Raw genomic sequence first — 72,089 nt, 5'->3', positions numbered from 1 at the left:
ACAATAATCTCTACGTCCATCCATCTTGCTGAAAATGGCATTATTTCATTCTTTTTTACAGCTGGGTAATATTCCATTGTGTACATATAAAACATCTTTATCCATTCATCTGTTGATAGACACTTAGGTTGCTTCCATGTCTTGGCAATTGTAAATAATGCTGCTATGAATATTGGGGTACATGTATCTTTTCAAATTAGTGGGGTTTTTTTTTCAGATATATACCCAGGAGTGGGGTGTGTGTATGTGTGTGTGTGTGTGTGTGTGTGTGTGTGTATAGTCATATGGTAGTTCTATTTTTAGCTTTTTGCAAAACCTCCATACTGTTTTCTACAGTGGCTGTACCAGTTTACATTTCCACCAACAACATACAAGGGTTCCCTTTTCTCCACATCCTCGCCAACATTTGTTATTTGTAGACTTTTTGATGGTAGCCATTCTGCAGGTGTGAGGTGACATCTCATTGTGGTTTTGATTTGCATTTCCCTGATGATTAGCGATGTTGAGCATCATTGCATGTGCCTGTTGGCCACCTGCACTTCCTCTTTGGAAAAATGTCTATGCAGTTCTTCTACCCATTTTTTAATTGGGTTTTTTTTTGATGTTGAGTTGTATGAGCTGTTTATATATGTGGGATTTTAATCCTTTAACAGTCATATCATTTGCAAATATTTTCACCCATTGAGTAGGTTGTCTTTTCATTTTGTTTATGGTTTCCTTTGCTGTGCAAAAGCTTTTAAGTTTAATTGGGTCCCATTTGTTTATTTATGCTTTTATTTCCTTTACTTTAGGAGATGGATCAAAAAAATATTGCTTCAATTTATGTCAAAGAGTGTTCTGCCTATGTTTTCCTCCAGGAGTTTTATGGTATCCAGTCTTACATTTAGGCCTTTAATCCATCTTGATTTTTGTATATGGTGTGAGAAAAATTTCTAATTTCATTCTTTTACATGTAGCTGTCCAGTTTTCCCAGCACCACTTATTGAAGAGACTGTCCTTTCCCCATTGTATATTCTTGCTTCCTTTGTTGTAGATTAATTGACCGTAAGTGTGTGGGTTTATTTCTGGGATATCTATACTGTTTCATTGATCTATATATCTGTTTTTGTGCAGGTACCATACTGTTTTGATTACTGTAACTTTGTGGTGTAGTCCAAAGTCTGGGAGCCCGATACCTCCAGCTTTGTTCTTTTTTCTCAAGATTGCTTTGGATTTGGGGGATGTTTTGGGGTTCCATATAAATTTTAGGATTATAAGAGCTTGGTCTCTGCCATCTGGAACATACACATACAGTGTACATTTGGTAGCCAGTGAAATAGAATGGGATTCCAAGCAGTCTTTTGTCTGTCTGTGCCAACTCTCAGGGGCCTTTGTCATTTCAACCTTCATTGCATCTGCCTGTGCAATGAAGGTATTTACTTTCTTAGACTAATTTTGGGAGTTAACTTTCTGGATCTTGTAAAGGCTGCAAATCCTTTACAGTATCTTGTGGGGACTCCTCTTGCATCTTTTTGGTTTGAGTCACTATTAAGATGCTACTTGTCAAAGGCCAGATGATGGATCCTTTAAATTTTAGAAACTTCTAAATTGGTAAATTTTAAGAGAGCTCTCATATGAAGAGCTGTTTTGTTGGTACCTATGAAAAAAAACAAATTAGAAGGTGGATACAAAAAAAAATAAAGGCTAACTAAGAACTCGCTTAGTCAAAAACAAACAGAAAAACATTTTAGGAAGCCTTATTTGTGGTCTTGGCTTCCCCTCAATGGGTCTTACAGATGCTAATTAAAACATTAGGTTAATTAATGTTAGGTTGATTAACGGGGGGAAAAATGCTGAAGGGAAAGTCAAGAGTCTTCTTCCCAGCAAGGTGAAAACTTCAAAGGGACTTGTTCTGGTAGGATAGAAATCTTTAGATGATTATAAAGAAATGGGATAAATAAAACAGACATTAATAGGATTAAAACAAATGTTTTGATAGAAAAATACCTAAGGTTGGGTGGGGCAAAGGGACCGGCTATTGGTCCCCAGAATTAAACGGCCCCCAAAATGTCTCCTCTATTTACCCCAGTTTAAAACATATATGCATTTGAAAGGCTGGAAGAAAATTACACTAAGATACATGACCAGCAATTACTTGCTGGAATGTGCACCAGGGTGGTCATAGTAAACTGGTCAGAGTTCCATGCAGTTTCAATCTGCTTTCTCCACTTTGTTTTGGAAGTAAGTAAGTGTGGGTGCACTCTTCTTGAGTGGAGTCTAGGTTTCTTACAGCCCTCATGTTAGTCCCACTGGTTTTCTAACCATCTACAAGTCTCATCTTCCTGGGCTTTGCCCCCAGGCCTGGGGCACCCAATATGCTGCTTCACCCAGTCTTAATAACAATTATAACTTAGTAAATGACCTCTCAAGATCTAATCAAATAACAATATAATGTGGATCTTTATACAGATACTAGAATTTCCTCCCCTGAAACTCCTCCATTTGACTATTCACATCAGTGAAAACTGGACTTGGAGTATTATAAAAATCCTGCTCGAAAGCATATATTAAACCATTACCATTTACTATTAAGTACACATTTAAAAGGGCCAATTAAATACATGCTGCACATGGGATTTCAAAAAGCTAGCTTCTATCACTCTTAAATGATTTTCCCCTCGCCTTTTGGGTATCTGGACTTCATGGATCAGAAGTAGTAGTATCCTAGAATGAAAAAAACTAAAAATAAAACTTTTCCTCCATTTTCTTCTTTTTTTTTTAAATTTATCTCTACACTATACAGTGACCTTAGTGAGAAAAACTGTGATAACCAAATATGTGTGTGTGTGTATTTCTGAATGGTATATTTTCAACCATTTATGACCATTGTCTGTAGAGAAATTGCCTAACATTTCTGATTTTTGGTTTCCCCTTATGTAAAATGTTGGGTGAAACAACTACTTCCCAGTGACGGTGTGAGTATTAGATGCCATTATTGTATGTGGAAATACTTTTGTGAACTATAAAGGGCTATATATGTGTTATATGCTCCTTAGGAACATTCTGGTGCACTACACATGTAAACCACTGAAAATGCAATTTTTATAAAGGCAAACAGTTTCTCTAGCCCAATTCCTGGTATGCGATAGTGCTGCGTAATATATTTTATTGTACCAATGAATTTATGCACACTTAACACATTTGGAAGCCATACTAAATTATGCTGACACCACACTAGGAACCTGAGATCCAAATGGACAAAACAGTGTCCGTGGAACTCATGGTCTAGTAGGAGAACAACCTGGAAGCAAATAACTCAAGGACTATGACAGGGTACACAGAAGTGTATACTGGGTAAAGTGTGGTTGTATAGGTACTCCCAAATTCTTTCACCCTCTCAAGCTCTTGTTCCATTGGTTACCACATCTTCCTATGTCTTCATCCTCTCACTCTCTACTGGCTCCTCCCCATTAACAAATAAGCTATGCTACCATCTCTGTCTTAGTCACAGTTTAGTGAGTCAGACAAGTACTTCCAAGAAACTGATGGATTCACAGTGGAATTTCATTTTAAAGTTAAATGGGAAGGGATGGCTGTGGAATAGTGGTAGGGTGAGGTGTTTGGCTTTAGTTACTGAGAATATGGTGGGGTCATTTGCCAAGACAGGGAACCCAGGAAGAGGGAAGCTATTAGGGAAGAGAGGCTTTGCAAAAAGACAGGTTCAGATGTAGATGAATAAATCAGAATAATGTTTAATGCTTTGTACTTGGCAAGAAGTGGAACAAGATAACTGTGGAAGAAGATAGTCTTTGTCAGGCCAAATTCAGCTCACATCCTGGCTCTGGTGTACATTAGCTCTATGACCTTGGGAAATTGACTTTTATGTGTTAAAGGTTCAATTCACCCAACATTATTGGTAAAATTAAAAACAACAGTATAAGACATACTATGGCACAGTGGTTGAGACTCTGGAATTGGATTGCCTAGGTTTGAAGCTCAGTACTATCCCTTACTTGCTATAGGAGAGTGAGTAAATTTTAACCTTCCAAGTATTCTCATCTATAAAATGGCATATTAAATACAGGCATACCTCCTTGTTTTATTGCACTTAGCAGATATAGTGTTCTTTACAAATTGAAGGTTTGTGGCAATCCTTTGTCAAGGAAGTCTATTGGTGCATTTGCTCACTTCCTTACTCTGTGCTACATTTTGGTAATTCTCCACCAGATATTGTAAACCCTCCACCAGGAAAATAATTAAGACTCCCTGAAGGCTCAGATAATGGTTAGCATTTTTTGACTTCTTACTTTTGTAAAAAGTGCTTTTGTTTACTTTTAAATTAAGGTATACACATTGGGATTTTTTTAGACATAATGCTATTGCACACTTAATGCAGTGTAAACATAACTTTTATATGCCCTGGGAAACCAAAAAACTGGTGTGACTCACTTTGTTGCAATATTCACTTTATTGTGGTGGTCTGGAACTGAACCTGCAATATCTCCGAGGTATGCCTGTAATAGTGATGACTTCACAGGCTTCTTATGAAAATTCAAATGCTTATTATGTTAAATAGTATAGAACAGTACCTGGTATATAGAAACTGCTATGCATTTTCTAAATATATTTAAAATACATAATTAAAAGTTTATTGCAAATCTCATAGGACATGAAAATAATAAATAGTAGTTGTTATTATGCCATTATACTCTCTTCTAAAATCCTGTTTAAAAAATGTCATGGCATGTCTTCATAGTTTAGGATTATCTTTAACTTTAAAATAGAATTCCACTGTGAATCCTATGGTCACTTGAAGTCCTCACCTGACTCACCCACTAAACTGTGACTGTGACAGAGATCTGCTGAAGATGTGACCCCCATGCTGAGGGTCATAAGACCTGAGATCACCAAGTTTGCTTTTCTCCTTTCCTTCAGAACTTTCCCCTACATTCCCTCTGACATTTCATAGGGCACACAAATGTCCTAGTGTCTGGCAAAGTGCTATTAAGACAAGTAATGAGACAGACTGAATATGTGGATTTTGAGCTTCCTGAAATAGGTAAAGTACAAAATCTAAATAATGGATAATATATATTCAAATAGAGGCATTGTTTTTTTGTTTTGTTTTTTAACATCTTTATTGGAGTATAATTGCTTTACAATGGTATGTTAGTTTCTGCTTTATAACAAAGTGAATCAGTTATACATATACATATGTTCCCATATCTCTTCCCTCTTGCGTCTCCCTCCCTCCCACCCTCCCTATCCCATCCCTCTAGGTGGTCACAAAGCACCGAGCTGATCTCCCAGGGCTATGCGGCTGCTTCCCACTAGCTATCTATTTTACGTTTGGTAGTGTATATATGTCCATGCCACTCTACCACTTTGTCACAGCTTACCCTTCCCCCTCCCCGTATCCTCAAGTCCATTCTCTAGTAGGTTTGTGTCTTTATTCCCGTCTTACCCCTAGGTTCTTCATGACGTTTTTTTCCTTAGATTCCATATATACGTGTTAGCATACGGTATTTGTCTTTCTCTTTCTGACTTACTTCACTCTGTATGACGGACTCTAGGTCCATCCACCTCACTACAAATAACTCAATTTCGTTTCTTTTTATGGCTGAGTAATATTCCATTGTATATATGTGCCACATCTTCTTTATACATTCATCTGATGATGGACACTTTGCTGGAGAGGGTGTGGAGAAAAGGGAACACTCTTGCACTGCTGGTGGGAATGTGAATTAGTACAGCCATTATGGAGAACAGTATGGAGGTTCCTTAAAAAACTACAAATAGAACTACCATATGACCCAGGAATCCCACTACTGGTCATATACCCTGAGAAAACCATAATTCAAAAAGAGTCATGTACCAAAATGTTCATTGCAGTTCTATTTACAATAGCTAGGAGATGGAAGCAACCTAAGTGTTTTTATTTTTTAAGGTTTTGTTTTATTTTATTTATTTTTTATTGAGGTGTAGTTGATGTACAATATTGTATAAGTTACAGGTGTACAATATAGTGATTCACAATTTTTAAAGGTTATGCTCAGTTTATAGTTCTTATGAAATATTGGCTATATTCCCTGTGTTGTACAATATATCCTTGTAGCTTATTTATTTTACACATAATAGTTTGTACCTCTTACTCTCCTACTCCTATATTGCTCCTCTTCCCTTCCTTCTCCCCACTGATAGCCACTAGTTTGTTCTCTATATCTGTGAGTCTGTTTCTTTTTATTATATTCACTAGTTTGTTTTATTTTTTAGACTCCAGAAGTATTGTTTTTAGAGTGGAAGCAGTAGAAGTTTATTTAGTCTGTCATTTAACTGTAAAGAAACAGGGTCACATTAAATAGTTTCTGTGGGTCTATAGCCACTTGTCACCACACAGGTGTTTTCCGACCTCACCTCTCACTGCTGCCTAGAAATCTTGCTCTATTTTCTTCGTTCTCTTTTCTGTTCTCCACAGAGTTATTCAATACATCAATTCTGCTCTTCTTTCTCCTAACCTCTTATATTACACATTCTCTCCTCACACAGTAGATGATTTGACTCTTACCTCCCCAAGGGAAATGAATCTCTCAAGTGTAACATACCTCAGTTTTACAGCACAAATGTACAACCTTCCTTATACATAATCCAGCCTTTCTTCCTTCCCTCCAGGTATGGTGGAAGAGGTAGCCTTCCCCCCATCTAAGATAAATTCCTTCACTGTGCTTCACACACAATTCGTTCTACCCTCTTGTTCCATTGGTTACCACATCTTCCTGTGTTTTCAGGCTTTCCCTCTCTGCTGGCTCCTCCTCATCAATAAGTAAAGGTGGTCAAGTGTCTGCCACCTTGAAAACATTAAAGCTGTCCTTCAATGTGACATCAACTTTGAGCTACCATTCCATTTCTCTCCTCTTTCATAATTAAACTGCTTGAATGAATTATTTAGACTCACTGAATCTAATTCCTTATCTCCCACTCATTCCTTAGCCCACTGTCATCTGTCTTCCCACCCTTCTATTTTATTGAGGCAGTTCCTATTAATCATTTTTTCTACTGTCATTGTCACTGTAACACCCCATATGCCTTAAACTCCCTCCTTAAAATGTTGTATGCCCTCAACTCTGTCATTACTTTCTCCCCATTTCCCTCTTATTTTGATAACTACTCCTTTTTTTGATGATCGTTTTGTATGCAGTTCTCTCTCTGCCCAACCCAGAAACTTTTGTTAACGGTTTTATTAAGATGTAAATTACATATCATAATCTTCACCCATTTAGTGTATAAGTCAATGGTTGTTAGTGCATTTATAGAGTTGGGCAACCATCATCATAATCTAATTTTCAAATATCTTCATCATTTCAAAGAAAAACCTTGTACCCATTAGAGGTCAATCCCTATTCCCCTTTCCTTCAGGCACAGGCAACCATTAATCTATTTTTTTGATTCTATATGTTTGCCCATACTAGACATTAAGTGAAATTGTACAATATGTGATGTATGATGTCTGGCCTCCTGTTCATCCATGAATAGCATAGTACTTCATTCCTTTTTACTGCTGAATAATATATCCTGTTGTATGAATGTACTACATTTTGTTTATACATTCATCAATTGATGGACATTTGGGTTGTTTCCATTTTTTGGCTATTATGAATAATGCTGCTATAAATATTCATGAACAAATCTTTTTTATGGAATATGCTTTTATTTCTCTTGGGTATATATCTAGTAGTAGAATTGTTGGGTTATGTGGTAACTCTATTTAACATTTTAAAGAACTGCCAAACTATTTTCCAAAGTGGTAGTAATATTTTACACATATGAGGGCTCCAATTTCTCCACATCCTCAATAGCACTTGTTACTTTTAGTCTTTTTCATTATAGTCATTCTAGTGGGTGAGTAGTATCTCACTGTGGTTTTGATTTGCATTTCCCTAATAGCTAATAATGTTTCATGTACTTATGGTCCACATGTGTATTTCTTTGGAGAAGTCTATTCAAATCCTTTGCCCATTTTTAATTGCATTATTTGTTTTATTATTGACTTATACATATTCTTAATATTCTGGATATAATACAGATTGTTGATCATTTCAAAGAGCCAACTTTTAGTGTTGTTGATTCTCACTATTGTTTTTCTATTGTTTAATTTATTTTCATTCTATTCTTTTGTATTACTTTCTTTTTGCTTGTTTTGTGTTTACTTTGCTATTCTTTTCATAGGAATTAATAATTATGAATTATCCTTTAAAGTACTGCTTTAGCTGCATCTCAAGTTTTGGTGTTTTGATTGTATCCATCTCAAAGTATTTTCTAATTTCCATCATGATTTCTTCTTTAACCCATTGGTTATTTAGGAATGTATTGTTTAATATACACATATTTGTTAGTTTCCCATATACCTCTCTCTTGTTGATTTCTAATTTAATTCCATTTTGGTTAGAGAACATAATTTGTATGATTTCAATCCTTTAAATCTTTTGAGGCATGTTTATGGCCTAGCATACAGTCTTTTTTGGAGAAGGATCCATGTTCTTGAGTGGAATGTACATTTTGTTGTTTTTTGGTGGAGTAGTCATTAGATGTATATTAGTCTAGTCGTTTTATAGTGTTGTTCCCCTGTTGCTACTAGTATCCTGGAGCTACCAGGCCCCTCTTAATTGCTCACCATTAAGATCCCCATTGTTTTTTTCAAAAATGCCCTTAGGCATAAATATTTCCAGGTTCTTTTCCAAATAAATTCAGTCCCTTCAGGCAAAGCTGCTGTGCTTAGTTCTTACGGCCTGCTTCTGCACCCAGGGAGAAACTTCAGACAACTATACCTGAACTGGGGGTGGATATAGCAGGACACTTCTCCTGCAGTAACACCCCATTGGGCATTCAGGGGAGATAGTAACACCTGGTTATTTCAGCTTGCCTGTCTCCATGTAGAAACTTCACCCTATAAATGAACTTGGGCAGAGGAGATTGGGATCCTACTTTTACTGGCCTCTCATGCCTGAGGACAAGCCCTCACCCTATAATTGGGAGTTAGTCCTCTAGCCCAGGCTTGCCTGGAATAGTGCCTTGTCAACTGTGGTGGAATAAAAGACACTGGTGACCACCTCCTGGGATGAAAGTATAGCCCTAGACTAGGAACTGAGGGGATAGGGAGCCCTCGTCTTCTTGGGCACATCCATATCTGGAGTAAAGCTTGTCACATAGAGCTGTGGGAGATGGAACAGGTTATAGCTCAAATGCTAGATTCTATTTTTACAGAGATTTAGTAGATCTTTTTGAACAAATGTTTATCCATTTGCTGTATGCCCTTATGACAATTTCTAGGGACTTTAAACATGTGTGTGTGTGTGTGGGGGGGGGGTATGTGTGTCTGTATATACATATTTGTCACCAATTAAATGGTGTTTTACTGGGGAGTGGATCCACCAAGATCCTCACACAACTATTCTGGAAGTCCTGCACCCACCCTTAAATGTTGATATTCCTCAGGGAGATTTTCACTGTCCTCTCTGTACACCCTCTCCTGGATGACCTTGACCCACCTCTTCACCTATTATCCATCTACTGATGATTCCAGAATCTACACTTCCAGCTCATTCTTCTTTCCTAAGCTGCTTGACTATGTATCTCTGGCCTTTTGGACATGTACAAGTTAATGTCTCTTGGGTACCAGAAACTAACAGTTATAAAACTAATCTCATCTTCTCAGTCCTCTGTAACTAATGCTTTCCCTCTATTAGATTCCACCTAAGGGAATGGTACCATCAACTCAGTTGCTCTAGCCAGATATCTTTAAATATATCTATATCTACCTCTCTCTAATCTCCTACATCTAATTAATCAACTCATACCCCTTTAAACCCTACAAATTTCTAAAATGTGTTCATGCCTATAAATATACTCAATTACCCTAGTTAAGGTCAGCATCATTTCTTACCTGAACTACTACCACAGTCTTCTTTCCCTTTACAAATAGTTTTCCATTCTTCAGATAAATTGATGTCATGTCTCCTCTCCTCAAATCCCTGAACAAGTCACATCAGACCCTCTATAATCTTTTTCTTACCCCATTGACTTCATCACTAGATCCTTTCTTCTTCTCTACATGCTCAAACTATGTTCCAGACATAATGAACAAGTTCCTGTTCCTAAAAGCATCATACTTTATCTGTCTTCTAGAACCTCACACCTGCTCTTCCCTCCTTCTGGAGGAATACCCTCCCACGACTTCTCCTGGCTAAGCTCTATTCACCCTTCAGGTGAAGGCACTTTCTCTGAGAATCTCTCATCCCCGCTAAACTAGGTTAGTTTACTATGTGCTGCCAGAGCCCACTGAATCCCTACTATCATAAAAACTGTACATTTTGCTGAGATTTGTTTTATCATCTGTATCCCCAGTACACTGAGAGCTCCAATTGTAAGGACTGAGGTACTAGATAAATGCAAATACTTTCCTATTTATATACCAGGTTAAAGATAGATGAAAGAACACAGCTTAAAGACTCAAAATTTTATTGATTGGGACATGATAGAGGGTCTTTCTTCATATATAACATATTAAGATTTAATTCAGGATTATGAAAAAAAATGTAAATAGACTTGGACAGCAAGTGCTCTTGGGCAGCAAAGTATTGATATTCCTGGGATGGGTTTCCTTGCTCTAAACAGAATGCATCCAGGACTGGGTTAATTCCTAAAATGCCCACTAGGGATTGTGATGCCATCGCTGATACCACCTACTAAGAATGATTTTGCAGTCCATTTATCTTTTGTAACACCCAAGAAATGAGGTCTAAGTTTGAGTGCATAGACAAAAGGAAAAGAGAGAATTGATACCAACTCTGTTCCAAGTCCTCTATGCCCTCAGCACTGGCCCCAAAGAATTCTAAACTTCTAGAGGTCCTGCCTGCTTTTTCACACTGCTGTGTAGGATTACACAGGGGCAGGGTGTTAAGTCTTCTTGGACCATGGATGGACATTTTGGTTCCCTATGTTTACTATCCTGGGAAGAGGTGGAGCACTGAGTTCACTGTAAGATATTGTCAGCCCTGTTCTTCTTCATCTTAACGTGAATCATGATCTTTGGAGTAATAGGAGACTGAATTTCTATATCCAACCCATCACATTCTAGCCCTTTGATCCATTCCATTGATTTCAGGTAAATTTGAGACACTTTGAGTACTTTTTAGAGATTGAGTTGTGGGAGCAGCTTTCCCTTCTCCATGGTGAGGATGAGTTTATCCATGATTTGAAACTGCAAACTCTCAGGTTTTTGGTAGTGATGGGGAGTGGGGGATTGAGGGACTTTCCTAGGCCATTTGGAGTCAACCTGCATTAGGGAATTGGTCTAGCAATGGAACCTAGAAAAGATATGAACTGTGCAGTAGGTGTAAATTGTGTTCTTTGCCTCACATAATCTGGTAATCTTCAATAAAATCTCATCAAAAGTTACGGCCTTGTCTCTGGAGTACTGTAGGAAATTAGGGATGGATGAGGGCACATTCTGGGGTAAAAAGGTAGAAGGGTGAGAACGGGGTTCCATTTCCTGAGTCCAGAGTGGTGGTGTCCTTGTTTACCAGTTGAAAATCACTGTCCCCAGAAGAGCACATGAGGGTCAGAGGCTACAGACATGGTAGCTTGCTGAGGATTCAGAAAAGACAGAGGGAACTTTCTGGAAAACAAGGTAGTAGCAGGCCTACTTTTAGCCAATACATTGCAATGTGTGATTTAACAAAGGGGCACTCCCTCTGAATTGATACTTCCCCCTCCCCTGCCAGCCTCAGTGCTTGGTGAGTAGGAAGTTTGTGTGGGAATTAGAAGAAAAACCAAACGAAACCAAACTAAGCCTATTCTTCCCTACATCAGGACTTGGTAGAGAGCTTGATCTGGATTTGACACCCAAGTTTTGTGCCATGCTTGCCACACTTGTGCAGGAAAGAAGTAGCACAAATTCCATGATGGCCCTGAGCATTAGCCTAAAAAACTGAGGAACAGCAAGGTGCCTGTGTGGTGCGTGCTTAACAAAAGGGGTCATGGATTTTGGGAAATATTCTGGAGGAAGGGGCTCACCTGTGCCATCTGTGTCTGGGTTACATATGTTTATATTTGAAAAGAAAAAAGGCTGGAATACACACACACACACACACACACATATTTTTTGAACTTGGTTATTCTGTGTAGGGGGTCATGTGATTTTTGATTCATTTATTTTGGGGGGAATTTTACAAATTTTCTGAAATTAAGATGAATTAATTTTGTAATCAGGAAAACAATTCAATTTTTTTTAAGGTAAATTGTAGAATGGGGAGTGGAACCTAAGCTTATGTCCACCACTGGGGTTCCAAACTTTCTGGTCATGTCTGACATACTGATGCGACTAAAAGTCTTTTTACATGTAGAACTGGGAGACCTCCAAGGAAAGAATTCACACTAAGGGAAGAGCAAGTCTGCCAACATGTCAGCTCGGGAACAAAACCTAGGTTTTTGGAGGGGAGGAGAGAGTCTGGCAACTGGGCTGTAGATTAATGTTCCAACCAAACTTCTCTACTTAAGTCTTAGGGATAGAGGGGGTCCTAAAAGTAAACTCTGAAGAATTTTTTTTCAATTTTTATTATGGAAAATTTCAAACATATACAAAAGTATAGAGAATAGAATAATGAACTCCCAAATATCCATCACGCAGCTTCAATAATTATCAATTTATCACCAATTTCAACTATATGCTCACTTACTCCACCCTCAGATTATTTTGAAGCAAGTATCAGTAGCATATCACTTCATGTGTCAAACTTACAGTACATTTCTCTAAAAGATAAGAATAAAAAAAAACATAACCACAGTACCATATCACACCTAAAAAACCCCAATATGTTGGGGAGGTGTGTTTTTATTTCAAATTCTGTAAAGGTTGGGGGAACAATTAATAAATAAATATATTTCACTGTTAACATGAGGAAGGGTGTAACACTCAAATGGAGCCCATTTTTTTCCTGATGTAATTGCTTTACAATGCAAAAGAAAGAAAACTACCATATTAAAGCCACTTTAGGGCCTTTGTAGGGAGCTGGGGAAGAGTGCTGACATCACAAACCCCATGGCAGAACTCCATAAAACTTCCTCTAAACACCTTTGTCATTTTCTTAAAGTTGATCTCCTGGAGGTAGCTGACCCAAGTCCTCTCTAAATCTTTCATTTTCGGTCCCCCCCCCAACAGAAGTTTTTTTTCCCCCCAATGCCTTTGCCAAGTGACAACAATTTAGTTGTCTTTCAGTCCTCTGCATTCTCACATGCAGAAACCAGGGGGGATGAGGAGCTAGCTGATGTATTGGAAAAGGGGAGGAAAACTGTGGCTAACTGAATCACTAAGAGATGCAAAAGAAACCTAGGCAAGCTAAGAGGCATGATTAACTTTGGAAACTGCCTATAGCAGTCTTTTTGCCTCTGGCATCAAATAATACAGTATACTGAATCTGAAAAATAAGAAAAACCATCTTTTCTTCAAAGAGATGTTAAGATTACATGGAAGAGGTGGTTAGGGCAGTGCAAAAACATTAAATTTGTTATTTGTATATCATTTTAAAATTTTATAAAAAGCACATTATCTTATGTTCATTGTATTTATTTTTATAGTTACTTTTATAGCAAGTGATATTTTTGAATAAAATTTTAAGCAAATTAACAACAGTACAAAAACACTGAAGTTGTTACATAAAGGACTGATTCTACAGAATGTTGCCTTAAGTGATGGGTAATCTTAAAACTGTGCTAGCCACTGTGTGGTATGCCTTAGAAATATGAGTAATAATTCTTGTCCTTGAATATCTTACAACTGCCTTGAAAAGTTTCTGAAACACCTGATACAGAAAAGCCACACACGTGGTGCCTGGACAGCATATACTCTACTAGCACCAGATTGGAAGGGGAACGTTTTGCCATGTAGTGATTATAAAATATGAGTTGAATCAAAGAACCTTCAGTGATGCCAACCATATTTCAAGTAGTGTCTAAGATGCAGAATATGCAAAGAGTAAGGAAGTGTGGTCCTTGCTCTCAAGGATATCATAGTCTAATGGAGAAGGCAGACATATCAAAAAAGCACAATAAAAGGCTACGGGTGCTGAATAAGAGTCTGTTCACATACAATAGTACAATCACCAGGGCAAGAGGAGTCAGTGGAATAGACAGGGAAGGAGTGTCCCAAGATGTAGGAGGAAAACCAGATGAGCTGTCTCCTTGGAAGCATGGAAGTGCTCACCTATACTTGCCAATTCCATTCATCAGTGGTTCACATCAATGACTCTTTCAAAGCAATCCTGGATATCTTTGCTGTTCATCTGGAGAAACAAACCAACATACAATTAGCAGGCTCATACTAATTTAACAATTCTTCCAATTGATAAATTTACAAAAGGTTTATTATCTGTATCACTCACTTTGCATTTGGAAAGCCTTCACAGAATTATCTAATGCAGATGCAATGTGAGTCTGGATCAGCAGCTGAGGGAGTTACAGGTCAGTATATGTTACAAAACAAAGAAGTCAGGAAAGCAGTGATACCAGAAGTTTTGCAAAGGGGGAGTGGTCATCTAAGACATAAAAAAGTCCTAAATTCCATGTTCTGGACTCTAAGCTTATGGCAATTATTCAGGCTGGTTCCTATCCATCAAAAAGTTTGTTGTCTACTGGCCACACAGCCATGCAAATAGAGAAGTACAATAAATTGTGAGAACCATGACACACACAGAAGAGGGTACGTTGACCCAGGTGGTCAGAAAAGGCTTCTCGTAGAAGTTTATGAAGTAACTATTTTTATTATCTTCTATTTTATATTAAAAAACCCTGAGCATGAGATAGTTAGATAACTTGGCTGAAGTTACAGAATTAACAAAAACTGGAAGCAGTTTTCAACCCTAGGTCTGTTTGACTTCAAAGCCCAATGTAGTTTGATGTATCACATCAAACTCTCATAAAAATGTCAAGTTTTATTTCAGTCACCATAGTGACTTTTCCATTTCTCATAATGCTGTTTGCCCATAAAATCTGTTAAATACAGTGTAACAGTTTGTCAGGAGACAACTACCAGGAAAATACTGATGAAACTGTGGTAGTGCCTGGTGGCTTCCCCATATGGGATGCCTGGAAGTAAAAGCTCTGCCCCCCAAATATACATTATTTGTGTGTGTGTACATATACAGACACAATTTCTTGAAAAAAATTTATACTTTATAGACATAGCAATAATTATTTCTAGTGTTTCTATGTATCTACATTAATCTTTAATGTTTTCTCTCTATACATTAAAATAATAAAGTATTTGAGCAGCTGAAAATATATGCTGTTTATTAAACATGCAGAAAATAAATCTGATTCATTTCTGCAAACTTCAATTATCTGTGGAGAGTACCCTTTCTCCGTTTTTACCAAGGGGAGGGCTGAAAAACCAAACAAACAACATATAAGTGACTTTTTAATACTCTTACAAGGAAAAAGAATCCCAACTGTACATCAATCTTTGGAGCACTGAGGTGGTAGAAATTTTCTGTATATGACCTCTGCTCACCTGTTTAGCCTGAAACACTTGGTCTTAAAGAGAAAAAACGAAATCTCCTTGGAGCTTTAAACTATTTTAGGCTAGGTTCCAGAGAATATTTCACAAAAACTACTTAAATGAACCTAACGGTCAATCCTTAAAAATAGCATGACAGGGCTTCCCTGGTGGCGCAGTGGTTGAGAGTCCGCCTGCCGATGCAGGGGACACAGGCTCTTGCCCCGGTCCGGGAAGATCCCACATGCTGCGGAGCGGCTGGGCCCGTGAGCCATGGCCGCTGAGCCTGCGCGTCTGGTGCCTGTGCTCCACAACGGGAGAGGCCACAAGAGTGAGAGGCCCACGTACCGCAAAAAAAAAAAAAAAAAAATAGCATGATATATTCTAAATGTTTCTGGCAAAAAACAACGACAAAAAAAAGAAAAAAAAAACCAAAAAAACAAACCCACAACATATTTATAGGCTAAATTCTTTATAACGGGTTAATATGAATATTGTACATTTTTGCCTTTGTCAGATACTTAATTTAAGAACCAAATAAGATGATGCATTATTACCTCTAAGAATAACAAGTTATGGCTCCAAAGTATTTGTGACAGCATTTCAGGTGGAAGGGGTTTTTATCTGCAAAAATATCTGTAAAATAAGAACCCAGTATATCTGCTGTGTTAATGTTAATGTAGAATTTAAGAATCTTCTTGAATAACTAGGTTATTGGGGGAAAATATCTTTGGGTCTATTTGAGATTGAATGAATAGTAAAAGTCAGATTGTTTGGAATTAAAAATATGTACTCAAATATATATTCGATATATATCACTTTTGCAGAGAAAAACAGAAAAATACACAATAACCATAATTAATCAAATGATATAATACAGATAATAAAACTGTCATTGGTTTTAAAAACCCACTCATTTTTTAGTTTACTTTGATAGCCATTAGTACCGAAAATGTTTTGTGAACTGAAACTTGTACATTGTTTATCTGTGCTTGAATGTGTAATACGATTTGTTTTCAAAAGAGTGGTACTGAATTTCTTTAGAAAGTGGAACAGAACCCACTTTTTAGAAGCAATCATATAAGCATGTTACCAATTTGTAGAATTAAAATGCAACCAAATAGAGAAAAATATGAGTATTTTGAGGAACAAAATACATATAGCACACAAGGGGGCAGCACAAAAGAGTATGTGTTCTAAAATTCAATATAAAGTTCAAAAGCAGAACTTAAAAGATAGGAGGGGTAGTACTGATTAGGAAGAGGAATGCAATGGGCTTTTGAGTTACAGGTAATATTAATTTCTGGATCTGAACTCTGGTTACATGTATGTGCTCACTATATAAAGATTCATTAAGCTGTAAAGATTTGTCAACTGTTCTGTATGTATGCTGCACAACAGTAAGCTATGAATTAATTTAAGAAAGGTAACTTCCATTAAATCTTCAGCAGTAATTGTGTTTAAAAACAGGTTACTTTGAGGACTAACAAAATGTTTTAAACAACCATTATTTTCTACCTTATTTATTTACTAGAAGGATGTTTTAAAAATGCTTAAGCGTTATATAAGCAATGACCTTTCCACCCTGATGTCCTCTTCAGAAAGTAGATTTTCCCACTACCTAACTCCCGACATGGCTAGAGGAATAAAGGTAGTTCCAGAAGACAGACCTATGCACCTTAGATAGGATCCCTGATTTCAAACAAGTACTGATGCAAATGTAAGAGCTTTTAATTTGGTAGCTTTTAAGTCTGTCATGTGACACAAAACCTTTATCCTAAATCTTCACGAGAGATTGTTCAGGCATCCTGACAGTTTGAGGATTCTGTAGCAGCTGAATATCAAGAAGGCTAACTCACTGAACTGGGATGTAATTACCATATAATATTCCATTCTTTTGGCTACTGGTATTCCGACAAGTTTAAGTGGACTATCATGAATTCAAATATGTGAACTAACTTTCTTTCAAAGACTAGTTTATAATGAGAGAACCATGTTGTTCTAGGGCACTGAGAAAGGAGCAATGGCAGTTGAAAGTTGAGCACGCTAAATCACACTCAGAATACAGTTTTCATAATATGTACATATCAGGATATATACATAACAATACCTTCCCGAGAGGGTCTTTATTCTATAAAATAATATTTTGCTAAGCTACATTCAGGCTCAATGGAAAATGGCCATTTCAAGTAAGAAGTAAAAAACTACCAGTTGTGAAAATGTTCTGAAAATTGAATTATCAACATATGAATTAAGCAATTTCTGAAAAAGGCAAATTAGATCACATATCTGAAGATAAAATTATTGTTCAGTGTGGAAAGAGCACATGATGTAAAATTCCTTAAATAGTTCTTTGAAATTCAACACTGGTCCTTCAAACCAATCCCCATCACAGAAGGGCTTGCTGACAAGAGCTAATGCTGTGAATGAGAAAACAACTTAAGAGAAAAAATTAATGAAGTTGCCATACAACCAAGGTGATCAGATTTTAAAGGCCTTCACTACAAAAAACCCACAAGACTGGTACCAAAAGTGCACATACGCACACAGACACACGCAGACACATACGGACACACACACACGTGTGAACTGTAAAGAAAAAACAACCACAACACGTATACACGTGTACACACACACACACACACACCCGCCCCCAAAAGACTGGGTCAGCAGTTAAGGCACCTTTATAAAAAACAAACAAACAAACAAACAAACCAAAACATCCCATGTGGCTTTGGCTTTCCGAAATGTGTTACAGTGCTACCAAGAAGCGATTCTGAAAGCATCTGAAAACGTGCAAAATGTCTGAAAACAGTGCCTGGCAACTGAGACAGTTTGCAAGCGTGATTCAGAGGTCTGCCAAGGAAACAAAAGAAGCCTCCCTCCTCCCGGTGAGACCTCACACGGCACCAGGGGCGCTCCGGGCACTATTTACTGTCAGGTAGGTGGAAAGCAAGAGTCTGTGCAGGAGCGGTACATACTAGGGATCGCTCTCTGGCGGGGACGGGGCCATGGAGTTTCCACTGGTTGGGGAACCGCCCAGCTTTAGTTTTTGCAGATATTCGGCATGCACGGGCTTGTGGCACTGGAGAACCTTGATCGCATCTTCGACTTTGAACCACTCTCGCTTCCTCCCAATGCTAACCGAATCTTCCCAATCCTCCAGAATCTCAGTGACAGTCAGTACATACACGTACGTTCTGTGCTTGCGATCTTGGTTCTGCTCGAAAATGCCCAGGAGCCGGCCCAACTTCCCCTTGACTCCCGCCTCTTCGTACACCTCGCGGACTGCAGCACCGCCCGGCTCCTCCTCGGGCTCCATGCCCCCGCCCGGCACGATCCAGCGGTCCGGGTACCGACTGCTACTCACTAACAGCACCTCGTCTTCGCGCTCGCTCCGGAAGCACAGGCACGCCGCCCGCTTCTTGAACCCCTCCGGGTCGTAGGTCCGCGTCTGGTTCGGCTTGCACTTCATCCTCGAGGCCGCTCGCCGCTGCTCGGGTCCCCGCTGCCGCCGCCACCGGGACGAGGGACTCCGAGGTGCTGCCGAGAGAAAGGGCCGCGGCGAGGGGCGGCGAGAGGCGGCGAGAGAGAGAAGCGCCTCAGCCCGTGAGCCCCGGGCGCTCGGGGAAGATGAGGCGGGGGCGGGGACGGAGGCGGGGGCGCGCGAGGTACGTCAGTCGGTCCGTCCCCCCGCGCGGCCGGGGGGTCCCGGGCGCAGACGCCTGAGTGGAGGAGGCGCCACCGCCCCCGCCCCCATCCCCGCCTCCGCCCCGGAGCCCGCCACTCTGCGCGGAGCCCACCCGCGTCTCCGGTGCGCGTCCGCGTCCCTCCCTCCTCAGCCGACGGGGCCGGGGTTGAGAGAGGTGAGGCGCATTCGCGGGCGCGTCCGCGTCCCCGGGCACGTGCGCGTTCCCGTCGGAGGGCGGGGGGCGGGGGTCTCGTGGCTCCCGCAGCGCGCGGCGCCTGGGGCGCACTGCGCAGGCGCCCCGCACCTCCGGGCTGGGAATCTGCAGCCCCCGGGGTGAAATGCACCGCCTTGTGACCTGGGCCAAGCTTGCTTCCACGTGTGCCTTCGAGCCAGACGTGGCTGTGGCGCGGCCGGACGTTTCTCCTCACCCTCCCCACCAGGTTGCAGGAAACACACACGCAATCGTTTTACACACAGGACGGACGGTCAAGTGCGTGTGGTCCTCGTCATCACCCATAAGGTAGAGTGCCGGCTTACTTACAGGAAGGCCCCGGTTTTGTCAAGACGATCCTCGGTATTCTTGACAAAACAGTACCTAATCTTTGCTGAGTCATATCATGCAGTTTTGTTTCTTCAGCAGGTTCTTCACCTTGCCAGGCATCTTGGCACAGCCCATAAGTGAACACCTTTCTTGAACCCCTATTGACATCTTACCCAACCTCTGGTCCTCGGTTTGCTCAGCAGTAAACTCCTCACCTACTTGGTTCAGACCTTTGCACTTTGGGTCATGTTCACCCAACAGCTGGAGAACCACCCAAAGCAGTGTTTTATTAAATCCCAGGAATCTCTCCCCTCCACACACTCCACCCTTGTCTCTCTTTCTCATTGAGAAGTACTGGTTGAGGCTTTGGGAAACATGCCTCTGGCAATCCCTTCATATTTTGCATGTTGATTTTTAGAAGCCTCCTGGCCAGGGACTCCAGCAAGGCCACTTGGTGCTCTCTCCCCTCTGTCTGGTCATCCTGTCCCCTTGGCCAAGAAGTGGCCCTCCCACAGCCCCAGATGTAACAGCCTAAAGCCTTCCCCCTCCTTCGTATTTTTTCTTATTGTTTCCCTGCTCTCACAGTAACCTGTGAAGAAGACCTCTGATATCCCCTCCCTTTTGCCTTATTGCAACTTAGGCATCTTTGTCTCTCTCTTACCCACAGACCGTCTGCTGGCATCAGGCAAGCAGGATCACAACACCTCACTTTTCCAGTGAAATAATCCATTCATCAAGGAGAAATTGAATCGGAAAGGTATGTGGAAAATGGTTACGAAACATACAGTCCGGTTTTTAAATAACAAGTTAGTTCAGCTTGCCAGTTCAGCTTGTTCCACGCCGTGTGTATCCAAATAGCTCATAAAATTGATTCTGTTCCTGGTGGCAAGACTACCCTCAATATCTAGAAGTATAATAAGACAAAAATATATGGGCATAATATAATAAAACTGTATGAAGAAAATGGTAAAATGGAGAAATGAAGAGAATGACCTCAACCAATAGCGATACTAGTGCTAATGACCATATTTTACCGATATATGGATGATCAAGGAACATTTGGAGGAAGGCAACATACCGTGATTAAAAACAAACTAGGAGGACTTCCCTGGTGGCCCAGTGGTTAAGACTCTGCGCTTCAATGCAGGGGGCACGGGTTGGATCCCTGGCTGGGGAACTGCCTCACGCCGCGAGGTGTGGACAAAACAAACAAACAAACAAAACACAACAAAAAAACCCCCAAAACACTAGGAAAATAGATTTCAGCACAGGCTGTATACCTCAGTGTGCCCATACTCACAAATAAATGATGTTAAACAACTAGAAACACAATCCATTATAGTCAGGATCTAGGCAAATATACCAATTATCACCCATATTATTACATATCATTTTAGATTTTCTTTCCCGTGCAATGAGATTGTAAAGAGAAAAAAGCCTACCATTTTGATAAATAAGACAAAATTGTCATTCTTAGCAGATGGTAGGAATATATTCTTGGGAAACACCTAAGAAACGATGTAAAAATAAATTTCTTTAGGGCTTCCCTGGTGGCGCAGTGGTTGGGAATCCGCCTGCCGATGCAGGGGACACGGGTTCGTGACCCGGTCCGGGAGGATCCCACATTCCGCGGAGCGGCTGGGCCCGTGGGCCATGGCCGCTGAGACTGCGCGTCCGGAGCCTGTGCTCCGCAGCGGGAGGGGCCACAATGGTGAGAGGCCCGTGTACGGCAAAAATAAATAAATAAAAATAAATAAAAAATAAATTTCTTTAAATGGTAGACGTTAATAAACATTAACATTTAAAATCCCAAGAGCTTTCATGTATGCCAGCAATAACCCTGTAGAAAATATAATGTGGAAACGATGACATCACAGTAGCAATATCAACCACTACAAAGTAAACAAAATACCGAGGGATCCTGAAAAAAAACATTGTAGTAGAAAATGATAAAACTTGTACTCAACTCTAAAAGATATTTGAATTAATCAAGAGGAACTTTAGCAAAGCTGGGAGATTGGACTGGTGTCTGCAGGGAAGTGTGGACCAAACAGGCCCCAGCCACATCACCAGTCTGCTTCACAGTTACCAGGTAGTATGTCCTTGTCTCACCAGAGGTGCCGTTTTATAGTCTGCTGCATCACTCCCACATCAGATTATGCCTATGCAATATGTCTGTGCTGGGGGTGGGGCATATTTATTGGAAGGGGGAGGAGAAGCAACATTATAATATGGAAGGAGGTAGAGACTGAATTCCTACTGGCAAAGTCATAACATGTTCCTGGATAAAGAGATCCACAGGTTGTAGGTTTAGTGCAATGCCAAGGAAGTTTCCAAATTAGTTTTTTTCCAAATTTCATAAAATAATTTTATTTTCCACCTGTTAAAACAATAGGGCAAGACAGTTTTAACTTTTTCTAAAGAAGAGTAGAAATCTTTTTTGGGAGACTAGCACTCTGCTGTCTGGTTTATCTATAGTTCATTGTTTCTCCACTGATGAACAGGGTTGTTTCATGAGCCACTGTGGTAGCAGACTGTTACAGCAACAGCTGTGATACGTGCATGCCTCCCACATTGTCCTTGGCCTTGGCACGGAGCTTGCTTTGTGCCATGGGACCATAGCAAGTGTGAAGCAAGCAGAGAATTGAAAAGTGCCTGTGCACTGGGGTTTGCCCTCTCTTGCTGCTCTTGAAACAAGATGACAACAATGTGAAGAAGCCTGGGCTAGGTGAATGATGAGAGATCCACAGTCCATGCATCGCCTTCACCCCACCTTACAGTGGATCCTTTGCCAGAAATGTAGGTGAGACCATCCTAGACCATACAGCCCGCAGCAGAGCCAGTTAGCCGATAGAGCACTGACCACGGATGCGTAAGTAAGCCCTCTGAGAAGAGCAGAAGGACCAGTCACCCGAGCCCAGCTGAAGTCGTTGGGCTGCAGAATTATGAGCAAAAGAATCAGTTGTTGTTTAAAGCCACTAAAATTTGGGGTGGTTTCTTATACATCAAGAGCTAGCTGACACCACCATTAACTGCCATCCATCAAAATCCAACCAAAAATAAAGAAAGTATGTTTCCCAGTAGAAATTCCACCTCTTCTTGAAGAGGTTGCCATTGAACTTTCCCTGGAGTCAGAAGGAGAGGGATGAAGTTAAGACATGTAATATTTGTACGTGTCAGTCTTTGTGCCAGACCCTGTGTTGAGCCCTGTATCCTGTTTAACTGACAGCCCATTAAATCCTAAGGAGACAGTTATTATTTCCGTTTCATAGAAGAGAAGGCTTAGAGTGGAGTTAGTATTTGAATTCAAGTCTTCATGTCTCTATAGCTGTGCTCTCACAAAGTCACCATGTCTTGTCAAAAGGATTCTTTTTATCAAGAGCTACGGTTTGTTGTGGCATTTAAAAAAATTTATTTTATTGAAGTGTAGTTGATTTACAACGTTGTATTCATTTCTACTGTATAGCAAAGTGATTCAGTTATACATATGTATACATTCTTTTTCATGTTCTTTTCCATTATGGTTTATCACAGGATATTGAGTATAGATCCCTGCGCTGTACAGTAGAACCTTGCTGTTTATCCATTCTATATATAATACTTTGCATCTGCTAATCCCAAACTCCCAATCCATCCCTCTCCCAGCCTCCTCCCCCTTGGCAACCACGAGGCTGCTCTCTATGTCTGTGAGTCCTTTTCTGTTTCGTAGATAAGTTCATTCGCGTCATATTTTAGATTTCACATATAAGTGATATCACATGGTATTTGCCTTTCTCTGTCTGACTTCCTTCACTTAGTATGATAATCTCTAGGCCCATCCATGTTGCGGCAAGTGGCATTATTTCATTCTCTTTTGTGGCTGAGTAGTGTTCCATTGTATATAGGAACCACATCATCTTTATCCATTCCTCTGTCGATGGACATTTAGGTTGTTTCCATGTCTTGGCTGTTGTGAAGAGTGCTGCAGTGAACACTGGGGTGCATGTATCTTTTCAAGTTATGTTTTTCTCCAGATATATGCCTGGGAGTGGGATTGCAGGATCATATGGCAACTCTGTTTTTAGTTTTTTTGAGGAACCTCCATACCGTTTTCCACAGTGGCTCCACCAGTTTACATTCTGTTGTGGCATTTTTGGATGACGTTCAGAGTTGACTTCTTAGGTAAGGTGTTCATTTGCTAAGGGTCACTGAGTTCAAAGGAAGCTATTTCCGCTCTGGATGTTCTTCTCCTGAGAAATATAGTGAAAAGCCCACCTGAGGGCCCATCTCACTCCCACCAATGAAGGATGTCACCTTGACACGTTACTTAACAACTTGAAGTTCAATTTCCCCTGCAAGCATAAAATGGAATTAGTGTTACAGAGAAGAAGACGTTCTATTTTGTCATCATCCTGGGCATTGATTTTGATTTGTCGAGGGTCCACTTTATGCATGTAATATTTATTTACCAGCAAAATTGAAAAATGAGTATCAAAATCTCCTTTCAACAGATTAAGAGACAGGCTGAGATGGGTTTAAGGAGGTGAGGCAGCAAGTGATGGAGCTGAGTCACACGCTGGTCTGCCTGACACCAAAGGTAATCTTCCCTTCACTATGACAGATTTCGCACGTGTTGAGAGTTGCTGAGATACACACACAGTGCACGTCATTCCTTGTGGCGCAGACTTCCTCCGCTCTCATTTTTTTCTGCCTGGGAGATCTGGGCAGCCAGGAGAACACAGCTTCTATGTAATGTTCTAAAACTGAGAGGATCTGCTCTGAGCGCAACTAGTCTGGGATACATATTTCCACATGTTTTCTGATTTAGGAAAGAGCAGGCAGATTGGAAAGTGACAGCAACATTAGAAGCATGGTCCTGGGAAGTTGGGTGCCTTTCTTGGTGAGATGGGCATGGAACCTAGAGCTGCCTCTTTTGTGATTAATTTTAAGTGGAATGCAATTCTAAGAGGGAGGAGCTCTCCAGAACAGCTGTCACCGCAGATGGAGAACGTTACAGACCTTCTGAGAGCCTTGTGGTCTTCACAGCTGCACCCAGCTTTCAGGAGAGTGACCACACATACCTGAGAGGATTTCTAGACGTACTAAAGGGAAGCAGAGTCGGGAAATGTGATTTTAGTAGTAGTCAGTGAGTGGGAAAAAAATTGGTGTTTTGTAAACCAAATGCCCTAGAACTTAAGTCTGGCTCTCTCAGTAGCTGTGCAGCCTTAAGCAAGTGAATATCTTGGACCTTGATAGTTCTCATCTGTAAAATGGGGATAGTAAAAGTACCTAACTCATTAACTTCAACCCTCCCCCAAAGGCTTTCCTGACCATGTGTACTCACCCACCCCTTACACTGCGATTAAATGACCCTCCTCCATTTTACCGGGCTCCCTTGACTTTAATTCTGTCATGGCTCTAATCAAGGATCGAGCGCTGTGATGATCTGTCTGTATGTTTGTAAGAAATTGAAAGGCTAGGGTCCAGCCTGATACATACCTGTTCCCCCTGAGTCAGCACAGTGACCTGAGCTCGGCATCCAGCAGGGATTCAAAATACATTGATTGACTGAAAGAGTGTGACAGAGCCTACATGGATCATAAAGGATGGTTCTCATTGTACCTAATAATTGTTTATTACAAATATAAAATGAAAGACGAGTGAAGAGAGGCAACTCCACACATAGCTTTTCACGTGTGTGAAAAGGGAGGCTTCATCATGTTCCTTGGATAATCTGTTTTTCCTTGAAACACAGCAAGGGCTTCAGAGTGGGGCTACAGTAGGTAGTTCAGTAGAAACTTCTCAAATACAAAGGGATTGGAACAAAAAAATACCTCCCCATTTTTTTTTCTTTGCTTAATGGATGAACCATGGGGATGAATACAGGACTTGTAAGTTTGTGATTTTGTGAGTAACGGCACACGTGTGCACAGTCACGGGCGTGAGCCCAACGGTCAATGGAGGTCAAGTCCAGGTGAGTGTTTCCACTCTCTCGCAAAGAGGCAGCACTCCTTGATTTCTCCTGCTTCTTTGATCACTCCCTCTGGTCCCCTGACTGCTGTATCCCTGCTCTTCACTGATACTGTCCTCTGTACAGACCTCTAATTCAGCAACTAAACCCTTCCTAGCGCTGTTCCGTTCATGGCTCAGAGTCAAATGCGAAACCCTCAGAAAGGTGTACGAGGCCCTACAAGATCTGGCCCCATTTCCTCTCTGACTTTACCACACCAGCCTCCCTTCAGTCACTCAGGTCCAGGACTCTGCAGTTTCTGGATCTTGTCAGCCAGGCTCCCTCCTCAGGGTCTTTGCTCTAGCTCTTCCCTTTGCCCGGATGCTCCTCACCCACATCTGCCTGGCTGACTTCCTCATTTCCCTGGAGGCCTTGCTCAGTTCTCGCCTTCTCAGTGAGGGCTAACCAGGCCACAGAACAGCATATTGCCAAGTGCACCCGTCTTTCCCACCCTCCACCCTATCCCTGATCCCCTTTGCCTTGGCCTAAATTGTCCTTTTGTTATAACACTTATCAACTAACAGACTCTGTTATTTACTTCTTTGTTATGTTTGTTGCTTATCTCTGTCCTCCCCCAGAGCTCCCAGCTGTGAGGTCCTTGGTCTTAGGGATCTTTGTCTCTTGCTCACTGGTCAATCTCCAGCAGCCCAGAACTTTGCTGAGCACACATTGTAGTCATGCAGAGGATATCTGTTGATGTAATGAGTGTGTCTGCCTCCCTTGGTACATTGTGATACCCTTGAGGGCAAGGGCCATGTTTCATTGGTCTTTGTCAGTCCATGATCCAGGACACTTTCTGATACAACTGGGAAGGCACTACGGAATATTCATTGAATTAATCAATCCGTTAATTAATTAATTTGTGAAAGCGATACTAACAGGGAAAACATTCTGTTTACAAACTGCAGTTATTCCAGTAGGTGCCATCTGTGTGAGCACCATGTCTGTATCAGCTGCCATGCAAACTCTGCTGGTCGGCGCGGCCAGATGTCTGACTCATTTTCCGTGGATCCCTCCTAGGCCAGCCCTGTGCTTACTACACAGCATGACTTAGGGTGGCGTTTCCAGACCTCAGGCCTTCGTCACCTAAATAGACTTTGCTTTATCTGCGCAGAACATGTACTAATTTACATAATATATTTTCTTCAAATAAAAGTGTATCTTTGAGAATAAAAGGTAATCATACAGTTAAACGTGGTGAACGCAAAAGAATGTAATGAGCTAGTTGAAATGAAAGTTGAGATTAATGTGAAGTAATAGTACATGCAGCGATGGGTACCAAGCTAGGCTCTTCATTGATCTTCTGTAGTTGAATCCTAGGACTACAGGATTTGTAGTTGAATTCCTTCAGAGGAAATATTGTCATTCCCACTTCGTAAGGGAGACTGTTGAGATGACGGACATTCTGTAAGTTGCCCACGATCTGGCAGTAGATAGCCCAAATGAGAGGGAAACTCGGGGCTCACCGATGATAACACCCCAGAAAGAGTGCAGCATAGGCAGACCCCCGCTTAATTTGCTCCCAGCAGTCCTGTCCGGTTCCCTTCCTTTTTTCACTGATCCAGCTCTCCAAAGCTTTCATCCCATCTCCTAACACTTGCAGAAGCTCTTCATCCCAGAGATCTCGCCCCAGCTGCTTTGGCCAAATGTTGGTATATTCAACACTGATTCCTGCTGCGGCAGATGGAAGGTGACTATTCTGAGTCCTTGTGAAGGAACAAAGTAATTGTTGTTCACACTCCTTCATGACTTTTGATGATTGTGGATCCTGGGGAGGGTCCTTTGTTGCAGAGCTAGTTTCCTTGTGTGAGAATCCTGTTCTTGGCAGGATGCCCTTTTCTTCCACAAAGACATCCAACTGGCCCAGGAGGGAAGATCAGGAGTTTACTGATCAATGCTGCTGTGCACCCACAGGCCCAGGCACCGTGAGACCAGTTCCCTCAGAAGCAATACTACAGATTTCTCAGGGTTACCAAGCTGTTCTGCACATTTCGCAGGCTCCTTTGATGAAGACCACAAGCGAGGTATAGAATCAAAATTGGGATCAGGAAAACGGCCACATTCTCCCGGTACCCCCAGTAAAATCCACCTGTTCTGGGAAGGTGCACCATTAGTGAGCAGCATGGTAGGGTGGCTCTGACCAGGGGTTCTGAGCCGGGCATCATCCTCTGGAATTCGAGATTAGTAGGAAAACGGCTTTTCCTTTACTCTTTTCCCCCCATCTTCTCCTCGGGTGTTTATTATTTCCTTTACTCTTTTCCCCCCATCTTCTCCTCGGGTGCACATTGGAAAATCGGTGGTTTTCTTAGCACTTTTCCCCAAATACGAGATCTCCTAGGAGAGGACACCAATTAGACTCTTAGTTTCTGAGCTTCGCTTTAACTTTGATCAGATAGCTTTTAGTACCAGCCTACGTCTCAAAGGAGGTATCCTTGATTTGTTGCTTCGGATGAACTTTCTGCTGTGTGTAATTCCCAAAATTCTTGTAAAGGAATCCTGTTTTTCTGTTGTTGCTTTTTCCTAACTACATATCAGAAGAGATGATAAAATCTCTTTGAGGGCCTACCATGTGTCAGGTATTTACATATCTCACTGACAGTTTTCATAAAATCCCTGTGGCATAAGTACCATTATTCCAGTTTTACAAATGAGGAAACCAAGGCCCAGGAGGGTAGATACCTTGCTCATCACAGAGCTAGGAAGTGGCAGAGCTGGGATTTAGGAGAACTGCTGTCACAATCCATTGTCTGCATATCTCCACATTTTTTAAAAGTTTTTGAAAAAAATTCCTGTGTTCTTGAGAGTCACCAATGTAAATTTTAAAATTCCACACCGTTGCTATGTCATCATTCTATTTATTTTTCGAGTTTTTCTCATGACAAATAGTACCTTCCTTTACAGAAAACATTAAGCTTATAACATTAGAGTTGGGGGTGGCAGACATGGAAAGGCTTACACATGGCTAAGTTCTGGGAATTGTCGCTTTTAGCCATATTGTGGGCTAAAGACCGTGCCACGTGCTGTGTAGAGGCACATGGACAAATGAACCAGATCTCGTCCTCCAACACCTCCTAGGTTCTAGAAGAGTTTGCATGATACTCAAAGACCACACACATGCTACCTATATAGAATGCATCTACTGTCCTACTCCCAGATTGCAAGTGGATGCTTTTGCTGTCAGAGTTTCAGTATGAAAGAAATGCCTTCAGCAAACCTTCAGCAATGCCTACCATGTTTCATGCAGTGTATGTCGTACAGGATAAGCAAAGAGCAAAGAAAATATGGTACCAGCCCTTAAGGATCTCACAGGAAAACAAACATAAAAAAGAATGTAATTTCTGAATTAGAAGTATCCACGGAGTACATTTACAGTGCAAGAGAGGAAAAGAGGAAGAGGAGACACAGACTTGGGTGATAAAAAAAAAATAGAGGCAGTAGGATCAGGAGTCAGATCAGGGGAACTGAGACCTTGTGACTGTGAACATGAAGGCCTCTATCTGAAAATTCGACTGTTTGGGGGCTCATGGATGTGATTCCTTAATCCCGAATATTTGTGATTTTCAGCAAAACAAATAATCAAATTACCAGTCTTATATTCACTAATTAATTTCTGCAGTTAAATTTCTTTAAATGATTTTTATGCTTCAGTCACTTTTCACTTGCAAAGCCTAGGGGCTTTAAAAAGGCTCCCACCGTGAGGACATTTCAGAAACTGAGAGATTGTTAGAAAGGCCAACACTGATCACGAAGCCAGGAAGTCAGCAGTGCACTGGTACTAGAAGCTGCTGAATACAGGGAGCTGGTGTAAAAGTCAGAAAATGCGTATGTTCCACGTGCCGTGGTAGGCTCTGGGGTTAGAGGGATCAGGCAAGCTGATCCAGCTGTCTTCGTACAGAAAATCACGCAGGCAGATCTTAAACCCAGTGGTCTGTAAAGATTTGTCAGGATTATCGAGGAGGCGTCTCACCTGCGCACACACGCGCGCACACACATACACACACTCACACACAGTTAATAACTTAGAATTCTGAAACACAGCTAGGATCACAGAGTGTTGGAGCCAGTCTGTCTACCTCTAAAGCCTCAAAGAATGTCTATGGCACCAAACCCTTTTTCGTAAAACTTTATTTCCATTTAATTCAGAGCCACTACCTGCAGTTCCCCTGACTGTGCTTGCCTGCTGTTGCCCTGTAGGGAGCCTGGGAACTGAGTGTTCTGCTTTATCTGAAGTGCAGGGACTGAGTGGGCAGCTCCAGTGTCCAAGCCCTTCACACTGAGTATGGCCCTGTCTTACCAGGACGTGCCCTCATGTTGCTGTCACACTGCAGGCTGTCTGTTCTTGCCTCTGTATTGCAGTTAATCTTCCACTACACTAGCGTTAGAATTCTCTGCCCTGCGACTTTGGTGGCGCTTATTTTAATTTGCACCTTAGAGGTTCATGTGGTTATGGCTGGGCCAGAAATGATTCCTCACCCTCCCCAGTAGGTTGGATACTACAGAGAATTACCTTACGCACAACAGATTCAATATGCTAATGACCTGAATACCGGTGTGTCAGCTTTCTAGTGCTGCGTAACAAATTGCCGCAAATTTGGCAGCTTAAACCAGCACGTGTTTATTATTTCACGGTTTCCACAGGTAACACGTGTGGCATGCATCAAGTGAGTTCTCTGGTTAGGGTCTCACAAGGCTGAAATCAAGGTGTCAGTGGGCCTGGGACCTTACCTGGAGGCTCCGGGGAAAAAGCAGCTGCCAAGCTCATTCATCCAGGTGAGTGGCAGAATCCAGCTCCTGTGGTGGCAGGACTGAACTATGTCCTTGCAGGATGTCGTCGGGGCTGCTCTCAGATCCTAGAGGCTGCCTGTGTGTGGTTCCCTCCATCTTTAAGCAAACAGTGGTGTGTCAGATCCTCCTTGGGCTTCAGATCTCTGTTGCTTCCCTCTGCTGCAAGCCAGAGAGAACGGTCTGCTTTTAAAGGGCTCCTGTGGTTAGATTAGGCCCTTTTGGATAATCCAGGATAATCTCCTTATTTTAAGGTCAGGGGTTTAATAACCTCAATTACAACTGCAAAATCCTGTTAGCCATGCAGCATAGTGCAAATGTGCACGTGATTCCTCCTCTAATTCGCAATACCTGGGATTATGGTGGGATATGTTGGGAGACCAGTTTTAGAATTCTGCCTACCACAGCCTTTACTAACCATCAGATGATTATTTGTTAAAACCCTGTTTTGCAACCCTGATGGGGTATCTGTAATTCCTGTGATCATACTGCCCACTCTTTACTGAGTTCCATCATGTCATCATGTAGTTTTACTTGCACCAGGTGCTTGTGCCTTCCCAAGTGTATTGGTCAGGGTTCCAGAGGAACAGGACCAATAGGATATTTAGAGAGAGAGAGAGAGAGAGAGAGATTTTTTTTTATTAGGAATTGGCTCCCATGTTTGTGGAGGCTGACAAGACCCAAGACCTGCACTTGGCAAGGTGGAGACCCAGGAGAGCTGATGGTGTAGTTCCAGTCCGAGTCCAAAGGCCTGAGAACCAGGAGAGCCAGTGGTGTAAGTTCCAGTCCCGAAGTTGCTGGCATCGTCTCAAGAAGATGCGCTTTTTCAGTTCAAGTCCGCAGGCAGGGAAAGACCAGTGTCCCCCCTCAAGCAGTCAGGCTTGAGTCCCTCCTGCTTGAGGGAAGGTCAGCTTTTTTTGTCCTATTCAGGCTTTCGAGTGATTGCCATGGGACACTCCCACTAGAGGGCCACCTGCTTTACTCAGTCTACCTATCCAAATGGTGATCTCATCTAAAACTCCCTCACAGACACACTCACAATAATGGTCGACCTAATATCTGGGCATCCTCCGTGGGCCAGTCACGTCGACACATAATATCACACATCACTCCAGGCACCTTGACACAGTCCATAATTTAACATTTATTTAAAAATTCCTATTCTATCTCAATTAACTGTTCGGTTTCCCAGCTTCGTCGCCTATAAGACGGAGTTGTGAATAATTTCACTTTGTTCGTTGCATTTAAACTAATTACCTTTAAGGTTATATGTGTGAAAGGGAAAAACGGATCAGGAAGCAGCTTACATTCTTTACCGTATAGGAGAATTCTGCATCATGTGGCATGCAGATTTAATAATACCTAATATTTATGAAATATTTACCATATTTAGCAAGTCCTTTTGTAAGCTCTTTAAATGCTTTACCTCATTTGTTCAGCAAAACACCATGAGATACATGCCATTGTTAGTCCCCTTTCCGTATGAAGAAACTGAAGCACAGAAGTTAAGTAATTTGTCCAAGATGACAGCTGGTAAGTGGCAGGCCCAGGATTGGAATCTATGGCTTCAGAACCAATGTCCCTAACTAATTAGTGTGACCATATAATTTGTCATCCACACCAGCATGAGAGCACTATTAAAAATTATACCTCAGTGGGCATAAAACAGGAAAGACTTACACGTATGAAGACACTGCTCACTCTGTTAGTGAACATTCTTTGGGTTGCAAGTAGCAGAAAATTCTTTCCTAGATTGGCTCAATTCAAAAGGAAGTTCATGATCTCAGAGTATTTGCAACATCAGCATCACTTTTCCTCCCTCTGCTCGATTATTCCTGTCAGCATACAAACTGGTGTTGTTATTTTTATTATTATTATTATTAAAAAACAAACACAAAACGACGTTCTTTTTGCCTCACTCCCTCTTACCTCCTATGGGGCCTTTTCTCCTCCCCTTGGTAGCAGACCTCCCATAAGGAGCGTCTACACTCGCTGTCTCCAGTTCCCCTCCTCCCATTCTGTCTTAATCTCACTCTGATCGAACAAGTACACCTTCACCTAAACTGCAACTGTTGCGGTCAACGTAAGAATGACATTGATATTTCTAAGTCAATGGCCGTGTCACAGTCCCCTCCTTAAGTGACCCGTCCATAATTTTGGACCCAGTTGATCCCTCCCTCCACCTGGAACTACTTTCTCCTCTGATGTATTATTCAGCATTCTCTAGAGACGTGGAAACAATAGGATATGTATACGGGAAGTGATTTATTAAAAGGAATTGTCTCACGCAGTTGTGGAGGCTGAGAAGTCTCCCAGTCTGGTGCCTGCAAGCTGGAGACCCAGAAGAGCTGGTGGCCTAATTCAGTTTGACAGTGGCCCGAGGACCAAGAGAACCAACGATGTAGATTCCAGTCGGGGTCTGAAGACCTGAGAAACTGTAGTGCCGAGGACAGAAGAAGATCAATGTCCCAGTTCATTCAGTCAGGCAGGAAAGACTCAGTTTTTCCTTCCTCCACGTTTTGGTTCTGTTCAGGCCTCGAGGGATTGTTTGATGTCCACGCGTGCTGGGAAGGGCACACTGCTTTCCTGAGTCCACAGATTCAAATGTTAGTTTCACCTGGAAAGAGCCTTACGGACATACCCAGAGATGACGTTTAGCCAAATATTTGGACACCCCGTTATCCAGTCAAGTTGACACATACACACCTGCGTTCCAGGACAGTACTTTCCTGGTTGTTCTCTGATGTCATGCAGCTGTAGCTCCTCAGTCTTCTTGGCTGTTTCTCCTCCTGTTCCTGTGAGCTCTTGATACCGACAAACCTCAGAACTGAATTCTTGTCCTCTTCTCCTCTCTGCCTACACTCATTCCTTTCGTGATCTCATCCAGTACTGTGGCTTTCTATGCCATCTGGACCCTCTTCTTTCCCCAGTTTAGATATCCAACTTAGACTCCAGCGTCTGTTGCCACTGTCCACTTGGAAGTCCACGTGGATGTCTAATAGACATTAGATTTTAGCCCTGTAAAAACTGAACTTATTTCAAACAGTCGACTTCTGTTCTTTGTCATCTCAGTTAACATTATCCTTCTAACGACAGCCTCTTCAATAAGTGGTGCTGGGAAAACTGGACAGCTACATGGAAAAGAATGAAATGAGAACACTCCCTAAGACCATACACAAAAATAAACTCAAAATGGATTGAAGACCTAAATGTAAGGCCAGACACTATAAAACTCTTAGAGGAAAGCCTAGGCAGAACACTCTATGACATCAATCACAGCAGGATCCTTTTTGACCCACCTCCTAGAGGAATGGAAATAAAAACAAAAATAAACACATGGGACCTAACGAAACTTAAAAGCTTTTGCACGGCAAAGGAAACCATAAACAAGACGAAAAGACAACCCTCAGAATAGGAGAAAATATTTGCAAACGAAGCAACGGACAAAGGATTAATCTCTAAAACATACAAGCAGCTCATGCAGCTCAATATCAAAAAAAACAAACAACCCAATCCAAAAAATGGGAGGAAGACCTAAATAGACATTTCTCCAAAGAAGACATACAGATTGCCAACAAACACATGAAAGGATGCTCACCATCACTAATCGTTAGAGAAATGTGAGTGAAAACTACAATGAGGTATCACCTCACACCAGTCAGAATGGCCATCATCAAAATATCTACAAACGGGCTTCCCTGGTGGCGCAGTGGTTGAGAGTCCGCCTGCCAATGCTGGGGACACGGGTTCGTGCCCCGGTCTGGGAAGATCCCACATGCCACGGAGCGGCTGGGCCCGTGAGCCATGGCCGCTGAGCCTGTGCGTCCGGAGCCTGTGCTCCGCAACGGGAGAGGCCACAAAAGTGACAGCCCGTGTACCGCAAAAAAAAAAAAAAAAAAAAAATTTACAAAAAATAAATGCTGGAAAGGGTGTGGAGAAAAGGGAACCCTCTTGCACTGTTGGTGGGAATGTAAACTGATACAGCCACTATGGAGAACAGTATGGAGGATCCTTAAAAAACTAAAAATAGAACTACCATACGACCTAGCAATCCCACTCCTGGGCGTATACCCTGAGAAAACCATAATTCAAAAAGAGTCATGGCCCACAATGTTCATTGCAGCTCTATTTACAATAGCCAGGACATGGAAGCAGCCTAAGTGTCCATCGACAGATGAATGGATAAAGAAGATGTGGCACATATATACAATGGAATATTAGCCATAAAAAGAAGCGAAACTGAGTTATTTGTAGTGAGGTGCATGGACCTAGAGACTGTCATACAGAGTGAAGTAAGTCAGAAAGAGAAAAAAAAAAATACCGTAGGCTAACACATATATATGGAATCTCCAAAAAAAAAAAAAGAAGTGGTTCTGAAGAACCTATGGGCCAGAAAGGAATAAAGACACAGACGTAGAGCATGGACTTGAGGACACAGGGAAGGGGAAGCTGGGACCAAGTGAGAGAGTAGCACTGACATATGCACACTACCACATGTAAAATAGATAGCTAGTGGGAAGCAGCCGCATAGCGCAGGGAGATCAGCTCGGTGTTTTGTGACCACCTAGAGGGGGTGGATAGGGAGGATGGGAGGGAGACGGAAGAGGGAGGAGATATGGGGATAGATGTATTATGTATAGCCGATTCACTTTGTTATACAGCAGAAACTAACACACCATCGTAAAGCAATTATACTCCTATAAAGATGTTGAGAACAAGCAACAGCAGCAAAACAAGGAAACAGAAAAACACGTTATCCTTCTAGATGCTCACTTAGAAAGATTGGGGTCAGTCTTGCCATTATATCCATCCAGAAATCCTGTTGCTTCCATGGTCTAATGCCTCCTCCCGTGCTACCGCTTGATTCTAAGCCACTACACTTTATTGCCTTAGAACAACAACAACTTGCAACACCTTTGAAGTATTTACGTGGTCTACCATTTTCTACAAGATTTGCTCTTGTGTTACTTCTCTGAAATCCAACTACACTACCACTAGATCCCTCCACACCTACCTTAACCCTAGTAGTTACACTTTAACTGAAGCCTCTTGCACTGGCTGTTCTCTGTGTTGCAAAGGTTCTTCCTCCACATATGTAACAGCTCGCCCCGTCAACTCCTTCAAGACTTTACTCAAATATCACTTTCTGAGGAAGGCCTATCCTGACCGCTTCACAAAATTTCCAGTTTCTCAGCATTCCAGACCTAGTTTGCTTTTCATAACAGTGTAATCTTCCTACGTACAGTATAATTTAATCATTTATTTTATTTATTGTTTATACAGTTACCCCAAAATATGAGTTCTATGAGGGCAGAGACAGATGTCTGTTTTGTTGACTACAGTATCTTCAGGGTCAACAGGAGTGCCTGGCAGTTAGCTGGCAGTCACTACCGTTTGGTCCATTTCCCAAATAGACTGGAAGTGCAAAGTAGGGTGGGTTCTAGACATGGCGAAGTCTAGCTCAGGGATGTCATCAAGGGTTCAGATACTTTCCCTCTCTTTTTCTCAGCCACCTCAGTGTCCTCATCATTCTGGTCCCCAGATGTCTGTAGCAGTTCAGGGCTCGTATCTAGGCATGGTAATATTTAGGCAAAAAGGGAAAATATCTTCCAGTGTTCCTTTTCAAAGAGAAAGAAAACTGACATGATACTTTCCAGAAGATATCCACCCGCATCGACCCAAACATATGAGACTGAATCTGGTCACATGACCAACCTAAAATCAGAGATTGTCAAGGATATTGGATGCATCGTGACCGGCTTAGATGAACATGAGATGATGAGGAGTTTATCACAGTGTTCCCTGAAACACATCTGTGCACTGGTGTGATAAGATGAGAGCGAGGTTGGGGGCGGGGCGGGGAGAGAGAGAGAGGAGAGAGAGAGAGAGAGGTTGTGTGTGTGTACTTGATAGGGGGCGGAATTCTGGTACTCAGTGGTTTCAGATTGTAAAGAAACAAATTATGGTAATTCAGGAGGCAGAAGATGGGGGAAAGTTGATGTCTTGCATACAAACTCCTGGTCTGTTAATGGCATGAGGCTAACATCATCTGATATGTCCATCTCATACTAGGTAATGCTTTGACAGAGGCACCAGAAATGCTCACAGTCAAGTTGGTAGAGACACTTTTACCCACACAGTGTTTAGATAGGCATTAAAAGTGTTTTATTTCATGGATGAGTAACCAACCCCTTCTGACTGATAACATCTTCACGTAGCCATGTTAATACCTTTATTCAAATCTCAAGGCTTCCCTGTCTTGGGACCTTCCTATTCTCTTTTGTTGGGTTCAGTTTTGAAATAATATATACGTGCATACAAGAGAAGCGTAAAACATATATACAGAGATTTATAATGAGCAATTATAACGTGAAAACCTATGTGACCACCACCCAGGACAATGAGTCAGATAGTATTAAAACCCCAGAGCCCCTGAGGCTTCCCTCCCTGACCACAACCGTGTATCTCCTCAGTAGAGAAATCTGCCATCCTAATCGTTGTTCAGTATCTCTTTTCTTTTAATTAATTAATTAATTCATTCATTTTGGGCTGCGTTGGGTCTTTGTTGCTGCGTGCGCGCTTTCTCTAGTTGCGGCGAGCGGGGGCCACTCTTCGTTGCGGTGCGCGGGCCTCTCATTGCGGTGGCTTCTCTTGTTGCGGAGCACGGGCTCTGGGCCCACGGGCTTCAGTAATTGTGGCACGCGGGCTCAGTAGTTGTGGCTCACGGGCTCTAGAGCGGAGGCTCCGTAGTTGTGGCATGCGGGCTTAGTTGCTCCGCGGCGTGTGAGATCTTCCCGGAACAGGGCTCAAACCCGTGTCCCCTGCCTTGACAGGCAGATTCTTAACCACTGCACCACCAGGGAAGTCCCCAGTATCTCTTCTTGTTGCTCATTGTAGCTTCACCTACCACCTATGTAAACTACACTAAACTATCTAGTTTCATTAAAGAACAAAAACAAAAAGCCCTTATGGCATCAGGCATCCCATGTCTGCTTTGAGTTTTTAGTGTACACTCAGAAAACCACCTCATGTAACTTGTGTCTAGAGGCTCCTTGAAATGTATAAAGAAATCCCTCTTCCCAGGTTAAAGGGACAAACCCTCTTCCCAAATATGTGCTTGGGGGTGAATTCAATGCCAGGGTATACATGAGAGCTAAACGGTGTTCTCTACCTCCAGTGAGTCTATAGTCTAGGTAGGAAGATGGTGCTTACCGACGCTGTGCACTGGCAGAGCTGAAGACAGCTCAGGTTAGCAGCAAGGCCATGGGTGAGATATTCTCTGTGCCGCCTCTCCCTAGTTTGTGATTTGGGGCGAGGCTCTCTACCTCTCTGAGCCTGTGTACTTACTTCTTAAAGAGAGATTTAAAACCTGCTCCCCAGGGTTGCCATGTGTGGAAGTTTGTAGCTCTCTGCTGTAACCCACTGCACTGCTCCGAAGGAAGGGTGAACAATATTTCGGTTCTCCCTGAACAGTCTACATGGCATACATACGAGCCTAGTGACTTTAGTACCTACTAGGTGTTAATGTGAGGATTTCTGTGGCCCCAGGAACACACCAAGGCAGCTAAGTGGAGTGGTAGGAGGCTGGACATTAAGATCAGAAATATCGGGCTTAATGATGATATTCATGGTGAAAGCTAACTTGTATTGTGCACTGTAAGCCCCCACAGGCACAGGGAGTGTGCCTCGTAGCGGGCACCTCAGTGACACAGTAAGATCTGAGTACTGAGACTAGAAGCGTCTAGGTTAATGATGTACTTTACTTTTTAAAGAATCAAAAACGTTAGAGAGGCTTAAGTTCTGTTGAGTATTCCCTGCATCCAATCTATTGCTCAAAACATATTATATGCACCATCTCATTTAATCCTTACCATGGCCTGAGGAGGTAGGTATGCTCAGTGATTACCCCTATTTACCAGTCAAAAACCTTGAATTCAGAGATTAAGTAACTTTTCTGTGATCACACAGTTAATAATGAAGGACACAGGAAATGATCCCAGTCGGTATCTAGAACCCACATTACTTTTTGTGAGGGAGATACTTTTGGGGGGAAATAATTTCAAACTTAGAGAAAAGTTTCAAAAATAGTGCAAGGAACTCCCATTTCTACTTCACCCAAATTCCACAATAGGTAATAGTTCCCATATTTGTTCTCTCTCTCCTCCACCTTTCTCTTTCTGTCTGTCTCACTGTCTTGTTTTCCTGTCGATACACACACCACACACAGGCGCACATACGTACAAACTTTTTCTAAATCGTTTGAGAGTAAGCTGCAGACATGTCCTTTGACCCCTAAATACTGCAGTGTTACTTCCTGAGAACTAGGGCATCTTTTGGGGTAAGCACTGTACAATTATCAAAGTCAGGAAGCTAACATTGATACAGTACTATTATGTATCTCATCACAGACCTTATTCAAATGTGGCAATTATCTCAACAATGTCATTTATAGAAAGTTTTATAATTTTCTCTTCTCCTCTCCAGTCTAGAATGACGCTTGTATGTATTTGTTGTTTCACTTTAGTCTTCTTCAGTCTGGGACAAGTCCTCAGACTTGCTGTCTTGAACGACCATAAAAGTTTTGAAAGTATGAACCATGCCCCTCAATTTGGGTTTGCCTGATTTTCGATTCTCATGACTAGATTCAGCTTGTGTATCTTTGCCAGGGAAACGACAAAAGTGATAGTATATCCTTCTCAGTGCATTATATCAGTCGGCACATGCTATTTATTTATTCTGTACTGGTGAGGTTAAAGTTGATCACTTGGTTAAGGTTGTATTCACCAGGTTACCCCAAACTAAAGTGATTATTTTCCCTTTGTCCACTTAAATATATTGTGGGGGGATACTTGGAGACTATGGAAATATCCTGTTCTACCATCATTGATGATTCTTCCCTAAACCCACTAATGAATGGTGGTTGAAAAATCATGCATTTCCAACTCCATCATTTCCCCCCCATTTACTAGTTGGGATTCTTCTGCAATGAAGAGCTTTTCTCTGACCCTCATTTGTGAATTATTCATGTCTTCATTGATATCCTATGAGCTCATGGACATATATTTTATTCACTGGCTATATAAACCCATTACCATCGCGATTCAGTTTGATGCTCCAATTTGCCCAGATTTGGTCAGTGGAACAATGGAAGCCCCGTAAATCTTGTTCCTGTATCCTTTTAGGTGTACCCCTATTTTTCTTTGAAAATTTCTTTTGGTACAGCAAGGTATTCCTGGCTCTTCTTGTACTTTCCCTGTTCCGGCCCTGGAATCAGGCATTTCCCAAGGAGCTCTGGTTTCTTTTGTGTAGAATGGTATTTAGAATCAAGTCTGTGCTTTTAACTATTGTTCTCTTACTGGCAGTATGAATTTACACCCCCCTACATTTCCCTTAACTTCATTACCCAATATGTGGAATTGGCATAAAAATAGGATTTTTTTTTTTTTTTGGCCGTGTTGCGCAGCTTGTGGGATCTCAGTTCCCTGACCAGGGGTCAAACCCAGGCCCCAGCAGTGAAAGCACTGAGTCCTAACCAATGGACCGCCGGGGAATTCCTAAAAACAGGGGTTTTGTTATTGGTATGTTGTAAGGTTTAGATACAGTAATGAAGCATGTAGTACAGTGCCTGGCACACAGGTAGTTTTTAAAAAATAGCATAATTTCGGCATCAGAAAGAATAACAACAATAATAATAATAATGGTTTATCACCCAGTGAATAAAATAAGAATCTATAAGTCCATTTGAAAATAAGTGGTAGCTATTTTCATCATCATTTTTGTTACTACCAAGTACTTCTGACTGTCAATAAGAGATACCTCTGGGAAAACCCTCAGGTTTACAATAGTAGCCTTGTCAAGTCAAGACCAACTCAACAGCATCACAGAGCTTGCAAAAACAGAAACATGAAGAATGATCGCAGAAGCAGGCCTCAGGCCTTGGTGACTGACACCACTTCAGTATTAGAAAGAAAGGACATGAAGTGAAGAGCACCAGCTAGTCCTACAGCCTGCTTCTGGCACCCAGGACCTCCCTTATCATGGCCCTAAGAGCACTGTGCTGTGAACAGTTGTTTGTCTGCTTCATTCATTAGACTGTGAGCTGATGGATGTAACTTGTTTATGACTTATTCTCGGCACCTAAAACAGTACCTGTCCGATAGGAGACATTCGACAAATGTTTGCCGACTGAATGAATGGAAGTGTTGAGCAGTTTCAAATATCTCATTAGGATAACTAAGGAAAGGAGGAAACTAAGGCTCAAAAAGGTAGAGAAGCATCCCCAAGGTCATACAACTAGTAAGAGATAGAGGTGGAATTCCATCCTGGTCTGACTCTAGAAGCCTGAAGTCTTAAGTTGTATTGGCCTCTTTGGACAGTGGGCCTTCCCAGAAAGATTAACTTGTCCAGTTTCCATGTTTCCCAGAGTCAGGTGGGAGACCCATAGGCACCAGATTGCATATCCGAGACTGCTTCAAGGATCAGGCATTTAATTCAACAAATATTTATGGATCACTTACTATAGGCCTTTCCATCTCGGGGGACAGAGCTCTGAGCACAATAGTCAGATCCCCTGTGTTCATCAATATTTCATTGTAGTGTGAAAAGACAGACAGTGAAGAAAGGGATAGATAAGATTTAATATGGTGGAAAAGTTATAGCTTGATTATCAAATAGGTAATCATCCATCATGTGTGTGTGCAGAAGAGAGAGTGGATGTGGAGGTGAGAGAGAGCTTGCTGGGTTCAGGGAAGTAGGAGTAGTTTGTAATGGCTGGAGGTAGAATGAGATGTAGACTGGGGACTGAGGTGGGAAATTGGAAAGCAGAATCCACAAGAAGGTGAGTCACTTAACTTCCCTGAGATGAAGTGTTCTTTTCAAGAAAATGGGGATTTGAATATCTGAGAAAATGCATGGAAATGTCTAAGGCTGAAATCTAAAAACAGTAATGTTATTAAATTATTAACCAATAAAGATAGTAATACTAGGTGGTGAGTTGGAATCCATGGTATGTAGCTTTTTCAGTTTCACTTATTTTATGAAGTAATATTCATTTGAAGGTCCTCCATGTCTTTCCATAGCTTGATAGTTCATTTCCTTTTGGCACTAAATATTTCGTTGTTTGAATGTACCACAGCTTATTTATCTGTTCACCTACTGAAGGCCATTTATTTCTTCCAAGTTATGGCAATTGTGAATTAAGTTGGTATAAACATTTGCATGCAGATGTTTGTATGGATATAAGTTTTCAATTCAGTTGGGTAAATACCAAGGAGCATGATTTTTGCATCATATGGTAAGAATATGTTTAGTTTTGTAAGAACTGCCAAACTGTTTTCCAAACTGCACCAGTTTGCATTCCCATCAGTAATGAATGAGAGTTCCTATTGTTTGACATCCTTGCCAGCATATGATGTTTGTCAGCATTTTGGATTTGGCCATCCTAATAGGTGTGTAATAGTATTTCATTGTTGTTGAACATCTTTTCATATGCTTATTTACCATTTGTACATCTTCTTTGGTAAGGTGTCTCTTCATATCTTTTTTTTTTATATTAGGCTATTTTTTAAGCTTTATTGAGGTATAATTTGTATACAAAAAATTGCACATGTTTAATGTATATATTTTGATGAGTTTGGTCATGCGTATACACCTGTGATATCATATCTGCAATCAAGGTATTAAACATATCCATCACACCCCAAAATTTCCTTGTGCTCTTTTGTGTATTTTTTATCGTTGTTTTGTGTGGGGTAAGAACACTTAACATAAGATGTATCCTCTTAACATATTTTAAAGCACACAATATTATATTGTTAACTATAGGTACTGTGTTGTACAACAGATCTCTTCTTGTTGAGTTTTAAGAATGCTTTGTATATTTTGGATAACAATTCTTTATCAGATGTGTCTTTTGCAAATATTTTCCCCAGGCTGTGGCTTGTGTTCTCATTCTCTCGACATTGTCTTTTGCAGAGCAGAAGTTTTTTATTTTAATGAAATCTAGCTTATCAGTTATTTATTTCATGGATCGTGCCTTTGGTGTTGCTAGCTACCATGTAGGGCTGCTAAAATTTTTTTGTTGATGAGATTCTCCCAGAAAGGCTCACAGTTGCAGAGTGGTCTGCTTGGAACCTGATCTCAGAAGTCGTAGAAATAGTGTCTGCAAAAATAACATCTACTGTATCAAGTCCCTATTGGAAGTGGGTATCTTTCCAATCTGTGGTCTCTATAAAATATTAATTTGTTATGACAGCAAATACTCAGTTATTCCCACCATATTTCCAGAAGTGTTCTGTACCCTGGATATGCAAAGACCAATGAAATATGGTATATCATAATCATGGATTTCACCATCTTGTGTGGGAAACAGACAGACAAATGATAAAAGAAGGAACTGTAGACTCTGAGATATAAATCTGTACATACTACAGTGGAAATACTAAGGAGGGACACAGGAAAAGTGGACCGGAGAAATGGGCAGAGAAGGAGTATCCCAAAATAAGGGCAGGAGATAAGGGCAGGAGAGCTGTCTCTTCCTTGTTAAGGTCAGAGACTTCACCTTTACATGACCATTGATTTCTTCATTGAATTCACATCCTTGTTTTTATCTGTATAAACCTGAATGAAATATATCTTTATTATGTGAAATTAAATAATTTAATTATCAGACACGTATTTGTTCAACTGTTTCTCCATCCAAAAAGTAAAAACTACTTGAGAAGCTATGTTAAAAATTAATCAGTTTATATTTGATAAGTTTTTGGAGAATTACCAAATCAAGTCCAACTGTAAGTTCAGATCAGACAGTCAGAAAATAACAGACTGTCCCAAGTACATTGTGAAATCATACGTTAAGAAGTTCAGAATGTGCTGGTACTAGATATTTCTCAAAACAGAGCAATGATCAAGTACATAAACTTTCTCTAAGTGAGGGTAAACTGAGTACAGTGATATCCTGTATTCAGTAATTTATCATGGATTTTCCCCAATGAACAAATGGCTCATAAAAAATAGCCATGTTTTATTGGGTGATTATCAGATCATGTGTCATCCACATTTATACCACGAATGTTTATTGAGCACCTGCTGGACACATTTCCAGGCTATGTGCCAAATTCTGTGAACACGTGTGACATGGACTGAGTCCCATTTTTCAGCGACTTCTCAGATTAATGAACATAAAAACACAGAAACAGATAATTTCTGGATTATTATCAAGACAACATGACAGAAGTAAGCACAGTGGACATTAAAAACAGAGAATGTGATGCTAATTCAAAATTTCTAAACTGCTTCTCATTCTTTATTAGATAGTTGCTATTATTATCATCCCCATTTTTCAGATAGGGAAACCTAGGAACAGAGAGAATGGTGCCAGGAAGATAGCAGACACTCATAATCTGTGGAATGCATGAAAGTATTTGACCAACATTTCAGAGACGGATACTGTATGGAAGTAACTTTTTATATTAAAAAATTAATAATCTTTTTAGAGCAGTTTTAGGTTTATGAAATATGAACAGAAATTACAGAGTCTCCATATAACCCCTCACAACCCCCTTCCCCTGTTATTAGCATCTTGAGTTAATGTGGTACATTTGTAACAATTGTTGAGCCAATATTAATATACTATTAATAACTAAAGTCTCTAATTTATATAAAGTTTCACTCTTTGCATTATACCGTTCTCTGGGTTTTTGTAAATGTATTAGATTTTTCTACCATTACAGCATCATACAGAGTAGTTTCACTGCCTGAAAATCCTCTGTGCTCCACCTATTTTAGCCCTTCCTCCCTCCCCCCTACAACCCAAACCCCTTGCTGCCACTGATTTTTTTACTCTCTCCATAATTTTGTCTTTTCTACAGTGTCACATAGTTGGGATCATACAATATGCAGTCATTTCAGATTGGCTTCTTTAACTTAGCAATTAGGGATCCTCCATGTCTTTTTATGGCTTGATAGCTCTTTTCTATCATTGAATAATATTCCATTTTATAGATGTACCACAATTTATCCATTCACCTTTGAAGGATATTTTGGTTATTTCCAAGGTTTGGCAGTTATGAATAAAGCTAGTATAAACATCTGTGTGCAGATTTTTGTGTGGATATAATTTTCAATTCATTTGGGTAAATACTAAGGGGTTTTGTAAGAAACTGCCAAACTGTCTTCCAAATTGGCTATACTATTTTTCATTTCCACCAGCAATGAATGAGAGTTCCTTTTGCTCCATATCCTTGCCAGCATTTGGCAGTGTTTTGGATTTTAGCCATTCGAATAGATTTATAGCGGTTTCCCGTTGTTTTAATTTGCAATTTCCTCAATAAATATGATGTTGAGCATCTTTTCACATGCCTACTTTCCATTTGCATATCTTGTTTGGTGAGATATTTGTTCATATCTCTTGTCCATATTTAATTGGGTTGTTTTCTTATTGTTGAGTTTTTTCTTTGTATATTTTGGATATCAGCCTTTTATTGGATCTATGTGTTTTGCAAAGATATTTTTCCCAGTCTTCAGCTTATCTTTTCATTCTCTTAAGAGTGTATTTTGCAGAGCACAGTTTTTAATTTTAATTAAGTCTAAGTTATCAGTTTTTTCTTTCATGGATCATACATTTGGTATTGTATCTAAAATGTAATCGCCAGGGACTTCCCTGGTGGTCCAGTGGCTAAGACTCCATGCTCCCAATGCAGGGGGCCCAGGTTCAATCCCTGGTCAGGGAACTAGATCCCACATGCCACAACTAAAGATCCTGCATGTGGCAACGAAGATCCTGCATGCCACAACTTAGACCCAGCACAGCCTAACTAACTAAATAAATGTATGTATGTATGTATGTAATCGCCAAACCCAAGGTCACCTAGATTTTCTCCTATGGTTTCTTCTAGGTGTTTTATAGTTTCATGTTTTACATTTAGATCTGTGATCCATTTTGAGTTAATTTTTGTGAAAGATGTAAAGTCTGTGTCTCCACTCATTTATTTTGCACGTGGATGTCCAGTTGTTCCAGCATCATTTGTTGAGAAGACTTCCTTTGTCCATCAAATCGCCTTTGATTTTTTTGTCAAAGATCAATTGACTTGGGCGTCCCTGGTGGCGCAGTGGTTAATAGTCCGCCTGTCGATGCAGGGGACACGGGTTTGTGCCCCAGTCTGGGAAGATCCCACATGCCGCAGAGCGGCTAGGCCCGTGAGCCATGGCCGCTGAACCTGCGCGTCCGGAGCCTGTGCTCCGCAATGGGAGAGGCCACAACAGTGAGAGGCCTGCGTACCGCAAAAAAAAAAAAAAAAAAAAAAAGATCAATTGACTATATTTGTATGGGTCTGTTTTTGGGCTCTCTATTCTGTTCCATTGATCTATTTGTTTATTATTTTGCCAATATGACAAGGTGTTGATTATTGTAGGTTTATAGTAAGTCTTGAACTTGGGTAAAGTCAGCTACCAACTTTGTTCTTCTTCAGTATTGTGTTGACAATTTTGGTATTTTGTCTTTCCATATAAACTTTAGAATCAGTTTGTCAATATCCACAAAATAACTTGCTGTTACTTTGATTGATCTATAGCTAACATCTTGACAATGTTGAGTCTTCCTATACGTGTACATGGAATATTTCTCCATTTATTTAGCGCTTTTCTGATCTTTCATCAGAGTTTTATAGTTTTCCTCATATAGATCTTGTGCTTATTTTGTTAGATTTTTTACTTAGGCAGTTCATTTTGAGGGAAATGTTACTGTATATGGTGCTGTGTTTTTAACTTCCAGTTCAAATTGTTCATTGTCTGTACATAAGAAAGCAGTTGAATTTTGTAAATTAGCATTGTGTCCTGAAACTTTGTTATAATTACTTATTAGTTCCAGTTTTTTTTGTTGTTGTTGTTGATTCTTTGGAATTTTCTATATAGACAATCATGTCATCTGTGACCAAAGATAGTTTTATTTCTTCTGTCCCAATCTATATACCTTTTATTTCCTTTTATGTCTTATTCCATTAGCTAGATCTTCCAATATAAAGTTGAATAAGAGTGGTGATAGTGGACATCCTATCTTAGGGGGAAGCATCTAGTTTCTTGTCATTGATGTTAACTGTAGGATTTTGTAGTTATTCTTTATCAAGTTGAGGAAGTTCCACTCTCTTCCTTGTTTGCTGAAGTTTTTAATCATGAATGGGTATTGGATTGTTTCAAATACTTTTTCTTTATCTACTGATATGACAATATTATTTTTCTTCTTTACCTTCTTGATGTGATGGATTACATTAACAGATTAGTAAATACTGAACCAGCTTTGCATACCCGGAATAAGTCTCACTTGGCTGTTGTGTGTAATTTCTTTATACTTGTTGGATTCAATTTTGTAATATTTTGTTGAGGATTTTTGCATCTATGCTCATGAGAGATATTGACCTGTATTTCCATTTCCTATAATATCTTTGGTTTTGGTGTTAACGTAATGGCTGGACTCATAGAGTAAGTTAGGGAGTGTTCACTTTGCTTCTATTTTCTGTGAGAGATTATGGAGAATTGGTATAATTTCTTTCTTAAATGCTTGGTAAAATTCACCAGTGAACCAGTCTGTGTTTGGTGCTTTCTGTTTTGGAAAGCTCTTAATTGTTTATTCAATTGCTTTAATAGATGTAGGCCTATTCAGTTTATCTAATTATCCTTATGTGAATTTTGGTAGATTGTGTCTTACAAAGAATTGGTCCATTTCACCTGTGTTATCAAAATTGTGGGCATAGAGTTGTTCATAATATTCCTTTATTTTCCTTTTAGTGTCCATGGGATCAGTAGTAATGGCCCCTCTTTCATTTCTGATACTAGCGATTTGTGTCTTCTCTCTTTTTTTCTTAGTTAACCTGGATAGAGGTTTAACCAGGTCAATTATTTTGGCCTTTTCAAATAACAGATTTTGGTTTTGTTGATTTTCTGTATTGATATCCTGTTTTCAATTTCACTGATTTCTACTCTAAGTTTTATTATTTTTCTTTTTATTTTGAATATAATTTGCTCTTCTTTTTCTAATTCCCTAAGGTGGAGACTTAGATTATTGATTTTAGGTTTTTCTTCTTTTCTAATATATGCATTCAATAGTATGAATTTCTCTCTAAGCACTGCTTCCACTGCATCGCACAAATTTTGATAAGTTATATTTTCATTTCATTTAGTTCAAAATGATTTAAAATCTCTCTTGATATATCTTCTTTGACTCAGTATTTATTTAGAAGTGTGTTGAAGAAGTGTGTTTAGAAGAAGTGATCTCCAAGTATTTTGGGATATTCCAGGTATCTTTCTGTTATTAATTTTTAGTTTAATACCATTGTGGTCATTTTCGTTTAATTCCATTGTGGTCTTTGTATGATTTCTATTTGTTAAAATTTGTTAAGGTGTGTTTTAGGGTACATAATGTGGTCTGTCTTGGTGAATGTTCCATGTGAACTTGAAAAGAATTTGTATTCTGTATTCTGGTTTTGGATAAAATATTATATAAATGTCAGTTCATTCCAGTTGATTGATGGTGCTGTTCAGTTTAACTAAGTCCTTACTCATATTTTGCCTGTTGGATCTGTCAGTTATATAGTCTCCAACTATAATAGTGGATTCATCAATTTCTTCTTATAATTCTGTCAGTTGGACAAAATATTATATAAATGTCAGTTCATTCCAGTTGATTGATGGTGCTGTTCAGTTTAACTAAGTCCTAACTAATTTTTTGCCTGTTGGATCTGTCAGTTATATGGTCTCCAACTATAATAGTGGATTCATCTATTTCTTCTTACAATTCTGTCAGTTTTTGCCTCACATATTTGATGCTTTGTTGTTAGGCATATACACATTAAAGACTGTTATGTCTTCTTTGAGGATTGACCCTTTTATCATTATGTAATGACCCTCTTTATCCCTGATAATTTTCCTTGATCTGAAGCCTGCTTCCTTTGAAATTAATATAGCTGTTAATATAGCTATTAATATAGCTATTAATATAGCTACTTAAGCTTTCTTGATTAGTTGTAGTTTGGTAGACCTTTTCCCACCACTTTACTTTTAACCTGTGTCTCTATATTTAAAGTGGGTTTCTTGTAGACAATATATAGTTGTGTCTTGTTTTTTATCCACTCTTTTTATTGGTATATTTAAACCATTGACATTTCAAATGATTATTGATATAGTTGGATTAATAGCTACCATAAGTGCTACTATTTTCAAAACCAGGTTTTTATCTTATTTTTTTAAAGAATGAATACTCTTTTAATCATTTCATCTCCTTTACTGCACAGATACTAGCTACATTTCCTTGGCTTTGCTTACCTATAAATTTGAAAACTAAATTTGCTCAGGATAGTATAAAATTGACCAGGAGAAAACGTTCAAGGCAAAACAGCTAAAAATCTCTGTTTTTGCCTGATGCCTAACTTAATCTTCATGGGAACATTATGAACTATTTTCTGACATATGGTATGTGCAATGATTTTCCTAATTCCACAATAGAGGAAGCAGAGGCACTTGAGGCATCTCAGGTCACTTGCTGAAGGTCCCACTGCCAACAATGGCTGAAGCTGGAATTTGAACCCAAGTGGTCTGGCTCATTACCCATGTTCTTTAACTTATTCACATTAAGCAGTTGGGGCCCTGATAATTTTGAAGGGGGGTGCGCAGCTGCATACACCAATATCTTCTGTCATCTGCTACTGGGGCTAGTGAAGAAGATTGCTCCTTCAGTGCTCTCTCTGTCCCCCAGGATCTCATTCATGCTGTTCCCTGCCTGGACAACTCACCACCCACTCTCCACTGGGCTACCTCCTACTCATCCTTTAAATCTGAACTTACTGGTCACTTGGGGAGACTTATACCCTTAAGCAGCATTATAGTCCCCTGCCATATGCTGCTAGAGCTCACCGAATTCTGCTCATCACAAAGTGCACTCATCACAGTTGAAGATTATTTGTGGTCTGCCTCCCCTCAGCTGACTGTGAATTCCCTAAAAGCAGAGTCTATGTCTGCCTTTCTCAGCCGAGAAGCCCCAAATCCTCACTATACAGGAATGTGAGGTCCATAGATCTTAGAGGAATTCTATTCCTACTGGGACCAAATGATTGGTTGAGGGTAGGTGCTAGCATATATATGAATAATTCAACATCTTTTTCCTATTCAACCAGGAAAAATTTAAAAATGGATAAAAAGATGCAGCTAAAGATTGACATTTTGATGGAATGCAAAATGATGGATTTCTAGGGAAGAGACTGGTTAGGTTATTTTATTATAACATACTTATGTGTGTAATACACACATGAGATTATATATTTGAACCATTAATGTATTAACAAAACAAAATGCTCAAAGTATTTCCTATATATTATATGTAGTATATAACATATATAATATGTTAATGCAGTATATATATAGGCAGATATCTAGATAAAGGGAAATATTCACTTTACACAGTAATTAGTACTAGAACAGCCATTTAGGGTTTACAGAAGTGAACAATCTAGTACACTAAGTAAATGAAGCAGAAATTAGTAACTGAAATTAAAGTGTCTCTAACAGAGTGCCTGTTATATACTGGGTGCTCAGTAAGTATTTGTTGTGTAAATGAATCTGTGCATCCTTTTCCCTTATAGTTGGCGTTCATGGAGCACTTCTTATGTGCTTCACCTAAATGCCGCCTGGAAGGCCTTCTGCTTTTCTGTAGTAAGTACTCTCTTCCATCCTGCACACAGCTTTTCAAAACTTCTCACCTCTCATCAGACCTTTCCTTTCACTAATCACCTCCACCTCAATCGTAACATATAAGCCTGACTACTTAATCAAGGAAGGAGGAAAAAAATCTAGTAATTTTTTAAACAGTTCTACTGCATTATAGTTAATATACCAAAAAATTTACCCGTTGTAACTCTAAATTTAGAGAACTTATAGGAAATGTTTACAGTTGTACAAACATTACCACCCACAATCCAGTTCAAAAACACTTACATTATGGATAAAATTCCCTCATACTTATTTTTTAACAGCTTTATTGTGGTATAATTTTCATATACAAATCAAATATACAATTTGATCTTTTTACATATGTATATACTTTTGCAACAATTACCACAATCAAGATAGTGAATATATTCATGTCTCTTTCTCACTCCTCCCACCACTCCTTATCCCCATGCAACCATTGATCTGATTTCTATTATTTTTTATTAGTTTATATTTCCTAGTTTTATATAAATGGAATGACACATGCAATTTCTTTCTGGGTTCTTTCACTCAGATAATTATTTTGAGATTCATCCTTGTTGAAATATTTTGAGTTATTTCTTTGTGGTTGCTTTGAGGATTACAATATGCATTTTAATTAAACCAATCTACTACAGATTAATACTAATCTAAATGCAGTAGAGTATAGAAAGTTTGCTCCAGTATAGCACCCTTTTGTCCTATTATTTCATATGTATTACCTTTATGTTATAAACCCAAAAATACAACGTTGTAATTTTTCATTAAACAGTCTTATATTTTCAAAGAAACTAAGAAAAAAAATATATAATATATGTATAAATACTGTGTATAGTATTTACTCATATATTTACTATTTCTGGTGCTTCTCATTGCATCTTATGTTTTCAAGCTAATGCCTGATATAATTTCCTTTCAGTTTATAGGACTCCCCTTAGGATTTCATATAGGGCAGGTGTGCTAGCAATAAATCCTCTTAGTTTTCATTTATCTGGGAATGTCATTATTTCCATTTCTTTTTAAAGGATAGTTTCACTGGATATAGAATTTTGGTTGACTTTTTTTTTTCCTTTTAGTACCTTGAACATGTCATTGTACTATCTTCTGGCCTCCATGGTTTCTGGTGTGAAGTCAGCTATTATTGTATTGTTATTCCACTATAAGTGGTCATTTTTCTCTTGTTCCTTTTAAGATTTTCTCCTTGTATTTTAGACTTCGACTATGATGTGTCTAGGTAGGGATACCTTTCTGTTTATCCTACTCATGGTTGGTTGGGCTTCTTAGATCTATATATATTGTTTCTATTAAATTTCAAAAATGTTGGCCATTATTTCCTCAAATGTTTTTCCACCTTTCTCTCTCCTCCCCTTCTGGCATTCCCATTAAATATATATTTAGGTGTATAACATGTTGGTTCACAACTCTCTGAGGCTCTGTTAATTTTTCTTCATTTTTTATTCTCTCTGCTCTTATTTTAAATTTTTTATTGACGTATAATTGACATACAACATTGTATTAGTCTCAGATGTATAGCATAATGATTCAATATTTGTATATATTGTGAAATGATCACCACAATGTCTAGTTAGCATCTGTCACCATATATAGTTACAGAATATTATTTCTTTGTGATGAGAACTTTTTTTTTTTTTTTTGTGATGAGAACTTTTAAGATCTACTTTCTTAGCAACTTTCAAATATAGAATACAGTATTCTTAACTACAGTTGCCATGCTATAAATTATATCCCCAGGGCTTATTTTATAACTGGACTCCCTTCACTCATTTTGCCACCAACCAAGCCATGCCCCAACAACCAGCAATCTGTTCTCTGTACCTATAAGCTTTTTTTTTTTAAACATCTTTACTGGAGTATAATTGCTTTACAATGGTGTGTTAGTTTCTGCTTTATAACAAAGTCAATCAGCTATACATATACATATAATCCCGTATCCCCTCCCTCTTGCATCTCCCTCCCACCCTCCCTATCCCACCCCTCTAGGTGGTCACAAAGCACTGAGCTGATCTCCCTGTGCTATGCGGCTGCTTCCCACTAGCTATCTATTTTACATTTGGTAGTGTATATATGTCCATGACACTCTCTCACTTCGTCCCAGCTTATCCTTCCCCCTCCCTGTGTCCTCAGGTCCATTCTCTATGTCTGTGTCTTTATTCCTGTCCTGCCCCTAGGTTCTTCAGAAACTTTTTTTTTTTTAGATTCCATATATATGTATTAGCATATGGTATTTGTCTTTCTCTTTCTGACTTACTTCACTCTGTATGACAGTCTCTAGGTCCATCCACCTCACTACAAATAACTCAATTTTGTTTCTCTTTATGGCTGAGTAATATTCCATTGTATATATGTGCCACATCTTCTTTATCCACTCATCTGTTGATGGACACTTAGGTTGCTTCCATGTCCTGGCTATTGTAAATAGTGCTGCAATGAACATTGTGGTACATGACTCTTTTTGAATTATGGTTTTCTCAGGGTATATGCCCAGTAGTGGGATTGCTAGGTTGTATGGTAGTTCTATTTTTAGTTTTTTAAGGAACCTCCATACTGTTCTCCATAGTGGCTGTATCAATTTACATTCCCACCAACGGTGCAAGGGGGTTCCCTTTTCTCCACACCCTCTCCAGCATTTATTGTTTGTAGATTTTTTGATGATGGCCATTCTGACTGGTGTGAGATGATATCTCATTGTAGTTTTTTTTTTTTTTTTTTTTTTTTTTTTGCGGTACGCGGGCCTCTCACTGCTGTGGCCTCTCCCGTTAAGGAGCACAGGCTCCGGACACGCAGGCCCAGCGGCCATGGCCCACGGGCCCAGCCGCTCCGCGGCATATGGGATCCTCCCAGACTGGGGCACAAACCCGCGTCCCCTGCATCAGCAGGCGGACTCTCAACCACTGTGCCACCAGGGAAGCCCTCATTGTAGTTTTGATTTGCATTTCTCTAATGATTAGTGATGTTGAGCATCCTTTCATGTGTTTGTTGGCAATCTGTATATCTTCTTTGGAGAAATGTCTATTTAGATCTTCTGCCCATTTTTGGATTGCGTTGTTTTTTAGATGTTGAGCTGCTTGTATATTTTGGAGATTAATCCTTTGACTGTTGCTCCATCTGCAAATATTTTCTCCCATTCTGAGGGTTGTCTTGTTTATGGTTTCCTTTGCTGTGCAAAAGCTTTTAAGTTTCATTAGGTCCTATTTGTTTATTTTTGGTTTTATTTCCATTTCTCTAGGAGGTGGGTCAAAAAGGATCTTGCTGTGATTTATGTTGTAGAGTGTTCTGCCTATGTTTTCCTCTAAGAGTTTTATAGTGTCTGGCCTTACATTTAGGTCTTTAATCCATTTTGAGTTTATTTTTGTGTATGGTGTTAGAGAGTGTTCTAATTTCATTCTTTTACATGTAGCTCTTTAGTTTTCCTGAGCTTGTTTTTTTTTGTAGATTCCACATATAAGTGAGATCATATGGTACTTGTCTTTGTCTGATTTCACTTAGCATAATGCCCTCGAGATTTCATTATATTTATGGCTGAATAATATTCCATTATATATATATATCACATTTTCTTTATCCATTTATATTTTGATAGATATTTTGTTTATTTCTGTATCTTGACTATTGTAAATAATGCTGCAGTGAACATGGGGTGCATGTATCTTTTGGTTTTTTTAACATCTTTATTGCAGTATAATTGATTTACAATGTTCTTTTTGAGTTAATGTTTTCATTTCCTTCAGATAAGTACTCAGAAGTCGAATTGCTAAATCATATTCTCTCTGCTCTTTAGATTAAGTAGCTCTCTTGGTATATAGTCAAGTCCACTGACTCTTTCTTCTGACATCTCAAATCTGCCATTGCACCCCTGTAGTGAATGTTTAATTTTATTATTGAACGTTTCAACTCCAGAATTTACATTTGGTCCTTTTTAATAGTTTCTCTTTATCTGTTGAGACTCTCTATTTGTTTTGTCATTGCCATCGTATTTTCCATTGATTATTTTAGTATTGTTTCCTTTAATTCTTTCAGCATACGTGCATACCTTGTTTTATTGTGCTTCCCTTTATTGCATTTCGCAGATACTGCATTTTTTACAAATTGTAAGTTTGTGGCAACCCTGCATTGTCAGGGTTAGAATTTTTTAGCAATAAATTATTTTTTAATTAAGGTATGTACAGTTTTTTAGACATAATGCCTATTGCACACTTAACAGAGTGTGGTATAGTATAAACAACTTTTATATATACTGGGAAACCAAAAAACTTGTGTGACTTGCTTTGTTGTGGTATTTGCTTTACTGCAGTGCTCTGGAACCAAACCCGATCTCCATTGTATGCGTGTAGTTATATTGGGTTGGCCAAAAAGTTCGTTCAAGTTTTCCATAAGATGTTATGGAAAACCCGAATGAACTTTTTGGCCAACCCAATAACTGCTTTGAATGATCTGTCTGCTAAATATAACATCTGGGCCAACTCTGAGTAAGTTTTGCCTATTTTTTTTCTCCTATGTATGTGTCACACTTTCGATTTGGTTGTCTCAAAACTTTGGGTGGTAAGCTGGATATTTTAGATAATATATTGTAGCAATTCTGGATTTGGTTTTAAATTTATGAGTTGTTGTTTTTTTTTTTTTTCTGGAGAGTTGCCTAGCTTTAGCATTGTAATTTCTCATTCCATGGTAAGCAGCCACTGAGATCTCTGTTCAGTTTTTAATTTTAATTTTTTATTCTGTCTTCCTGTTGGTTACCCCTGTGCCTATATAGTTTAGTGGTCAGGCAATGATTTGGGAAGAGGTTGTTCTCAAATATCTTGAGGTTGTAAGGCTTCCACTCTCAGCTGCTCTGGGAAGCACCATCAACCAAATGAACAGATTTTACCATTTGTTTCCTAATGAATTTACAAGCGTTAGCTAACGGTGACCTGTTTTTTCCCCATCTGACCCAAATGGAATTTACTTCCTCTCAGAGTAAAGCTGCTAATTTTGGGGGGCCAGCCCATAGTTTGGTAAAACTATCCTTTTCACCATAGTTTGGTAAAACTATCCATAGTTTGGTAAAACTATCCTTTTGGGAATGAAGTAGATGCTGTATGGGAATAGCCTCATGCAAGGCCACAGACTCCTATTCCTATACACAGCTCTAGTAGTTTTTCAAGGCAGTGTCTCAGTAAGTTGTTTGCCTTCAGTAGACTTTCAGAGATGTAAAATAGTTGCTTGTTCTGTATCGGTCTCAGCCTATCAATAGTGATGCTCTCAGCTACAAATGCCTGGGGGCACTCATCTGGACCCCTACTACTTGTGGGGAGCCCCCACAGACATTTCCCCAACCAGAGCCAATCTGGCCCTTGTGATGCTTATTATGATAGCAAGACACACCTCAGCAGTAACCATCATGGAACTTCGAAAAATACAAGGTTTATTACTTACAAATCCTGGAGGGTACGTGGCATACCCAGGGCCACAAAGGGAGGTCATGAGGAGAGACAGAGAGAGAGAAAGAACCTGAACCTGAAGTTCTGCCTTTATTTGGGGTTGAGGGTGAGGCACCTAGGGTTTCGGGGGTTCACTCTTTATTGGTGAATTTAAAAGAGGAGAGCAGGTATTAAAGCATGGGAAGGGAAAAGCAGGATCACTCAAATTGTCAGTAATCTAGGTCAACCAGGGATTTCTAAAATGGGTGAGGTGGCCTGGCTTCTTATCTAGTTGTGTATTGGGCAATGTGCTTGTTGGAGATGGATGTTGGAAATAGATGCCTCAGCAATCAAAAGCTTAATGTCAGGCAGTTACATTACAATCAGCAAAGCTAATTGTCTGGAACTTACTACATTACTTTTGACAATTTTTTTCCAGTTTTATACTTGATTTTGGCAGAGAGGATTAGCCAAACTCTTCAAGCCACCATAACCAGAATTTTCACTCTATCAGGTAGAATTCTTCTCATTTTCTCACAACCAAACCTAAAAACTTTGCCACATTCACTCTTGTATCAGTTTGTTATTGCTGTACAACAAATAACCCCTATACTTAGTGGCTTAAAATGATACCCATTTATTTAGCTCTTCTTACTCTGGGTGAACAATTAAAGCTTAGCTCAAATAATCAGTTCTTCTGGTCTCAGTTGGACCCATTCATATTCCTCTGGTGAACTGACAGATAAACCAGGAACTGGATTTTTTAAGATGACCCCAGAAGGGATGGGTTGTCTGTCTCTGCTACATGTGGTCTCTCATCCTTCAGCCAACTGGCCCAGGATTATTCACCTGGAAACTGATCAGAGTTCCAAGAGTGAGAGCCGAAGTACTCAAGTCTTCTTTAGGCCTATACTCAGAATGAGCACAATACCATTTATTCAGCACCTTATTAGTCAAACCAAGTCACAAGGCTAGCCCCAATTCAAGCTGTAGAGAAATAGACTACACCTCTTGATGTGAGGAGCTTCAGAGTCACATTGGAAAGGGATGTAACCCAGGGAGGGGTAGAGAATTCCATTTTTTTTTTGAAATTGATCACAGCATCCATCTTCCCTTCCTTTCAAGTACAGTGGAATAGATGTTCTTTCTCCCACCTAAGATAAATCCATCCACTTGTGCTCTGTATGCTCACTTCTTCTACCTTTTAACTCTCTAGAGGGAAGGTATCATTGGAGCAATCAGGCAAAAAGAAGATGGTGGTTTTATTTACAGGTATTTCTTTGAGAGATCATAATAATGGATGGGTTTGTCCTTTATGTGTGAATTTCCAGATACTCCCTTGTTCATTTGTAAGTATGAAAATGATGTCCTTGCTAAATATGGATGTTTTGTGTTACTAGATATTTTCCTTCTATTCAAGAATAGTCAAGGGTAGTATTGATAAACATGCATGTTCCCTAGGTCCTGATTACATTGTTGCTCTAATAATTATTGTTGGCCCCATTTTACAGATGAAGAAAATGAGGCAGCAAGGCACTGCTCCGAGTTTAAGAAATGGGTAAGTACATATTTCAATCCATATATGCTCTTCCAGATTTTGTGTTTTCTCCATCACACATTTCAAGTGATATATTCAGGGTTCGGAGAAAAACGATCACAGCTGAAGTCCATTTTGAGGGATGGAGGTAACGTATAGAAATAAAGACTTTGTCACATTCCTTTTCTTGTTCCAGATTTCATTTGCTGCTCATCACATACCGCTTTTCATACAAGTAAAAGCTTGAAATTTCACTGGCTGGAGCTTGATGGAGGTTCATTATAACTATCTAGAATGGACCAAGGTCTAATTCCTCTTCAAACAAAGATCACTGGAAATAAAGTCTGTTAGCGTGATTAATATATGTAGTCTAAAACATTACATGTTAGCTTTTTTTCTGTTGTAGCCTGCCAGGTTATTGAGTTGCGAAAGATACTTTTTGTTTGACTGACTTAGTATTATTATTTTAGTAGCATTTTTAGTTGTGAGAATGGAAAGTCATTAATGTATTTAGAAATGGGGGAAAAGAAAGCAACCACTCATAACATTTTCACATATTTCCTGTTCAGTCATTTTTCTGTTTATTTATATGGGTAAATATTTTTATATTTTACATTTTTAGCAAATACGAAATATATAGTTTTTGTCTTGGGTATTTTAGTTCATTTTTCTGATTAAAAACATAATAATTTTTAAAGTAAAACATAAACAGTAGAGATTTGGGGGAAAAGTAAACAGTCTGTATAGGGTCCCCTACAAAATTAAAATGTACACTAACAAGCATAACACTGGTTAAACAAATAATTCCTTATTTATAAGCAATTTGATTGTATATCTAGAAAAACAAAGAGAGTTATTGGTGAAAATAAGTCTTTTAGTCAAAGTGCTTGGTAAATCATCTATATGCACAACTCCTCCCAGATTGGTATTTCCCAATATACCATAAATAATGACTTATTGACACTGGTAATAAAAACAAAATACCTTAAGAATAATATAAAAGAGAAATGGGTCCTATATGAGGACAAATATTAAATGGAGTGAGAATAAAAGGTGATTTGAACAAGCTGAAATATTTACTGTGCAACTGGATTTGAAGACTGTATTATACAGATATAAATTATTTTATACACTCAATAGATTTTCCAAATGCACTCAATAATAATACAACACCTATTCCCATTTTTTAAAAATGTATATTTTAAAAGTAGATATGTAGTAGGCTATATTGATGTGAAGTTTTGTTTTTTTTTTCTGTAAAAAGACACAAAATGATTTTATACCACTGGAGGAAATTCCATTAAAATTAGGACCAAGACAAATATGCTCATTATCCCTACTACCTAATACTGCTTTAGAAATTCTCTCCACCATAAAAATATGTTAAAAAGAAATAAGGGGGCTTCCCTAGTGGCGCAGTGGTTGAGAGTCTGCCTGCCGATGCAGGGGACACAGGTTCGTGCCCCGGTCCGGGAGGATCCCACATGCCGCAGAGCCGCTGGGCCCGTGAGCCATGGCCACTGAGCCTGCGCATCCGGAGGCTGTGCTCCGCAACGGGAGAGGCCACAACAGTGAGAGGCCTACATACCGCAAAAAAAAAAAAAAAAAAAAAAAAAAAAAAAAAAAAAAAAAGCCTATAACTTTCAGGACAGAGAAAAAATAATCATTGCTTGAAGATGAAAGCAGTGTATTCTTGGAAAACACATTAGAAACAACATAAAATGCCTTGCTATACGTGAATTCTATAAAAAGCTAGAATAAGCAGTGACTATTTAAGATATCAATAACTTTTACATGTATCAGCAGGAACCACATACAAAACATAATGAGAGAAATGATGGCATTCACAACAGTTAGTTAAAAAGAAATGATAAAATTGAGAGTTTTGAAAGAAGGTTTGAATGATAAATGGAGAGACAGTTTTGCAGAGCTGGGGATGATTGAGGTGGTAGCTGGGGTGATAAGGAAGCAATCACAATGCCCCTCTCAGATTATAAAGTCCCCAGGTTCTAGCCGTGTCACAGGGATCCCTTGTAATCATTAGGCAGGATTCCCATGTCTCATCTATGTGTCCTTTTGTATAATTCATTATAATTGAATAATTCAACACTTCCACAACGCATTATGCCCTTCCAATCTTTGCAAAGACCTGTGTCAAAGGGAAGGGGAAAGAGGAGAAAGGCGTGCTAACACAGGAGGGGAGTTATGGGATAGGTGGTCCCCAATGATGATGGTAGACAAAACTTTATTTCTAGAGTGCAAGGGCCATAACTTACAGGCTTAATACAATCCCAATCAAAATGTCAATGGAATTTTATTTGCAGAACTCAGCATAACCATGTTAATATTCACCTATTAGAATAACATTGAAAGAATGCATAATTTAAGATGAGTAAAATCATTTTCAAAAGCTTGGCGTTCCAATGTCTGAATTTGCAATAATTATTAAATAATTAGCTAATGTTGCTTAAATATTATTTGCTAACTGCTTTGAACTTTAACTCCCATCTTTTAGCTTCACCACAAGGGAGAGAGACAAAAATAACACAAAACTTGCTTTTGTAGTAGAAATTAAATCTATGATCGGGGGGTAAATGCTTAACATTGCCTAAGTAGAAGGAAAGGGACGGGTTTAAGTCATCCAACATTGGTTGAGAACAATCTATGTGCCAGGTCCTGTGCTAAGCACTTCATGTTTAATTCTCATAACATTTTGCTATTGATGCTAATTATATTAAAGGAGACCAAAGATTAGAGTGGAGTTGGGATTTGAATTCAAGTTTTTCTGGCTCCCTATCCTGTGCTCCCTATCCTGTGCTCCTTACACCACCACCATGACTAATCTAAAGAATTATTTCACTGAGTACTGTTGTTTTGGTTATGTTCAGTTTTGGTGGTGTATAGAGTTTACAACTTAGATAAGTTCCTCATCTGCTTAAAACACTAGTTCCCTGGATGGTGTTGGCTGTGTTGGATGTTTCCTTCTTCTGCAGGATATAATGAATAATCTTGAGTTTTATCGTAATACAGATCTGCATTCCAATTACATTCCCAGCAGTTAATAGCTGTGTAACCTTGGATAAACTGTTTAAAAAGTTGGAGCCTCAGTTCCCTCAACATACATAAAACTTCAAGTAGTCACTCAGAAAAGAGGATAGTCTACTTTGCCATCACTCCATACAACCATTTTGATAAAAATCTTCACCTTCACAAGGGATTCTGTGACATTTTGGGTAACGATGATATTGTCGAGTTGCCTTTATTGTACCTTAACTGTTGGGTGTGTTTATCACCCAGCCTAGTGTAGAATGTGAAGAAACAAATCTGGTCCACATCTAGAAACATCCAAATCAAAGCCTCAAGTAAAAATAACCAAGTTAAAAGTCATAATACAGGAAAATTTGAATTTTCTGTTTGGTGGGTTAGTAGTTTTCATAGAAGTGTTGGATACACTTTCAAATGGAATCACATTATCTTGCAGAGGAATAGACCAAGAATGTATTTGATCAACTAGAATACCCTGACACCAAGTATGTTAGGAGCTGTGCTAGGTATGGAGGTGCAGAGATGAATCATATAGAAGTCCTTCCGTCAAGATGTTAAGAGTCTAGTTGGGGGAGAAACATAAACAGATTAATAAATCATAACCTTTCTTGATGATCTACTCTGTGCCATGCAAATTTATATATATATATTTATTATATATAATTACAATGTATTATATATGTATATATATAATATATACATAATTTTTTTTTCTCAATGGGGTTTTCTCAATGTTGCTGAGAGGGTAAATAACTAAATAGTGCTAAAGCTGGGACTTACACTAAGTATTTTGACACTAAAGCTGATCCTCTTTCCACTCGTTATGGCAACACTTATTTCATATGTAGTAGCAGGTATAATTCCCAATGAGACAGTCATCCTGTTCCCAGTAGGATTCATGTCTGGAAAATCCAGGCATACAGCAAGGCTTAGCTTCCCTGTAAAGAACCAGATCACTCTCAGTCAGAGCACAGATAAGAAATGTGCTTTGTGTTAGTGTCATCTTAAAGAAAATTGCACAATGTAAAAGTTGTGAATTAAGTTTTATTCTGGGACTTACTGAGGACTATAGCCCAGGAGACAGCCTCTCAGAGCTCTGAGGAACTTCTCTGAAGAGGTAGGGGAGGAGCCAGGATACATACACATTTTTTTGGCTGGGAAATACATGTAGTCAAGCATACATCTTGGTAAAAAATGACTGCTAACTACAAAGAACATATACTTCAAGTCAATGATTCTAGTGCTTTTCTATGTATAGGAAGATGCAAGGAGCAGGGGTCATTGAAATTCTTCCTTAGATATGCATGTTAACTATCTAGGGGCCCACGTATCCAAAGCACAGAATGTTCCATCCTTCCCCCACCCCCACCTCATCCCGAGTTCCCTTAGGGCACACTGTCAGTGGGCTACTGCAGTGGGTTGCAACTTAACCCTTTGCATAACTAGATGATGAGCAACACTCTTTGTTCTTTTTGTTTACATTAGGAATGAGTGGAGAGCTTGGAAAGTGAGAGCCACAATATTGGGCCCTTCTGTGGAAGGTGGGTTTTACCCAGTATAAAGGGCTGTGAAGCTACAGTTGCCTCTTTGTTTCTGCCATCTCAATGGGGTCCAATGCTAAGAGAACAGTTCTTCAGAAACAATTGTTCCATTGTATATATGTGCCACATCTTCTTTATCCATTCATCTGTTGATGGACACTTAGGTTGCTTCCATGTCCTGGCTATTGTAAATAGAGCTGCAATGAACATTTTGGTACATGACTATTTTTTTTTTTTTTTTTTTTTTTTTTGCGTTATGTGGGCCCCTCACTGTCGTGGCCTCTCTCGTTGCGGAGCACAGGCTCCGGACATGCTGGCTCAGCGGCCATGGCTTATGGGCCCAGCCGCTCTGCGGCATGTGGGATCCTCCTGGACCAGGGCACGAACCCGTGTCCCCTGCATCGGCAGGTGGACTCCCAACCACTGCGCCACCAGGGAAGCCCACATGACTATTTTTGAATTATGGTTTTCTCAGGGTATATGCCCAGTAATGGGATTGCTGGGTCATATAGTAGTTCTCTTTTTAGTTTTTTAAGGAACCTCCATACTGTTCTCCATAGTGGCTGTATCAATTTACATTCCCACCAACAGTGCAAGAGGGCTCCCTTTTCTCCACACCCTCTCCAGCATTTATTGTTTGTAGATTTTTTGATGATGGCCATTCTGACCGTGTGAGATGATATCTCATTGTAGTTTTGATTTGCATTTCTCTAATGATTAATGATGTTGAGCATTCTTTCATGTGTTTGTTGGCAATCTGTATATCTTCTTTGGAGAAATGTGTATTTGGGTCTTCTGCCCATTACTCAGCCATAAAAAGAAACGAAATTGAGTTATCTGTAGTGAGGTGGATAGACATAGAGTCTGTCACACAGAGTGAAGTAAGTCAGAAAGAGAAAAACAAATACCGTACGCTAGCACATATATATGGAATCTAAAAGAAAAGTGTCATGAAGAACCTAGGGGTAGGATGGGAATAAAGACACAGACCTACTAGAGCATGGACTTGAGGATATGGGGAGGGGGAAGGGTAAGCTGTGACAAAGTGAGAGAGTGGCATGGACATATATACACTACCAAACGTAAAATCGATAGCTAGTGGGAAGCAGCCACATAGCACAGGGAGATCGGCTCTGTGCTTTGTGACCACCTAGAGGGGTGGGATAGGGAGGGTAGGAGGGAGGGAGATGCAAGAGGGGAGAGATATGGGAACGTGTGTATGTGTATAGCGGATTCACTTTGTTATAAAGCAGAAACTAACACACCATTGTAAAGCAATTATACTCCAATAAAGATGTTAAAAAAAAAAGAAACAATTGTTATTTTGGAAAGGGGCAGTTAAAGGCCTGGCTCAGTGCCTTCAGCCACTCAGAGCTGGGCAGATCTTTCACCTCCAGGGTTCCCTTTGAGAGGTAGCAGAAAAAGTTTCTTTAGAGAGTTCAACAGATTTTAAGTAGAACCAAAAGAGCCATGGGACATGTTTTGGAAGACAGAAATGAGAACATACTGCAGGTTGGAGTCAAGAGACCCAGAATTGAAAATTGACTTTGCCACTAGCTAGCTGTGTGATACTGATTATAGAACAGTTCCTGACATTTGTATTCACTCAATAAATATTCATCCATTGAATGAAGGTCTTTGTTTCTCCCACTAGATTATGAGATCCTTGAGGGCAAGGGCAAGATTTCGTTGGGCTTTGTAAACCCAGCATCCAGTTCACTGTCTAAATCCTGTTAAGCACCACTAAATTTTGAATTAGTTATCCTTTTGTGAGTAACATTGATAAGAAAATCATTCTCCCAGTGTGGACATTGTACAGAAGATATTATTGATGTAGGCACCACGTATTTTGCTCTTGCATACAGGTACCAAGCAAATTATTCTTTCTAATCAGCTGAGTTTTTGAGAGCAAAGAAATCTGACTCATTATCTCTGTTAGTCCACACAGAAGCTAGTATTTATAGTACATGTAATGATTTACTGCAGCTTTTCCTTAATCTCAATCATTCAAGTGTCAGTCGTACGGTTTTTGCTTTATCTGTGCACAATCTGTACTTTTATTAAAATGTTTTCATTTTTTGAAATAAAAAAGTATCTTTTAAAGTGAAACATAACTCTAAAAATTAAGAACACAAAATAATGTTATGAAATATCTTAAAATGAAATTAAGATTCTGTACAAGTAATAGTAAGCTAGTATGTGCATTATACTAACTACTTTACATATCTTCTCTTTTTCAATACTCATAATAGCTCTTCTAGAAAAATGTTCTTCCCATAAGCACAGATGAGATTAAGACCCAGGGAAGTTAGGCAACAGCCCAGGGTCACACAGCTAGGATAAGGGAGAACCTGAACTCTAACTCAAGGTTTTTAGATGCTAACGCCCACATGGAGTGCACTGTCACTAACTTTATTATTCCCAAGTACTTCCCCCTGAATCCTTTCCCCTTTTTCTCACTGATACAGACTTCCCTGGTTTTCAGGCCAGCTCCTCTTCACACTTTCAGCAGCTCCTCATCCCATAGGCCACTCCCTAGATCCTGTGGCCCACTGCCTGTACAGTCAACACTGAGGCTTGCTAGAACAGAGGAAAATGAATATTTTAAAGTCTTTCTGAGAACATTAAATAATTGTTACCTACACCTTCCTGAGAACTATTAAGGGGTGAGCGTCTGAAGAGGGCTCTTTGTGATTGAGTTTCTTGGAGTGAGAATGCAGATAGGGGCCTGAAGGAGAGATAGAAATTGTCCTCCTTGTGCAAAGGACTGGGGGAGGAGATGGAGTCTGGAGGATCTAGAGGCTGCTGTGGAGGGAGGAAGGGAGAGTGAGCTGCTGATCTGCAGGAAATATAGGAGACAAGGGAGGGCTCATGGTGGGTACCCAGTAAATGTCCATAAGTTTTAACTAGAGAGAGATGTGGTAAATTATGGGGAACCATATCAGGAAATTGCCTTCCAAATTGAAGCTGTGACCAGGAACTTTGCCTTTGGGTTAACAAAAATCTTTCTTCTGTTTCAGAAGCTGAGTAGCCAGATCAAGGAAATGAGGCAGCAGTGATTTGAGGTGAGATGGGATTCAAGGAATAATGAATCTGGAGCTCGTAGCTAAAGCCAAGGGATAGAATATGTAGTAAGAGGAAGAGGGAAGGGAACTATGTTGCTTATTGGCACCTTTCCTCCACCATGTCAGGTAATTAATGTATATTACTCCATGAAATCTTCAGAGCCAATCTGCAAGGCAGTTGTTGCCCCCCACACAACAGATGAGGAAATAGGCTCAGAGTGATTGAATGTCTCGTTAAAGGTCACACAGATTGAAAATGTCAGAGCCCAGGGTGTTACTTCTAGTTGTTTGTGCCCCAAAGAAAAAGTTTATGAGGACTCCTGGATTCTAGAGTAGGATGTGTGTTTGATAAAGGCGTCTCTACACGCTTGGTAGACAGCAGTGTGGTTCCCTGGAACAGACCCTAGAGCAACCACAGGACTGACCCAGGACGTGTCCAGTTTCCTTAGACTCATGTAATCATGGTCCAAGCCACAGCTTCCAAACCTGGTGAAGCTGAAGCAAACTCTGAGTGAGTGGACCATGGAAAGAAGCTGTGTCCTTATTCTTTAGTCAAACTCAGAGCAGGGTGACAGTTAAGACTAGTAAATCATCACTTTTCAGAATTATCTTCATACTAGAATCTTCTAGGGGAGTCATAGATCTTGGGGAAAGGCTGACTTGGGTCAGGACTATGTGTCAGAACAGCTAGGGTAGTCTTTGGATTTAGTGAGATTACACTGTGGGTAAAGAATGTCACCTGCCAGATCAGTAAACAAAGGATGTTGTGGCCATTAAGCCATCAGCCACTGTACCCCCCCTCCCCATGGTGCACCCTGAGGGCATTCAGGATGTAGAAAACAGGATATTGGCCCTAGATAGCTAAGGTGCATATCAAAGGAATGATTTCAGTGAGCCCAGACTCTTGCATTTTCCCAAACATAGAAAAGTGCTAAATTCATTAACTTGAGATATCTGGTTTTTCTTTAATTAACAGTAATCCTTTGATGTTCCGACTACCTGGTTTTTTTTTTGTTTGTTTGTTCTTGTTTTGTTTTGGTTTGGTTTGCAGAAACTCCTATATATATCCTGGCTCTTCCCTTACCTCTTTGGAACAGTCCCTCAGAGCTATCTAAGAGACTGTCTCTCAGGCTTAAGTCCTCAGCATGTCTGCTGAATAAAACATAATTCTCAGCTTTTAGGTTGTGCATTTATTTTCCAGTTAAGAATACTATGTCACTGAACATCTCTGAAGCTCAGTTTTGTAAAATGTGGATGCTCTTATCTACTGCCAGGATTTTGTGGGGAATGGAGATAATATTAGACAAGAGTTTGCCACAGCAGGTTAAGACCATGATGTTAGCAGCTCTGGTTTTCGGAACATTTAAAAAATTCCAGCATACTTTGTATATAACTATGTGTGTATTTGCACATTAAAAAATATAAAGGTCTGTAATTCGTAGGCAGTAAGTAGTTTTTGTTTTCAGTTTTTTATAGTTATGATGAATGCTGCAATAAATTCATTCATTACAAAGGTGGGTTTTTTTTTGCGGTATGCAGGCCTCTCACTGTTGTGGCCTCTCCTGTTGCGGAGCACAGGCTCCGGAAGCGCAGGCTCAGCGGCCATGTCTCACGGGCCCAGCCGCTCCGCGGCATGTGGGATCTTCCGGACCGGGGCATGAACCCGTGTCCCCTGCATCGGCAGGCGGACTCTCAACCACTGCGCCACCAGGGAAGCCCCATTACAAAGGTTTTAATAAAACTCCTTTGCCAGCAAAACATCTAATAGAGTTCAGTTTATGTGTCAGTTTTTATGTGTGTATGTGTCATATATACATCCTAGTTATTCTATTTGAACATATCTAGATACATCAGAGATGCCTACTGAATACTTATACATTTTTTTATTCAAAAAAATAAAATTTATTTCCAAATCCTTAAACGAATAAATAAGACTTATGGAAAATAAGAAAAATTTCAAAAAAGAGGAAAAATTCTTAATTTTTTGCTACTTTAAGCAACGTCCAGTGTATAACGTAATTAAGACTTAGGCCACAGAGTTACATTTCTGGAATTATGGCAGAGACCAAGTTTGTGCTGAAAACAGCACAAAATGCTATGGTAACACTGTGATCTATCCTTTTGGGAGTATTTTGTCTGAAATTATTAATTGTTCCTATAAGAAAATATGAATTGATTTTTGTTTTGTTCTAACTCAACAGTCATCATTCAGACAGCTCCAAGTCATTCTAATATTTTGTGGAAAAGGGCACTTCCTTGGCTCAGGAAGGAGGGGATTAGCAGGTAGCATACCATTAATATCCATTTTAAAGACAGTGGTTCTGACAGATACTTGGTAAATGAGTGCTTCAGGTGCTCCTCCTCTGTAATACAGTCTCTTCCTCGTGGCTTTAGCATGCCATATCCACTAAATGCACAAAGTCTTTTCTCAAACTCTTTTTGATGATAGATTATTCTAGAGAAAGTTGAAAAATCATTATTATTTATAGGATGTTAACTATATTCCAGGAACTGGCTTAATTTACCCCCAAATCCAAGGGAATACAAACTGTTAAATCCACAAAACAACATAGACAATACAGACAATTAATTACTGATTTTAGATATAAGGAAAGTGAAGCTCAGGATAAGCAACTTATCCAAGGTCGTATAGTTAGTAGCTGAAAAAACTAGAGTTGGTGTTAGGGGAAATACTGACTGAAACTGCCTGCCCTGGCCAGGCAAAGACAGTAACAATTTGCATGAGTAATTTTATGACAGGAGATCCTGGTAAGGAACATGGAACTAACAAGCCACCACCAACCAGAAGAATACGGGAAAGGTGAAAAGGAGAGGAGACACCAGTCCATCTGTTCTACCATCCCCCCAGAATCCTCCTCGCAGGAATCCATCTTGGCTGGGTGGCTGTGCACACCACCAGGAAGGACCCTGAGTCAGAATGATTGTCTAGAGACAACCCGGAAACTAACCCCATTATCATAAAACCCAAGACTGTGAGCCACGTGGCAGGGCAGTTCTCCTGGGTTCCCTTACCCTCCTGCTGTCTGCCCGGGTGCCCCTTCCAAAGTCTCTTGCTTTGTCAGCACGTGTGTCTCCTCAGACAATTCATTTCCAAATGTTAGACAAGAGCCCACTCTCAGGCCCTGGAAGGGGTCCCCCTTCCTGCAACATTGGAACCTAACGTGGTCAGTGGTATGCTGGTAAATGTTTAAAAACCGTCAAGGGAAGAAGGAGAGGCCTAGGAGTACATATTTTGTAGAGTTTTCTGATTTCTGTGGTGGAAATAATCCACCATAACCAATTTCAAGGGAAGGATGCATACAATCAGCTCTCAAGAGCCAGTGTGAGCCAGCTCCAGCATACCACTACAATGGGTCAGGCAGTTAAACAGTCAGCATCATAATTTCCTCACTGTAAACTGAGAATGAGAATAACTTCACTGAAGGAATGCTCTGAAGGCTTACTGGGATAACAGTGGGAGAGTGCCTAACACTGGGATTGGCCCACAGGTACTATAATAGTGACAAAAATAACTGCTTTCTCTGTAACGATAAAACAAGATCATTACCACTTTCCTTAACTAACTCCTGAATTGAATCTACTCTTTATGAGCAATAACTAACATATTTACCAGAATATTCCTGTGTGGGCCTTTCCCTAGAGATAAATTTAAAAATTAACATATGAACAATAATTTATAACATGTAGCACAGAAAACTGTAGACTGACTGGGTTCTGTGTGGCACACCTTAACTCTTAGTTATCTGACCTTTCTGAGTTATAGCTCCTAATTAAACAGGCATCATATGAGTTACACTTCAAGTCTGGTAGGATAGTGAAAGAATTTGGTGGCACATCTGGCACGGAGTCTGGTACACAGTGCAAGCACTTATATATGGTACCTGCAGACTCATATAATAATTCACACCCTGAAGCTTTCCCTGATATAGTAATTTTCACCCTGAAGTTAGGGAGGATGGTCTTCTTTCCCCCAGGGACACTGAGAAATGGAATATTTCCTGCCATATCAACAAACAAAGGATGTCACAGTCGTCAACGATTTCAGCCCTCCAATGTGAGCCAGTGAGCCAAGGAAATTCAGGGCTGAAAAGAATACCTGCCATCTAGCAACCATCAGACTGCAGCCACTCCCTGTGGTGAGCCCTGAGGAAACTCAAGATGTGTCTGGATACTGGCCCCAGATAGCTGAGGTGCATATCAAAGGAATGATTTCAGTGAGCCCAGACTCTTATATCTTCCCATACATAGAAAAGCGCTAAATTCCTTAATTTGGGGTGTCTGGTTTTCTTCAATTAACAATAATCTTTTGACATTCCCGACTACCTGTCCTTTGTTGCAAAACTCCTATACATCCTGGCTCCTCCCCTCGCCTCCTTGGAGCAGTTTCTCAGAGCTATTGGAAATGCTGTCTCCTGGGATGCAGTCCTCATTTTGCCCCAAATAAAACTTAACTTGCAACTCTCACGTTGTGGATATAGTTTTTTAAGTCAACACACCAAACAAGACTAGGAGAAAAGATTGTTTCCTTACCAGTAGCATAGTGTATGCTATCAGACAGAGACTCCATGGGACCGGTCCCCACACAGGATGCACGTACTTCCCAGGGTCACCAAGCAGCTTCAGAAATCTCACAGATTCCTGAGATTGAAAAATAAAAAATAAAAGCTCACACAACTATCTTTTTGGTCTCAGAATGTACAGTCAGTAAGTAAAATGGCTTGCATTTCCTGTTCATTTGTAGAAGCTTTTAAGTGCCTTTCTGTACAATCAGCCTATTCTGGAGTGATGCCTCATTAGCCGGCACCAGTGGTAGAGAGGTTATGACTGCAGGCTCTGATTCAGGCATTATTTTTTGGAATCTGTCTGGAAGGAAAACAACTTTTTCTTTCATTTTATTTTATTTCAGGTTGTGTATTTCAGGACCATTTTTTCCAATAAGTAGCTGTATTTTAGTTTTACCAAATTACAGTAATGCTCTGTAGGAGATATCAATTAGATGTTTAGTTTATGAGCTTCTCTTTTGCTTTAATCTGATAGCTTTCAATATCAACGTACATCTCAGAGGGAATCATCCTCAACTTAAAAAAATTTGTCTGTTTTTGCAATTACCAAGATGCCTATTTAAAAATTCCAATCATATGACAGACACTTTATGGATATGTGGTGTAAGACCAAAAATGTAGGCTCAATATTATGTATTACCTTGACATGTGGTGAACTGAGGAGGGTGTTGAATGACCTAACCATGAGTTCCCCTCCCAGTTATACCATGGATAAGGTCCTTTAATCAAACAGCCTTCCTTATCAGGATGACCAGGCACAGTTCCTGCTTATCCCTGAGTAGCAGGTTTCACTTCCCTGAATGCCTAAGGAATTATTCAAACAAGCCAATCAAATCCTCCCATGGGAAACAGGGGCACCTCAGCCTCTTAATACTACAAAACCTGCTTTACACAACACTAGTTGTCTACTCTGCTCCCAAGTGCAACCACTGTGTGGCCCTGCATGGCATGAGGTGTCCTTCTCCCCCAGGTTGTGAATATAGGTGACTGATAAACTACTGTTGATTTCATCTGTTCAGTGTTGAGTGTCATGTGTTTGGCCATCCCCATCACCAAAGCGCAGGAATATCTCCCTCAGCAAAGTAGTGAATAGAAGGCAATCTTACTGCTAATTATCACTAAACCCCTGTGACATAGGTGTTTTTATTACAATTTTACTAATGTCAAGAAATTAAGATTCAAAAAAAGATAACTTTCTCCCAGTCACACAGCTAGGAAGGTGCCACACTAGGGTTTAACTCAGTCCTTTCACACATCAAAACTTGTGCTTGTGTTAGCTAACTTATCTCAAATGTCCAAAAAATTGAGAAAAACTCTGCTTATTTTAAATATCCAATGTAATAAACTTATTTTAAAGAGTCCGTATTAAAACAAGGAAGCAAATAAGCTAGATACTAGGTGCACGCAGTGTAAGGTAAGCTCTTGTCAAAATGAACCCATATTTGCATGTGAATATATTTCCCAAAATGCTTTGAAAGAGGTATTGTGTTTTCCTTGCAATGAACATTCATTCCCAGTCATTTCTATTTTTCTCCCCTGAATCTCAGTGGCTGGAGACCTGGAAAATATATATTTTTCCTAGACCTCGACCTCCTTGTCAGCAGGAATGTCAATGTTTTTATGTGTTCAGCTAAAAAGATGACCTCTTATGAGATTTGGAAGGTGTAGGGGAAGCAGCAGCCATTTTTTCCCCAGCTACAGGGGCTTATACATTGGTTTTTGGTAAACATGGGTTTTGCAGGGGCTTCTGTTTTCCCTTATCAGTCATCTGCCTCAGAAATGCAAAGGATTAATGGAGTTTGCTAGTTTTCTGTTCTCTGGGTGATAGCAGAAACTTCGGTTTTCTCAATTCTGTGGCAAAGAACCTAAAAACTAGAGATGAACCCTGTATCGATTTCACTCACCTAATTCCACATATTAAATATCATCCACTGATAACTTCATTCTTTTCCCTATATCCACTGCATCTTCAGGACTTTTCACTCATCTCTGTTAATAGATGACCAATTTATGTCTCTGTCTAAGCCCCATATTGCATTATCACTTCCCAAACTAGGTCTTCAACAAGGGATCCTTCTCAGAATCTTTACTTCTTATAGGAGGCACCTGGAAACATAATTCTTTCTCACTCTCACAAAAGTTCAAAACAAATTTCCCTGACACAATATAACTAAAACACTGATATGGTTCAGGTTGAAAACTAGTTTAAATTAACCAGATAGTTGCTGGAGATTCTGAGAAGTTTCTGAAATAAAGAGCTGGTAGAAACTCTTAAGAGGAAATTAGATTACAAACTTTGGGGAATTTCTTAGAAAAGAGAAGGGAATCAAGGCTAACCGTTGGGACAATAATCAAGATGGGGGCTGGCTATGCAAGTCTCGAGTACACAAACAAAAAATGGGATTGAATACTACTTCTGAGCATAGAGTTGATTACAATATTTACTTATTATCCCATAAACCCTATAGAGTCTGTAGCAATAGCCCCTCTTTTATTCCTGATATTGGTATTTCGTGTGTTCTCTCTTTTGTTCTTGGTCTGGCCAGAGGTTTATCAATTTTATTGATCTTATCAGAGAACCAGCTTTTAGTTTTATTGATTTTTTAGTATTATGTTATCAATGATAATGATTTCTACTCTTTTT

General features: G+C 39.8%; 1 protein-coding gene and 1 long non-coding RNA gene across 5 annotated transcripts; one reads left to right on the top strand and one right to left on the bottom strand.

Moving 5' to 3' along the window:
- Window positions 1-12,813: 12,813 nt before the first annotated feature.
- Window positions 12,814-19,381, bottom strand: NUDT11 (nudix hydrolase 11). 3 transcript variants are annotated; one of them, XM_060292688.1, is made up of 2 exons: window positions 18,721-19,381; window positions 12,814-14,312 (listed from the first exon to the last, which is right to left on the bottom strand). In XM_060292688.1, exons 1-2 carry the CDS (start codon window positions 18,996-18,998, stop codon window positions 14,309-14,311), a joined length of 282 nt encoding a protein of 93 aa, XP_060148671.1. In that variant the 5' UTR covers window positions 18,999-19,381; the 3' UTR covers window positions 12,814-14,308. The 3 variants fall into 3 exon arrangements, with proteins under 3 accessions (XP_060148671.1, XP_030702566.1, XP_069900816.1); XM_030846706.2 differs by having other exon boundaries at window positions 18,505-19,376; XM_070044715.1 differs by lacking the exon at window positions 12,814-14,312 and having other exon boundaries at window positions 18,504-19,378.
- A 138-nt stretch (window positions 19,382-19,519) lies between these two features.
- Window positions 19,520-66,560, top strand: LOC115850002 (uncharacterized). Of its 2 annotated transcripts, XR_009560757.1 has the most exons (5): window positions 19,520-19,734; window positions 20,423-20,512; window positions 57,186-57,232; window positions 64,818-64,862; window positions 66,402-66,560. It is a non-coding gene; the product is annotated as an uncharacterized lncRNA (long non-coding RNA). The 2 variants fall into 2 exon arrangements; XR_009560758.1 differs by lacking the exons at window positions 64,818-64,862; window positions 66,402-66,560 and adding an exon at window positions 57,408-57,471.
- Window positions 66,561-72,089: the final 5,529 nt, after the last annotated feature.

Source organism: Globicephala melas, chromosome X (genome assembly GCF_963455315.2).
Source record: "Globicephala melas chromosome X, mGloMel1.2, whole genome shotgun sequence".
Classification (NCBI taxonomy): Eukaryota; Metazoa; Chordata; class Mammalia; order Artiodactyla; family Delphinidae; genus Globicephala; species Globicephala melas.
This window is presented reverse-complemented; position numbering and strand designations above follow the sequence as displayed.

Bases quoted from the DNA above. Each gene is read 5' to 3' on its own strand.
- NUDT11 (XM_070044715.1), bottom strand. From the start codon at position 18,998: ATGAAGTGCAAGCCGAACCAGACGCGGACCTACGACCCGGAGGGGTTC.